Source organism: Benincasa hispida, chromosome 6 (genome assembly GCF_027475165.1).
Source record: "Benincasa hispida cultivar pf3 chromosome 6, pf3_genome.v1.1, whole genome shotgun sequence".
Lineage (NCBI taxonomy): Eukaryota > Viridiplantae > Streptophyta > Magnoliopsida > Cucurbitales > Cucurbitaceae > Benincasa > Benincasa hispida.
In genome coordinates, this window is record NC_143483.1 from 5,725,772 (window position 1) to 5,793,022 (window position 67,251).

The 67,251-nt window shown below is 34.8% G+C and overlaps 3 protein-coding genes and 1 long non-coding RNA gene across 4 annotated transcripts; 2 read left to right on the forward strand and 2 right to left on the reverse strand.

Moving 5' to 3' along the window:
• Positions 1-2,445: 2,445 nt before the first annotated feature.
• Positions 2,446-3,806, reverse strand: LOC150035379 (uncharacterized). Its single transcript, XR_016529944.1, has 2 exons — positions 3,669-3,806; positions 2,446-2,601 (listed from the first exon to the last, which is right to left on the reverse strand). It is a non-coding gene; the product is annotated as an uncharacterized LOC150035379 (long non-coding RNA).
• Positions 3,807-7,251: 3,445 nt separating this feature from the next.
• On the reverse strand, positions 7,252-10,918 carry LOC120079755 (Pentatricopeptide repeat (PPR) superfamily protein). The gene has a single exon (XM_039034121.2). The coding sequence runs from the start codon at positions 10,403-10,405 to the stop codon at positions 7,400-7,402; it is 3,006 nt and encodes a 1,001-aa protein (XP_038890049.2). The 5' UTR covers positions 10,406-10,918; the 3' UTR covers positions 7,252-7,399.
• A 15,643-nt stretch (positions 10,919-26,561) lies between these two features.
• On the forward strand, positions 26,562-30,678 carry LOC120079486 (calcium/calcium/calmodulin-dependent Serine/Threonine-kinase). Its single transcript, XM_039033687.2, has 4 exons — positions 26,562-27,312; positions 28,226-28,857; positions 28,980-29,495; positions 30,242-30,678. Exons 1-4 carry the CDS (start codon positions 26,988-26,990, stop codon positions 30,395-30,397), a joined length of 1,629 nt encoding a protein of 542 aa, XP_038889615.1. The 5' UTR covers positions 26,562-26,987; the 3' UTR covers positions 30,398-30,678.
• Positions 30,679-59,604: 28,926 nt separating this feature from the next.
• LOC120080166 (uncharacterized) lies at positions 59,605-60,911 on the forward strand. The gene is made up of 2 exons (XM_039034738.2): positions 59,605-59,819; positions 60,363-60,911. Exons 1-2 carry the CDS (start codon positions 59,744-59,746, stop codon positions 60,605-60,607), a joined length of 321 nt encoding a protein of 106 aa, XP_038890666.1. The 5' UTR covers positions 59,605-59,743; the 3' UTR covers positions 60,608-60,911.
• Positions 60,912-67,251: the final 6,340 nt, after the last annotated feature.

Consider the following 67,251-nt stretch of genomic DNA (forward strand, 5'->3'; position numbering starts at 1 on the left):
AGTATATTGTCCCGTGAAGTTACTTTACAAGACAAAAGGCAGAAATGAACTCAACTTTACGAGAGACAAAAGTCAGTCTTTTGTCTCGTAAAGTTGAGTTCATCTCTGTCCTGTGTCTTGTGAAGTAACTTCACAAGACAAACTTATAACTTTACGAGACAAACAACAAACTATCTTGTTTGTCTCGTAATTTTGTAAGTTTTTCTCATGAAGTACTTCACAAGACAAAAGACTTACTTACGAACTCAACTTTATGAGACAAACGACTACTTTTTAAAAGAAAAAAATAAAAGACTACTTTTCAACATACTTGCCTCTTTTGGAACTCTTAAGTGAAGGTCAATCAAAGATAGAATTCTATCTTTATCTATCCCTGATAAACAAAGATAGACGTTTATATTTGTATATCATATAGAGTTCTAGATAGACAAAGATGGGCGTCTATATTTATCTATTTGGGATAGACGGAGATAGAGCATTATCTCTGTCTATCTGAGATAGACAAGTAATAATACTATATGTCATCAATCATTTATGCACTTTCAGTTGAATAAGATATTGATCGTGTTTAAAATTTTAAGAATTTGATGTTCCAACCATATAAGTTATTGTAAATCGAGTGAAGATCAATCAAAGATAAAGTTCTATCTTTCTCTATCCTTGATAGACAAAGATAAGCGTCTATCAGATAGACAGAGATAGAGCACTATCTCCATCCATATCAATCCCTTTTGATCTAATCATCCATAAGATGAACAACACGTACTAATTTCGAATTTTTGACTAATTGGCTTCCAAAATAGCTTCGTAGTGTTGTACACAACAACTTGTTGGAATTGTGGAGGCAAAGTTCAATAACTTGATTATGAATTGGGGCATACAAGAACTTTATCAAAAACTTAACATCAATACATCTATTATTGATATATTTGAATTAAGATAAATAGAGATAGAACACTATCTCTGTCTATCTCAGATAGACAATGATAGATAAACACCAATATCTATTTATATATTTCTTATATCGTTTGCACTCTATATTTCTATATTTGTTTAGTTGAGTGGATCTATTATTGATAACTTTGAATTGAAATAGACAGAGATAGATTACTATCTCAGATAGACGGTGATAGAGGACTGAGATAGACAACTCAAGAACAAAATAAATCAGAAAATATCATTCATAAACTCTAATGTCAATCCATATGTTTATACATGTACTACAATAAAAAAAAATGATTGAATCATTTGATTAATTAGTTCAAGTTGCAATTCCTACTACTGTGGCCTTTTCGATTACAACGAGTACATATCGGTGAACTTTTAAACTCACCTACAGATGAAATTCTTTGTTTTTTATGTCTTCTAGCTTGACTTTTAACAATAAGAGGTAATGTTTTCATGGCATCATCTTCAGCTCTCCAATCCAAATGAACTCCAACAAGTCGAACACAATCATTGTATGTTGCTGATAATGTTCTTCGATAATAAAAATCAGCTACATAAAAATAGGTATCTAAATTAAACATTCGGAGAACGGCAAGTGCATGTGCACATGGAATTTCCTTAAAATCCCATACTCGACAACTGCAAGATCCCAAATCTAGCTTCACAATGAACTGTTTATGTCCATCCATTATCTAGTATTCTGTATTGCTAATGGGATCAACTTAATAAATAAATACGAGAAAGTAATCAATATCAACAAATAGAATACTATCTTTGTCTATCTTAGATAGATAGAGATAGATCACTATATGTGTCTATCTTAAATAGATAGTGATAGATAGACAATAAGAAAAAGACAGAATTCTTACCAAGAAATTTCTCAACTTTTCGTGTTCTCGTCGTAAATGTTCTTAGTCCAAGAAGTCAAAAGAGTTTTCATTGAAAAAATAGTTTTACTTCGATCATAAAATCACTTTTGCAATATATCTCTAATTGAACTTAGCATGCTAGCCATGGGAAATTCTCTAGCATTTTTAAAAACTGAGTTTATACTTTCTGTAACATTCAATATCATCATTCCATACCTTCTTCTTTCTAAATATGCCCAAGACTACTTCTCAAACCCAACAACATTACTAAGATAACTTCTAATATTTGGATAGATTGACTCTATGGATCTCATGTTGTACTCAAAGTCAGCAGTAGTGTAGGCATTAGCACAACTAAAGAAATAATTATCAAGCAATTGATCCTTAAAATGAAGTTTCAAGTTTTTTAAGAGATGTAGTATGCACACACAATACTCAACATTGGCAAACACTCTTAAAACTCCTTTAGGAATGCTAAGATGCCTATCAGAAACAATGACTAGATTCTCTTGTTCCCCAAAACTACTTCATAAGTTTTCAAAAAACCATGTCCATGATGCGTCATTTTCAAAATCTACGATACAAAATGCAAGGGGAAAGATTTGATTGTTAACATCTACTGATGAAGTTGTTAATAGCATGCCACCAAACTTACATTTCAAAAATGCATCATTAACAGATATGATAGGTCTACAATACTTCCACCTCTCAACTGATACACCAAAAGCCATGAAGCAAAACTTAAAATGACTATTATCATCTATTTCTCAAGCGGTGTAGGTACCTGTAAAAACACATAAAAACATTTCTATCAGCGTAAAAAGTAACAAAAATGTATAGATAGACAGTGACAGATGTCTAAATAGATAGGGATAATTATCTATCACTGTCTATCTGAGATAGACATTTATCATTGTCTATCTCAGATAGACAGTGATAGATAACTATCACTATCTATCTGAGATAGACAGTGATAGAAATTTGCTAAGCAAAATGGATCATACTTGGATTCATTTCATTCAACTTTTCAAAAAAAATCTTAGAATCAAGGTGTATGATTTAACTGCATCACCTTTTAATATCTTTACTATGTGTTTTTTTGCCCTCCAAGCTTTTTGATAACTGTTATTAACTCCAAGTTTTGTATGAGTCTTATGGATAATATCTCTAGGAATAGATTGATCAGTAGACATGAAACTAAAATCATCAATCAAGCAAATGTCAATTACTGATGAAAAAACTTGCCTATGACAACTCTGAGTTGTGTTCAATGGACATTCATGCTTAGAAATGTACTTCCTAAGCATCCACAATGCACTATTCTCATACTAAGATGTCGTAACATGTCAATTGCAACTTTCTTGTAAACATTTGAACTCAACAGACTTTGAATTTGATCTTGTAGTCTTAAATTGAAAATTATTCTTCACTGCATTTATGTAAAAACACTTTGAAAGTACTTCTTTACTTTCAAAACACTTTTTACCTTCAAATCACCATAAAAAAAATCTCTTATAATTTCATCATTTGAAGAAGAAGAACCTAAATATAATATTCTATCACCATCATCACGTATACTACTAATAGCACCCACACTACTAATAGTAGTAGAATACCTTCTAAAGAACAAACACTTACATGAGCCATTAATGGATGTCTATTGATTACATCTTTAGCCAAAGTCAAATACCAAAAAACATCATTGTCCTTTTCTATTAGAACCACAATTTGAATACTATTTTTACCAAAATCCAATAAAACTGACATCAACCCGTTCCATTGAATCTCTTCATATATTAAACCAACTAAACCATTAAAGTATATAAAGTTATCTACCAAAATTACACCAACCTCATAATTCTCATAGTAGTGAAGATCATTCCACTATCCTCCATAAAAAAAACAACTATAGGAATAGTCATGGTATTCTACAAAATGAAAAAAAGATTATATGAGAAACTCATAATGAAACTCTATCACTAAGATTTTGTAAGAAACTCATAATTAAAATATCCAATAGTGACAGATAGAAATAGAGTTATATCTTTGTCTATAAGCGATAGACGGAGATAGAACTCTATCAGTGTCTATCAGATAGACACTGATAAAGTTCTATCTTCACCTATCACTATAGATATGCATAGTGATAGACACTATCTATGTCTATCTCTGTCTGTCCTATGTTCCAACCATATAAGATGGAGTGAAGATCAATCAAAGATAGAGTTCTATCTTTGTCTATCCTTAATAGACAAAGATAGAAAAAGATAAGAGTTCTATCTTTGTCTATCATAGATAGACAAAGATAGACATCCATATCTGTCTATCTGAGATAGACAAGTAATAATATAGTACATCATCAAGCATTTATACACTTTCAGTTGAATAAGATGTTGATCGTGTTCAAAATTTTAAGAATCTGATGATCCAACCATATAAGCTATTATAAATCGAGTGAAGATCAATCAAAGATTGAGTTCTATCTTTGTCTATCCCTAGACAAAGATAGGCGTCTATCTCTGTCTATTTGAGATAGATAGAGATAGAGCACTATCTCTGCCTATATCGACTCCTTTCAATCTGATCCTGTACTAATTTGGAATTTTCGACTAACGGACTTCCAAAATAGCTTCGCATTATTGTATGCAACAACTTGTTGGAATTGTGGAGCAAGAGTTCAATAGCTATGTTTATGAATTGGTTCAAGAACAGTTGTTGTCCTCTAAGTTTTTTTTTTTTAGTATTTTTTCTTTCATTTTTTTTTTCCAAAATAAAGCATTAGAGTGAAGAGGATACTATGAAATTCGAAGAACTGTTCTTCACTCGGCAACACTATGTGAGACATTACAAGGCAATGGAAGAAGGAGAAGAAGAGGTACCTGTATGATCAATTAAAATGACAAAGAAGAATAAAACCTCTGTGTTGTGTGTTGACAATAAAAGGATCAATTGAATTGGAATCAGAGAAGAAAAATGAGTTGTGTGGTGACAATGAAATGATCAATTGAAGTGAAATCGAAGAAGAAAATGAATTAAAATTGGCGATGAATGGAATTGAACAAAATTGTTTTGGAATTAAATGGAAGAAGGAGAAGGAGAAGCAGAAGGAGAAAAATGGGGAGCAAATGAAGGAGCAAAAGAAGAAGGAGGAGGAGCAGAAGGAGCAACAGAAGATGCAGCAGAAGAAGCAGAAGAAGAAATTGAGGGTAGTTTTGGAATATTTTAAAAAATATTCGTTAATATGATTTTTTGCCATAGTATATAAATATTTTGCATTTTTTCTATTTTTAACAATTTCCCTTGTTTATATAATCAACAACCCTACAATATACTTTAACATTTGTGGAATGTATGAGTTAAACATGCACTGCCATCAGATTCTCAAAAGCATATATCATAAAACAAAGGTAATTCTATCTTTTTATTAATACCAAAGCATCAAAATTCTATCATAAATAGGGGTGAATCTCATCCTGAAAGACCACTAATAACTCTTTTTTGGAGAGTTTGTACGTACAAACAGGAAATTCTAAAGGTAAAGACTAAATTATCTAAATAATTTGATATGGAAGGTTTGAGAGTTGTCATGTGGGTCTTAGAAATGAGGATCAAGAGGAAAGATGGTCCACTGACACTATTGCAAGAAGATTATGTGTAAAAAGTGTATGTTAAATCTATTTTACATGGAAAATCTAATGGTACTCCTTTGGCTTGTCCTTTTAAATGATCTTATCAACATTCACCTACTATTGGGTAGGAAAAGAGATCATATGGTTGGAGTGTCACATGTCTGAGGCAGCCTAATTTTTGCACATGTAGTAGGGAGTTGATAACAAGTTGAGTTATCCAGGGAATGGATTTTTAGATATTTGATAGCACCAATATTGAGTTAGCTAGCAGAAAATGGAAGAAAATTACATGAATGACAAAAGTGGAGGGCTGAATATTTCATATTAGCCTCTTGGGCGCTTACTTCCTCTTGAAACAAAGACCCAAAGCAATAATTTTGAGGGAGAGTAGAGGATGATAGAATAATTGGAGTTATAACAAAAACCCAAAAGCAACCATATTGAGAGAGGGAGGGTATAAATGTTTCACATTAACCAACATAGTAAAAAATGCTTGAGCATTGGCCTCCTATGCAACTTTCTCAGAACAAACAAACAAAAAGCCGAAAAGCACATGACAAAGTGAGAGTTACAGTCTTCAGCAGCAATCTCACCATGCTGAGTTTTTCAGTTATTGCTGGATGTTTCCTTACAATTATTAAACTTAACTTTCTCCTTCCACAAGATTGGTGTATTGCAAGATAACTCATTTTATTCTGAATTTTCCGATAATAGTGACTTGTTGAAGAATAAAAGCAGCAGCAAATATCCACAATAAATAGTTAAGAACCCGTACCTGAGAGGGTCCACATCTGGATTAATACGAAGTAATACATTAACTTACGCTTCAGCTATTCATGTGGCAGCCACAATATTTTCAAGTCAAACTCAATATCCACGTTGACGAAAACACCTTGTTCTGCAGCCAGAACGAAATCTTCCAAAAGCTTACCATTTCCATAAAAAATACATCTGTTAATCAATCAGCAAAGTGAAGTCAGTCCAATAAAATGGAAACCATAGACCGCAGCTCATCTTTTAAATAATTGAATGAACAATAACAAAAACAACTCCAGCATATAAATTCATTGTGAGAAACCTACATCCAGTTAACTTCGTTCTAACAAATAGCTCTTATAATCACAAATTCTATGATGAGGGACTAGGGAACTTTCACCTGGAGGGTCAAAACCGGCATCAAGAGCCAACCAGAACGCATTTTCACAGTGATCAAGACTCCCTAAACTGGATTCAAAGACATGTATTCCTGGCAAGACCAAACGGCGAGCAGCACACTGATTTCAGTTTCATTGGGATCTTTCGATTGCATTGAAAATGGGCGGTAAGCAGTGTTTTAGAAAATGGTGTGCAATCCTGCTTAGTGGAACGGAAATGGATGGCAGCAGACAGCAATTGATGCAATCATGACGGGGTGGAGGTAGTTCAAATGAGAAAAACCTGAGAGAAAGATTGAAAGAGACGGAAATAGGGGGAAAAGATTCGAGAGGAAAGGGAAAGAGACCTACGAAGGGTTGCTGGAAATTGTAAGTCTTGTATATATATTTGAAACAATGATGGTCAATGAACATCCAAAAAATGGGTAACACAATGACAGTTTTTGTCTTTCATTATCAGTAAATGGTCAAATTTTAAAAAATGTAGTATCATTTGCCCATTTTTCTACCGTCTGTCGTTATTTCTACACATGAAATTTAGAGACTGTCACTAAAGAATTAATTTTTTGTAGTGCACACAAAACCAGGCAGATGAATGGTTTCGTAGCCTTACAAGGCGAAAACATTCAAAATTAAAGACAAAACTGCATGTCGGTATGAGGGAGAATTTTTAACATTGATATATCAATTGTGTGTCTACATTGATACACAACATACATACCTGCTTAATGCTGCTCATATACAATATACAATACACCAAAAACGAACGGCTATTCAAAGATTACACTGTTTTGGGATTTCAAAGACCTAGGGAATCTTCATCAGACAGATTATCAAGCTCAGATTCAGAATACACTTCTGAGTCCAAAGAAAATTTCATTTCTTGGGTGACCATTTGGACGAGGTCATATCTATCGGCACTTCTAAATGCATTTATGATTGCATAGAACAATGATTTGTTGGACTCTATCTCTCCATATTTTAGCTGGTTGTATATTTGCTTCACACCTTCAATCATACCAGCTTTCCCATAACAACCTACCAGATTTATGTAAGTTACCAGGTCTGGCTTGAGATTTTGATCCTGCATTTTCATAAATATGTTTAGGGCTTTTTCGATTTTTCCACCCGCCCCATAAGCATTTATGGCAACATTGTACACAAACGAGTCAAGTTGCACTTCGGCCTTAAAGAATGTTTCACATGATTCCAGTGCAGAAGCATGCAATCCAACAACAGAGAATACCGCAGCCATGATAGCTTGACATGCATAAGTCTTCCCTTCATGATATGCTGATTCTAGCTGTGATACGGCTTCTACTGGAATACGCCCTTTCTTTAAAACGATAAATAATACGTTGAAGGTTCTATTATCTGGCAAAAGCTTCTTCTTTACCATCTCAAGGAGCAATTCACCACATTCTCTTAGTTGTCCGTTAATTGCATAGCATTGCATTACCTTGTGAAATGATGTAGCGTCCCTCAACAAACCTGATTCTTTCATTTCCTCTGCTACCTCTATGGCTTCATCAAGCATGCCCATGTTCTTATAAAGATAAATCATAGTTGCAAATGATACCCCATCTGCACAACCTCGTTCTCGTAGATCTTCGAAAACATTTTTAGCCTCAGATACTATTCCCAAATCAGCATATAGATTGATCATACTATTTGATGCAATGGTATCTACATCGTCCTCCATGTTTTTCATCCTACTGTACATTCTTTTTGCATCCTCCAAGCTGCCCACCTTACTAAACGCCTTTATGAGGGATGTCAACACAATCTGGTTTTCTGCAATTCCAGATTCCTCCATCAGGCGAAAGTATTTAAGCGCCTCTTCAGCTTGACCAATTTCAGCAAACCCATTAACTAAAACGCCATACAAGATTTCATTTGGTTCAACTCCTGCATGTACCATTATATCATATACTTCAACTGCATCAGACATTAGTCCTAGGTGAGCATAGCTTGCAATAACAGCAGAGAATGTCTGACATGTCGGTTTAAACCCCATTCCCTGCATTTCAGTCAAAAGACACCTTGCTTCGTCCACTAAATCACCTCCTGCGAACATCTGAATCAGAGAATTGTAAGTGCACTCATCAGGCCATGTGCCACGGTTTTTCATGCTCTTGAAGAGAAGAAATGCTTTTTCATAGAGTTCACCCTTTCCATAAGCTTTTATCATGACATTATATTCCATAACATCCATTTTTTCCCCTACTAAATCCCTTTTCCATAAAAAAACAGACTCAGCTTCAAACCACAATCCTTTTTCAGCATAAGCATCTATAATGGCAGCTGATATCCTTGGTGACAATCCAGTATCCAATCTATACTTCTCAAGAAATATCCTGGCTCGATCAAGCAGGCCTTTATTAATATACATCTTAATGACACGAGGGAGTGAATGTTCATCAAGAAGAATATGAGATTTCTCCATTTCTGCTATCACATTCTCCACATCTTCCACCATATTCCTCTCAGATAATATATGCAGAAGAGCTCTATGAGTTACCACATCAGGAAAGAGACCTACCTCTCGGATTCTTCTATAACACTTGAGGGCCCCATCAATATTCCCCTCATTTGCATATAGAGAAATAAATATATTGTAGGTTTTGGTATCTGGAGATAATCCACGTTCTTCCATCTTAATGAGCAAAGTTTCGGCCTCTGCAAGATGCCCATGACTCCCACAGGTGAAGATCATAGTATTAAAAGTAATGGTATCCATTGAGATACCTGTTGTTAGCATTTCCGCAAACACATTAGCCGCATCCTTGAGACGTCCCGCCTTTCCATACAAATCTATCAACGTATTGTATGTAGATGTTAGTCTTGGCTTTCGTACACAACTATCCACCTCTGGCAACACATTTTGGTTGGGAATCCTCATGCCTGTCCTGAAAAGCTCAGTCAACAAGAAATGCTTAAGAGTAATTGGTTCGATTGCAGAATTTACACCAAAATCATCAACCCCTGAATTCAAATCAAAATCATTAATCTCAACCAGCCCCCTACACCAATCCTTGTAGAATTTATCAGCAGCATCAAATTCTCCAGCATCTTTTAAGACCCGAACTACAGTGTTCATGGTTACCTCATCTGGAAAAATGCCCCTTACTCTCATATGCTTAATCCAGAGAAGTGCCTCTTTTACTAGACCCACCTTGCCATAGACATCAATGAGCATTCCATAAGTATTATTAGTCGGGACAACACCATTTTCAGCCATTTCATTCCAACAAAGCCTCAACTCATCCCATTTTTGAGCTCGCCCCAGAGCGCGAAGTACGATGTTATAGTGTATTACATTGGGAACGTAATCTTTCCGAGACTTGAACCACTGAAATACCTGAATTACTCTTTCCCATTGACTCTGTTCCTTGAGTATAATGGTTTGTTCTTTCGGACTCAGATTTTGGCACAAGGAACTTAGGATACTCCCAATATCACTAGAAGATTTCAAAGACTGTAAGACTGAGGGCAATAAGCCGCCGTAGTTCCTCTTCTTCCCATTAGTCGATAATCTTTGGGAGGGCATGCTTGAATGACACTGAAGCTTAAACCCTAACGAAAGCTTCAAGTCTCTACTAACATGCATTTGAGAATTCAAATTTGCAAAACTGAGCTCTCGACTAGTTAATGAAGGGTATAGGAAAAGACAGTGTTGTCCTTTGGCATTGCCACAGAAATGGAGATTGAACTCCATAACTGAAGGAGAGAAGTTGCTTTGAATTAAGCGAGTAGTAAAACTATCTTGCCCTAATTCTCTACAGCTGCCAACGTGAAGCATCATTTGGCCTCTTCCTAAAACTTTGAGGAATGTGGCAAGGCTTTTCTAGGGGGTTTTGTGTTTTATGAAATGTAAATATGGGAGTGTGAATGCTAAATCCAGTACCTTCGAAATTTTTGTAAGAACTGAACTCTAAAACCCACCGAACACAGAACGCAACTCACAGCAATACAATCGAGACAAAAGAACAAGATATATAGTGGTTCAACCTTTGTGTCTACACCCACTTTGAGAACAAGCTTATGACACCAGAGTATGAAATACACATGAGAAATTTCAATGGAGTTTCACCTTCTGAGCTATTCAAACAAACCTCAAGAAGAAATCATCCTCCAAATTAAACAGAAGAAATCCATTCACACCTTATAATCGTGGGCTCTACCGCCACCGGATGTAATTGCGGAAAAACCACTCACCATTCCCGGCGAAACAAGACGCACCATCCGTTCCTCCTCGCTTCACCCAGAGACTCATGACACTGTTCGCCTATGAAACCGGAATATTTATATTGATGTCTCAAAAATTGGGTCCAAAATAGTAAATCACCCAAAATTTTAAAAAATGTGAGAATGTCCTTACGTAAATTTGTCCAATAGATTTATTTCGCTCGGGCTCTTTTCTTCTTTTCTGACGTGACCTTCGGTCTTTTTTTTTTTTTTCTTTTCCTTTTTACTTCCTCTTTTTCTTCTCTGATGGACAAACTCAACGAAAATGTTTTATTCTTTATTCTTGTTCTGCCCATGATGCTCGCGACTTTTCTCTGACCAATTTCAGCAAAACCAAAGTTGATAAAACTAAAGAAAGTGAGAGAGAGAGATCAAGACTGAGAGAGGGTGAGACCAAGACCGAGAGCAAGAGAAAGAGAAAAGGGAGATAGAGTGAGAAAGAGAAAGGGAGTGCGGGAAAGAGAGAGAGCGAGAAAGAAAGAGACAGAGAGCGAGAACGAGAGAAAGAAAGAGAGAGGGAACGAGAGAGGGAAAGAGAGAAAGAAAGAGAGAGCAAGAAAGAGATCAAGAGAGGGAAAGAGAGAGAAAGAGAGAGCGAGAAAGAGATCGAGAGAGGGAAAGAGAGAAAGAAAGAGCGAGCGAGAAAGAGAGAAAGAAAGAGAGAGGAGAGCAAGAAAGAGAGAATTGGACCGAGAGAGAGCGAGAAAGAGAGAATTGGCCCGAGAGAGAGTGAAAAAGAGAAAAAGAGCGAGAAAAAGAGAGAGTGAGAGAGAGCAAGAAAGAGAGAGAGAAAGAAAGAGCGAGACCAAGCGAGAGCGAGATACTTTTCCATGCGCGTGTGAGTATATTTTGGTAATTTCACCTGAATTTAACGTCAGCAAAAGGGTCATTCGACATTTTTTTTTTCAAAAATTTGATTATTTGACATTTTTTACCCAATTTTTGGGTCATCCATACAAATTTCCTAAAACCGGGACCCACCACCGACGATTGCGGGAAATGGTATAAAATGACCCAAAAAAAAATCATGACTGACCTCATTCTACGAACTTATTTGTTATTGATTTTTTTGATGTGTGAAATACCACATTTACTTTTGATATTAAATGCTTGCTTTGACATTTTACTTACTTTATAAGCATGGTTGGAAAAAACGTGAAAGATCATATGAAAACGAGTGGTCATTTAGTTAAAACGAAGTTGTATTGACAAAGATATAACAAAAATAAAACTATCTTGCGTAGAAAAAGTGTGAGGTTGTTTACATCGGCATATGCGATACTCAGTCTTTTTTTGCAATTCTGTTTTGGTCATATCTTCGTCAATACCACTCTGTTTTTGCTAAATTACCACTCATTTTCATATGTTTTTCATGTTTTTTGCAATCATGCATGTAAACTTAATAAAAACTTAATTAATCTTAGACATTATTAGTCCAAAAGTAAATTTTATCTAAATTTAAATGTTATAATATCGTTTATATTAATTATTTTTTTTAGCATTTTTCTCAATTTTGAAGCATGATCGAAAAGAATACCAAAAAACCTATAAAAATGAGTGGTCATTTAGTTAAAACAGAGTTGCATTGACGAAGATATAATAAAAACAAAATTGCAAAGCAATTGCACTACATAATTTCAACGATCGCCCACTATGACTACCTTTTCTACACACAATAATTTTGTTTTTGTCATATCTTCGTCGATATAACTATGATGACCACTCGTTTTCATATGATTTTTCGTGTTCTTTCTGATTATCCTTATATATTGAGCAATATGCTAAAAAAGATAATGAATATAAATAGCATTATAATATTTAAATACATTAGTTAAACATAATTATATTGACAAAGATACGAAGAAAACAAAACTAACATTTGCATAGAAAAAATGTGTGATCGTTTGCATAGAAAAATGACCACTCATTTTCAAAACGTCTACACATAATATTTGGAGGCTCTTGTCAAATGAAAAGGCACGCACATACGAAGTTTGAGGATTTTTGTCCATAGTGTCGAGACATTAACCCTGGCATCCCGACACTACGATAAGGTTTCATACATATACATCTTTTTCACCCAAATTTTGAGAACCCTTTAGGAAGAAAAAACATATTTTTTTTCTACGTAATTTTTAGGAGTTAGAGGTGAAGGAAATCGGAAACAAGATTTTCATGAGCAGCGAAAAAAGACTATTCCAAATTACAATCATGAATGAACATATATTTACAGTCGACTTCAAAACAAACGGTTATACAAATAATATAGAAATTACAGCATGAGGATCTCAAATGTACAGAGGGAAAAACTGTACGAACAAATGCAGCAGTGTCTCCACGCTCCGATGCGTACGGACGCTTGAACAACAGCAACCTCGAACGCCCGATCTACACAACCGCAACACCGTACGAACACTTCGCGCTCGTTCTCAACGATCTCCTCGGTCACGAATTCCTCTGCAACATGAACGGCCTCCACAGCACCATGAATGACCTTTAGAAAACCTCGATGGTGTCGAGTTGAGTCTAACACCACCAACAAAGCGACCTTGGTATTCTCGATGTGAGAATCCAGAGAATGGGCTCTGTTCGGACATGGTATAAGGCAAACGAAGGAGGAAACAATGATCATGTACACGATTGGGCAAGTGGGAGAAGGCGGAGACCTATCGTATAGGTCGATGCCCAATCGTTTAGATAAAGCTATGTGATCGTCTAGCAAAACCTATGCGATTGTTTAGCTCTATCGTTTAGCTCGGTCTATCGCGTATAGACTCTACACGATCATTTACCTTGGACCAGCGATCGTCTACCAAAGTTATGCGATCGTTTAATAAATACTGCACAATCGTTTAGCTCACACCTGCACGATCATTTAGCTCGCCCAGCCGTCATTTGGTAAATCCGAAATTACTTGACAACTTCGTGAGTTTCTTTTTCGCGAGAGAAAACTCAAAAACCTTTTTAAATGTTTGTAAAAAACTTATTTTCAAAATAGGAAAACTATTTTTCCATTTAAACTCACGGTTATCATGATCCAATAACCACCCACTACTTTGGTTATTTAAAAGAAAAAAAATTAATTATCCAATAATTAATATTATTATAAACATAAATGATAACCAACTTATCATACTATATTTATAACCTGTAGTTTTAATATTTCATCTCATGAAACATATAAACCATAGTTCTTTTTCTATTCCATGTTAATTAATGTAAATCTCATTTACATCAATCCTCCACTAGATATATTTCATACATCAAACCGATTATATTATATATAATCAAAATACCTCTTGTCAATTTGAACATTTCAAATCAACACCAAGAACTGATCTTCAACTGAATCCAAGCTACCAAGGGACCTCATGAACCTGTAGCTCCGAAGCTCCAACGGTACGTGAATAACTGACTAAACTCTCCAGTCACGAGATCCACCATCCGTTAACTATCAAGTACTCCACTAAAGTTCGACAGCTGAACTCTTCTTACTACAGATATATTATGTGTCCATCTTAACCAATCAACAGTACGACAACCCTTCACAGATCGTTCGTAAGTATAGTTGGGCCAATAACCGTTATGCCCTTGTAGTTACATCTGTCTCCTTAAGTACCATTGATCCCTCTAATGAACATAAGTCATAGTCCTACTATGACTGAGTCTTCTCTTCCAAAAAGAAGCTGTGGCCACTATGTTCAAGCCCCGGAATCAGCCTTTAAGGGAGCAATCTCTCTATTTATCCCTACTTCGAGAAAGGAGTGAACTCCATCTTGTGGATTGAGTTTCCAGCTCCCAAATCAAACAAATCCCCAAAAAGGTAGGCATGTTGAGTTGGCAATCTGGCCACTCTCACCCATACTAATCAAATGACCGCCCTCAAAGGTAAAAGTTCCCAAAACACTCAAGATTGAGATCATGTCACCTATGGTCGTTTAGGTGAGATGCAAGTCTTTAGTATCAACGGCGTTATATACAAAGTCTAATCATCTTGTGGTCCAAGTCTTATACAAACTCTTTGTATAGGACACCCTGCTCCACCTCTTCATATGAATGGTTAGTATCTACCATCTGTAGTAGTTTACAACACTTGCAAACCTCTACAAAGCGGGCCGTATCTGTAGTGTCACCAGGATCAGGTATCCCACCTTAATCCTTATACTACAGACCAATTTAGGTTATCACTTAAGGCATGATCCACTTGTATATCACATATACATGCTTAAGTTTATATAAGATAACCAAGGAGCTTTGTTTATTGGATATGAGTAAATGCAGAATTAAATAACAATTATCTTATTCATTGAACAATGTGTATCTTTACAAAACAACGAGACTCTGGGAGAATTAGGACACCAATCCCAACAATCTCTCACTTGTCCTAATGACTCGGAAGATTAATGTACAATGTACAATAAATTAGGGCATACCCAGTATCATCTCCCACTGGCCCTAGACAAGATGCTGCATGTCCTACAGACCCAGACTCTCTAGATGACCCTCGAACACTTTAGTCGTGAAGGCCTTTGTAAAGGGAACAGCAATGTTGTGCTCCGATGCGTTCTGCTTGACTACCACATCACCGCGATGCACATTTTTCCTGATCAGGTGATATTTCCGTTCTATGTGCTTACCCCGATGATGACTCCGAGGCTCCTTCAAATTTGCGACAGCCACACTTTTATCACAATACAGTGTGATCGGCAAATCTATATTTAGAACAATTTTCAAATTTGTAAGGAACTTCCTCAGCCAAACAACCTCTTTAGCTGCTTCACAAGCCGCTACGTATTTGGCTTTCATAGTGGAATCCATGATGCATCCTTGCTTGATGCTTCGCCAAACTACAGCCCCTCCATTCAGAGTAAACACTGACCCCGATGTCAATTTGCAAGAATCTCGATTGGTCCAAAATTCAGAGTCCGTGTATCCTGTAAGGATCAGATCCTTATCTCCATACACAATCATGTAGTCCCTCATTTTTCGAAGATACTTGAGGATCGTCTTGACCGCTATCTAGTGATCAAATCCTAGATTGGACTAATATCGACTGACAATCCCTACTGCATAGCAAATGTCAGGTCTAGTACACAACATTGCATACATCAAGCTTCCTATAGGAGAAGCATAGGGAATCCGTCTCATCTTTTCAACCTCTTGAGGTGTCTTAGGACATTGATCCTTAGACAGAACAATTCCATGCCTGAAAGTTAACAACCCCTCTTGGAATCCTACATTCTGTACCTGATCAACATTTAATCAATGTACGATGCCTGAGATACGGCTAACCATTTGTTCTTGTGATCTCGAATAATCTGGATCCCGAGAACATACTATGCCTTACCCAAATCTTTCATTTGGAACTGGGCAGCTAGCCAACCCTTAATGTCAGTCAAATATCATACATCATTCCCAATGAGTAGGATATCATCCAGATACCAGGAAAGCTATTGAGTTGTTGATGATCTTCTTGTAAACACAAGGCTCGTCAACGTTCTGGTCAAAGCCAAACGACTTGACAGCAGTGTCAAATCTGATGTTCCAAGATCTAGATGCTTGTTTCAGCCCATAAATGGACCTATTAAGCTTGCAAACTCTTTGCTCTTGATTTGGAACTACGAACCATTCTGGTTGAGCCATATAGATGGTCTCCTCAAGATTACCATTAAGAAAGGCAGTCTTGACATCCATTTTCCATATTTCATAATCATAAAATGTGGCTATGGACAGGAGAATCCTGATAGATTTTAGCATGACAACAGGTGAGAAAGTTTCCTCATAGTCAACTCCCTCAACCTGAGTATATTCCTTTGCCACGAGTCTAGCCTTAAAGGTCTGCATCTTTTCATCTACACCTCTCTTTTGCTTATAGATCCACTTACACCCAATAGGTCTCACCTCATCAGGTGGATCAACAAGCTCTCAGATGTTATTGAAGTACATAGACTCCATTTATTGGTTCATGACCTTAACCCATTCATCTTTGTCAACATCTTCTATTGTTTTCTTAAAAGACAACAGATCCTCAACCCCATCATTTGTAATGACGTTTTGGGCTTCAGTCAAACCCATGTAATGATCCGATGGATTCATAACCCTCCCACTACATCGAGGCAATCTCAACTCTTGAGCTGGTTGACTAGACGTTCTAACCTCAACTCTTGTTGAACCTTCAGCAGTTTTAGTCTCACTTGAGATCTCACGTAAAACGAGCTTACTTCGTGGCTTATGATCCCTCATGTGATCTTCTTCCAAGAAGATAACATTATTGGAAACAAACACTTTGTTGTCACTTAGATCATAGAAGTATCATCCTCTAGTTTCATTGGAGTAGCCCACAAAGAGGTAAACCTTCGAACGTGGTTCCAACTTCTTTGGATTAGTCGCTAACACATGTGCCGGACAGTCCCAAATCTTGAAGTGGCATAAACTACCTTTACGGCCTCTCCATAACTTAAAAGGTGTTTCAGAAACACTTTTCGAGGGAACGTTGTTTAGGATATAATATGTAGTCTATACTGCATAACCCCAAAACGAGTCTGGAAGATGAGCATAACTCATCATAGATCGAACCATGTCCAACAAGGTCCTGTTTCTCATTTCTGATACACCATTCTGCTGAGGTATACCCAGGGGCGAGAGTTGGGACGCAATCCCATGTTCTATCATATAGTTCTAGAATTGGAGGTCCATATACTCTCCACCATGATCAGATCGTAGTGGATTTTATCTTCTTGCCTAACAAGTTTTCAACTTCAGCCTTATACTCCTGAGCTTGTCAAGGGCTTCAGACTTACGTTGCATTAGGAAAAAATACCCAAACCTTGAATAATCATCTATAAAAGAGATGAAATATTCATACCCACCTCAAACTCTAACATTCATCGAACCACAAAGGTCTGAATGTACAAGCTCCAAGGCTTCCTTGGCTCTGTAACCTTTTCTAGTAAAAGATCGTTTGGTCATCTTGCCTTCGAGGCATGATTCACATACCGACAAGGAGTTTTCTTCTAAACTTTTTAGAAGTCCACTTTTCATCAATTTCTCAATCCTATTGAGGTTGATGTGACCTAACCTAAGATGCCAAAGATGGGTGTTTTCCTTTGGAGAAACCTTTGGTCTTTTAGCTGTTGTTGCCGTACTGAACATTTCAATGTTAAACAAGGCTTTTATGACTAACGGCCTTAGTATATATAAGTTATTTTCCATTGAACCATAACCAATCTCCATTCCATTCTTGAAAATAAACATTGTATTCTCAGAAAAGGTGACGGTATAGCCTTGTTCAATGAGACAAGAAACCGAGATTAAGTTCCTCTTAATATGAGGAACGACAAAAATATTATCCAGTAACAGATAACATTTCTTGTCAACAAATAACTTCAGCCTGCCTACAGCAACATCTGAAACAACCTCACCAGTATCGACTCGAAGAGTCATCTCTCCCTGTGGCAACGTTTACCAGGAACTGAATCCTTGTTAAGAGGAACTGACATGATTGGTAGCACCTGAATCAAGAATCCAAACAGAATCATCATTCTCTACAGACATGTCTCCAAGACCAACAAATCATATTTACTGTCTTGTCTACTTTTGGAGAGTAGTGGGATGGAGGTCGTTTGCCACGAAATTCATTTCACACGATTCTTTCCAATGTAAATAATTGGTCATTTTTAAAAGAAACGGAAATACTAACGAGTTGCTGAAAATAAAAACACATTGACCTACATTAGGTTTTAAGAAAATACCCGTTGTAAAAAAAACCAACATCCAATAAGGTTTTAGCAAAACTAACATGAACCTTGTGTGACATCAAGTTTTGCAATGACGCTTCAAAGGTTTAGGACAAAAGCCGTCGAAGGGAGGTCAGTTATCCCTCCTTTGAATTGAGAAGTTCTCAACCAGTCATTAATACCAGAACAACTCTTGTTCCTATAACGACAAGCCATCATTGTTTTGGCCAAGAGATCATTAACTTACTTAACAATCTCCCGTAAGTGTGACCAGCCATTTTAAGCCCTAGAGGTTCATCCCAAAAGGCCAATCTGAAGGAAAAAAATCTGATTGGGGCAAAACCTAAAGCGACCTATCCATTTCTAGAGTTCACCTTGATATTGACCAACTACACAAAACCCATCCGAAGGAGGCCGCTCCGAAGGCGACACGAGGGCGTACAGAATGATCTCATGGTGTGAATTAATGACAAAGACCATAGGACCTGTTGACACACACCCTTCACCTACTTACTATAAATACTCTCTCTGTCCACCTTGATATTGACTCATGCAAACACCATCTAAAAGGGGATGCATCTTGGGCATCTCGAGGCCAAGAATGAATCTCACAATGTGAACATACAGGGAGAAACGTGAGTGGAATCATAGACATATCTAATACGCCTCCTCCTCCCACTGAGTATTTTATAACCTAAGGTTTAGCTTACTTAGAAAAAACACGGCTAAGGATTTTAAATAAGTGACTTTTAGGTTTTCCCAAGAGTAACATTTACTTTGGATAGTTGAACAACTTTTGATCATTATCCATTAAACTCTTTAACGGAGTCTTTGACCAAAACGTCGCATGCTTGTTGAAAATCTATCTAATTCACCTTTCCAGGTAGGTTCCCAGGTAGGGGTGTTATGTTTCCGTCAATTTAAGAACCCCAGCCTAGCCAGAACCCGCTTTAGACAAAAGGTCCCTTATAGATAGGTTTACAACAAATTTAATCTTTTATTCCAACCAATTTAATCCTATTAAACCAATTTTAAAAGATTAATCTAGGTTACTAAAATCTTTAGAACCACTTGAACTTAGGTCTTTCTCAATCCAATTTTAAAACCCTTTTAAAAACTTGAGTTCACTCTAAGTCCGCATGCAACTCTGAATTATTGATTTTAGGTCTAATTTCCTTTATAACACTTATAAACGGAAACAACCACCACAATGCTAAGCTAACACATGCAAGGCATTCATAATGCTTATAAATAGCCTAAGTGTCATGCTCAATGCATTATCCATTCATTGCTACTTCTTTTATATAACACTTATACAAAACTGCAATGAAATAAGCAAAACATGCTTCCAATCACCCTTAGACTATAACGTTTATAAGAAAAGGATGATGCATGATATTGCTCACTGCATTCAAAATATAACTCTTATATTTCATGATGCATGTGCATGCTTTCAAGTAATTTCTTCATGCTTGATTATAACATTTATAATACATGATGCATGAATAATTGCATAACCTAAGGTGGGTTTTTAACTATATGACAAACACTTTGGCATATAAGCACCATACATCACATGTATAAGCAATAAGAGTTGATGAACCGAGTAAAATTTCATTAAAACACAAAAAGAAAAGCTAACTATTACAAAGACAAGGAGTCTCTGGTTCAAACAGGTGAACCAGGTCTTGAATCGCTCGACAAAGCATCGCTTCTCCAACTATCCATCTTGTACTTAGCACCCAGCGATCGTCTACACGATAAAATAAACACTTCGTTCTATCGCTTACCAGCGCTCCAGAGTTAGACATTCGTTTAACATTTACTATATAATCGTCTAGAAAAATCCAAACAATCATTTAGTTATTACTCCACGATCGTGTACCTTTACTAAGCGATAAAGCCTGAAGTACACGATCTCTTAGCGTGCTCTACATAATGCTCGCCTTCCATGATCGTCGAAGCGACTACAATGCCACGAAGCACCATCGCCTAAGCAATCGCTTAGCTAGCGTCTCCATATCGCATATGCACGATCGCATAGGTAGTAACTAAGTGATGAAGCTTGCTAACTACACGATCGTCTAGCGCGCGCCTTCTACTAAATGACGAGCATCACATGCTCCCACTACAATCGTCTACCTCCAGCGCCTACGCGATCGTGCAACCAACGCTACACGATATGATAAAAGATTTACCCCATTGCTTAGCATTAGCAAAACGATCGTTTAGAAAATACTATACGATCGTCTAGAAAAAAAATCTAAACGATCGCTTAGTTAAATCCCAACGATCGTTTACCTGAGGCTACACGATCTGACCAATGCTTGGTCTTTTTCTTCGTTGAGAACTGCATCGCCAGTGCCGAAGCTTCATCACGAACGACTCGACGAACTCGAACTTTTCGAATTACAGACTCAATTGAAAAGTTAATTTTGCCCAAAAACACAGGGGCCCTTACAATTAACACTTTGTAATATTGAAAGCTTTAACAAAAAAGACAATTTAAACCCGAAACGTTCATCATGTTTTATCCACAAATATAGAAAATGGTTAACTACAAATGCAGAAACCCACCGTGACTGAAAATAGCGTTCAATTCATATCTGTAATTTAGAATATCAGGGAACCTGGCTCTGATACCAATTGAAGGAAATCGGAAATGAGATTTCCATGAGCAGCGGAACAAGACAATTCCAAATTACAATCATGAATGAACTTATATTTACAGTCGACTTCAAAACCAACAGTTATGCAAATAATACAGAAATTACAACATGAAAATCTCAAATGTATAGAGGGAAAAACTGTATGAATAAATGCAGCAACGTCTCCATGCTTCGATGCGCACAAACGCTCGAACAACAGCAACCTCGAACGCCCGATCTACACGACCGTAACACCGCGCAATCACAGCACGAACACTTCGCGCTCGTCCTCAACGATCCTCTCGGTCACGAACTCCTCCACAACACGAACGACCTCCACAGCACCATGAATGGCTTTTAGAAAACCTCGACGGTGTCGAAGGCGACCTTGGTATTCTCAGTGTGAGAATCTAGAGGGTGGGCTCTATTCGGACTTGGTGTGAGGCAGACGAAGGAGGAAACAACGATCGCGTACACGACTGGGCAAGTGGGAAAAGGCGGAGACCTATCGTATAGGTCGATGCCCAATCGTTTAGATAAAGCTATGCAATCATTTAGCTCGGTCTGTCGCATACAGACTCTACACAATCATTTACCTTAGGTCAACAATCGTTTACCAAAGTTATGCGATCGTTTAGTAAATATTGCATGATCGTTTAGCTCGCACCTGCACGATCGTTTAGTTCGCCCAACCATCGTTTAGTAAATCCGAATTTACTTGACGACTTCGTGAGTTTCTTTTTCACGAGAGAAAACTCAAAAACCTTTTCAAATGTTTGTAAAAAAACTTCTTTTCAAAATAGGAAAACTATTTTCCTTTTAAACTCACAGGTTACCATGATCCAATAACCACTGACTACTTTGGTTATTTAAAAGAAAAAGAATTAATTATCCAATAATTAATATTATTATAAAATGATAACCAACTTATCATACTATATTTATAACCTATAGTTTTAATATTTTATCTCATGAAACATATAAACCATAATTCTTTTTCTATTCTATGGTACTTAAAGTAAATCTCATTTACGTCAATCCTCCACTAGATGTATATCATACATCAAACCGATTATATCATATATAACCAAAATACCTCTTGTCAATTTGAACATTTCAAATCAACACCAAGAACTGATCCTCAACTGAATCCAAGCTACCAAGGGGACCTCATGGACCTGTAGCTCCGAAGCTCCAACGGTACGTGAATAACTGACTAAACTCTTTAGTCACGGGATCCACCATCCGTTAACTGCCAGACACTCCACTAAAGAACGAAAGTTGAACTCTCCTTACTACAGATATATTATGTGTCCATCTTAACCAATCAGTAGTACGACAAATCTTCACAGATTGCTCGTAAGTACAGCTGGACCAATAACTATTATGCCCTTGTATTACATCTGTCTCCTTAAGTACCATTGATCCCTCTAATGAACATAATTCATAGCCCTACTATGACTGAGTCTTCTCTTCTAAAGAGAAGCTGTGGCCACTATGTTCAAGCCCCGGAATCAGCCCTTAAGGGAACAATCTCTCTACTTATCCCTACTTCGGATTGATCCTAGTGACTTAAGGCATGATCCACTTGTATATCACATATACATGCTTAAGTTTACATAAGATAACAAAGGAGCTTTGTTTATTGGATATGAGTAAATGCCAGAATTAAATAACAATTATTTTATTCATTGAACAATGTGTATCTTTACAAAACAACGAGACTCCGTGAGAATTAGGACACCAATCCTAACAAGAGGACACTCGCGAAGACCAAGAAAAATATCCAGGGATGTTTGGTTTACCAACATGAATTTAGTTGAGTTGAGTCGAGTCGGTAAAATATTTCAACTCAATGTTTAGTCCACCAACTTTAAATATTGGTAGAGTTGAGTTGATATATTTTACCAACTTACCCCCAAATTTCCCTTCTTCCAATGCTTTCAATGGCTCTAACCACCAGTCACAACGCGCGACTACCACTACCATGCTCTGGGAACCATCTCCGATGATAACTCTGACAACCACTTTGCACAACCAACTCCAACGACCAACTCTAGGCTCCGATAACTACCTTCGATAACATACTCTAACAACCACCTTCATGTAACCAACTCTAGGCTCCGACTACAAACACTCGCGAAAGTCACCTTCGATGATCAATTTCAACAACCATCTTCATGCGAACACCTCAGGGCTCCGACGGCCACCTTCGATGGCAAACTCCAATGACCAACTCCAATACCACGTTCGATGGCAAACTCCAATACCACCTTCATGTGGCCAACTTCGAGTTCTGACAACCACCTTCGACTACAAACTCTGGCAAATATCATCTTCGATAGTCAACTTCGACGATCACCATCGCGACTAACTCCAAGCTTCGACAACTACCTCCGACGACAAAATTCCAGCGAAAATCATCTTAAATAATTAATTTCAACAGGCACCTTCAACTATTATAAGACTCATAACTGTTAAAGTATGTCGTAGGGTTGTTGATTATATAAATAATAATACTTTGTCCGCATTAAGTGCAATATTTATATGTAGAAAATTGTAAAATATATTTTTCTTTAATTGAATTCATATATCAAATGAATGTTGAGAATACTTGAAAAAAATATGTACATAGTTGAAAAATATGTAACAAATAACAAAAAAAAAAAAAAAAAATCATAAAATAGAGATTTTTTTTTTCAAAACATTTTTTTGGCAAGAATTATTGAAAAATGAAGATTTTTTTTCTATGATCCTCCAAATTTGGAGGAATTGAAAGTGGAACTGTTAAAAAAATGTGATAGCATTCCATTGGCTGCTAAGATGATAGAGAAGATTCAATTAAAAAAATGATGACAGAGGAAAAATATAGAACGACAACAAGAAGATAAGAAAAAAAGGATAATGAGAAATTCATGGAGAAAAAATTAAGAATAAAAAATTTTGATTTTTCTTTGGTTTTCCATTTTATTTAACCATATTACTACAAGAGTGGATTAGTTGTTGTTTATTAAATAAAAGAAAGAAAGAAAAAAAGAAGAAAAGAAGAAAAATTGTCGTTCATATTTTATACAATGAAAGACGGGTAGGATTGTTGAATAATATTTTTTAAAAAAATAGTAATGATAAAAATAGATTATTTAGACTTAAAAAACTACACTAGATACTCCCAACATATGGTCTCAACTCTGCATACCAAACACAGATATATGAATTCATACAAAATAAATTTGTACCCCAAATATAGATATATAAACTCTACATACGTATGAACTCTAGATATCATATCTTAACTTAGCGTCCCAAACAACCCCTCAAGATTTATGTTGATAGGATATCACATAAAAACGAGGATTGACATGTGTCGGAGAGTTTATTATTTTGCCTTAGCTTTTCATTATTATAGACTTTTATTATAGGATTTAAAGTTTTTATTGGAGATTGTGAATGATTGAACACCTTCTTGGGGATTGATATAATCTTAGTTTTTATGTTTAATTAATTGAAAAATCTTTTATATTACAACAATCATTCACATGTTCTTATGTTTAATATTCTTTAGTCCTATAGCCAAAGATTAATTGATGGATTGATTTAAGTTTTAGTTTGAAAGAGTAAAATTTAGATTAAAACATGAATGCTTAACTATTTTATAAAGTCTTGTCATACAAATAAAGTTATCTTAATCATGTCACAAGGATTTCAAGGTAGATGACACAATTGCACTCTTATGATAAAAAAAAAAGGAGTAACATTTAATAAAATCAATTGCAACTAATGCTTCTTTCAAGACAAGTAAAGGCTTCATTTATGGGACTAGTATTTCAAACTACTTCAAACTACTAAGTGGAGCTTCAATTACTATTAGAGATATTACAAACCTTAATCAATTTTAACCACAAACTATTAGATAACAGGAATTCTATCTCACAATCGATTGATAATGAGAGGAGTAGTTTATCTAACTTGTAAGGAGCGTGATGTCTCTAATTTTTCAAATGTAGGATTCTCAATATGCCTCCTCAAAAGATAGTACCTCTTTTAGATTCATAATTTTTTATCAAATCACAATTTTTTTTTTTTTTTTTTATTGAACATAAAGGTTTTATGGGCTCTGATATCATATTAGATAAAAGTTTTATCTCAAAATCAATTGACAATAAGAGAAATATCTATTTTTTCCTTTTTTTTTTCCTACTACTAGAGTATATGGTCTAGCCTATTTTTAGTTTTGAAGGTTTAGAACTAGATTATTTGATTTGATAGTTGTGATTTCAAAAGTAGTTTGATAGTTGACTATTCAAAGAGGCAAGACTAGTGACAAACACGTATAAGGGATACTTGAACTAATTTGAAATCTTGTTCTCGATGAGATGTGGACAATTTAGCTTATTTTATGTGAATAATCTTATTTAGAGTCGTTGAAGCTTGATTTATTGATTCCTTCCTGACTAAGTCAAATTAAAATTTGTATCGTTTTATTGTGCAATAGAGAGATAAAGTGAGCCAAGTACAAATATATATTGTTTAACGAGTAATATTTGTTTAACAAATACTTGGACCTATTCTTGGAACTTAGATTTGTTGAGCAAAATTTGGACTTTGGCTCGATCCCCATCTTTGACCAACTTTTCAATAATGGCCTTGAGATAATTTATGTCTTCGGTATAATTGCCTTAATGTGTCTAGCCAGATTTATCTTTATGGAATTAGACTAATTTTCACTTGGTGAGCTTAATCACTAAGTTTGATAATCTTATTGATATAATCAAATTTCTATAAAGAAGACATGTTGCATTATTAGATTCGCGATAAATTAATTTAGAGATAATGTAAATTTGTAATTGGTTCTAAAATGCAAATAAATTTATTATTAATTTAAAATAATGGCATGATAATTTTTTATCGTCATTGTTTAGTTTAAAATTGTGTTTCTTATTCATTTTAAGATTAAAACTAATTGCTATAATTGTCCAACTGTAGAATTATTTATTTATTAGAATAAGATTCAAACCTTTAACATTTTGATGGAATACATACACTTTAATCAATCTAATTACCGCGAAATTGACATTCTAATTGTGGAATTTAGGACCATTAAAAATTGATATTTTTTTATACGAAATGACCCAAATTTTGGGCTTTGTGTTTTTACTCTCGCATCCGTTCAAACTTTTTCTCTTCACCGCTCTCTCCTCTCACTCTACAACATACTCCACTTTTATATTCAAAAGTACCTTAGTACACCTTCAACCTCTCAAAATCCATAATCTCTAAACAACCCACAATCTACCTCGAAAACAAAACCCCCTAACTTACTTGTGATGTTAGCAAAAGGTTATCCAACCTTTTTTTTTTAACATGTGGAGTGGAGGAGAGGTTATCTAATCTTAAATGGAATCGTTTCTATAATTTTGAATCATCGCATAAAAATCTCTTCAAATTTTAAGATAAAAATGAGTACTCTTTTTCAAATGCACTTGTTTTTTTCCCTTAAAACTTGAAAGAAACTAGTTTTGAAAGGAAAAACACATAAACCGAAGCGAAAGGTAAAGCAAACCCATTCTAGAATAGATTAAAAAAAGTGTCGAGCGTCACCACCTGAACAGAATTCCTAAGTGCTTAGTGGAAATCAGTCAGCTCCGGTATGATCATCAATGGCAGTACAAGATATGTTCTTCTATCTTTGCTTCAAAGCAATCCCCCATTTTCACTTCTCTATTCTCCTTCTTCCCTTTCTTAATCCCGCAATGAAATGAAATTCCAGAGCTCCACGTTCTCGATTCACATTTTCCCATCATTTTGCGAAATGGGTTCTCTGTTTTCATCCTCATTCTTCTTCTTCTTCTTCTTCCTCCTCCTTCTTCTATCACAACCATTTTTTCTAAATTTGACCCAATGTTCGCCTCATGAATCGTTGGAGTATATATCCGCCATTGGAGACCCTGGAATGAAGAACCCAAACGTTAGAGTTGCATTTGAGGCATGGAATTTTTGTAATGAAGTTGGAGCTGAAGCTCCTCACATGGGCAGCCCCAGATTGGCTGATTGTGCTGATTTGCGAACCCCATTTGCTTCTGGTATGCAATGCTTCTGAGTAACGGTTCCCCTGTTTCGATTATGGTTTCTAATTTTCATTTACTGAGTATTTGTTTGGGTTTGTTTTTCGAAATATGAATTTCCTTTGCTTGAATTTTCTTAATGTTTTGATGTTTCTTCAGACTATTTTTGAACATCGGTGAATTATTGGCTATTATTATGCATTTATTCATTGTGAATTTCTTTATCACTGGTTAGAAATATACTTATTTAGTTCTCTTATGAATTCTAGCGTGCTGACTGTTCTTTGAGTTTATTTGGTTAAATATACAACTCTCTTGTTCCGTTTCCACATTGTAGAGAAAATTATTACGAATTTTTGGCAATACAAGTCTTGGGCATATTTATTAAAAGTGGCAAAGATCTTGAGTGTATAAGTAAGGACATAATCTCTGTTTATACAACGCCTTTTGTGTGGAATTTGTAAGTTTCAAAAGTAATATTTTGGTGTAAAATCACTCCATACTTTTGTGATTACAGTCTTACATCTCTTATTGCACATTGGAATAGTTTCTTGTAATACACATGGCTTCCACAACCCTTTTGTAATTTCATCTCATCAATGAAATTTTGTCCAATGTTTCTCATCAAAAAGAAAAGAAAAAGGAAAAAATGGTGACCTTGGCTAAGGTTCGAATTGGACAATGTTATATATGTAATGATGGAGAGACTCGTTGTCTTTAACACCAATAAATGGATTGATGCCAGGGTGAGGCGGATACAACTTGAAGCTATCTAATTTTAATTTTAAATTTAACAAAGGTTATGATTATCTAGCTGTTATGAATTTCTCTGAGATCTGTTGCTTTCTAAGAACTAGCAAAACTAGAGTCATTGTTCTTGGTGTTTAAATGAATAAGCCAATCAAATTTTCAATTTTTTTTTTCCTTTCAGATCAACAAGATTGTTCTGGTCTTGAAGGAGATAACAACTGTTTGGTACTCCAGAAAGTAAGTGAAGCAGATAATAAACTTGGGGCTGGCGAAAAATTCCCATCAGAGCGTTTTAAGTCATACCAAGATCCAGATTTGTATGTCGTGGAGAAGGAGCGCTATCTTGGTTCACTATGTGAGGTTCATGATTCTTCGAATCCATGGAGTTTCTGGATGATTATGCTAAAGAATGGGAATTTTGACAAGAACTCTACTCTCTGCCCTGAAAATGGAAAGAATATTACTAAACTTATTACTGACAGAAAGTTCCCGTGTTTTGGCAAAGGTTGTATGAACCAGCCTATTATCTACCATAACTATTCGAGATTGGTGTCTTTCGGCAAACGAATGGTGTCTTTAACTGGTGGTTTCTATGGAACCTATGAACTAGATGCTGATCTGAGTGATGGTATAGGGAAGAACTCTTACTTTTCAGTCTCCTGGCACAAGAATGTTAGCACAGGGAGTTGGATATTTTCAAATCGATTGATGACATCTTCTAAGTATCCCTGGCTTATGCTGTACCTCCGATCTGATGCAACAACGGGGTTCAATGGTGGATATCACTATGATGGTCGTGGCATTATGAGAAAGGTTCATGATCCATCCTCTTTTGATTTATTTTTGTTTTCAAACTATAGAAATTTGATAAGAGGAACTCATCCAGTTGTTGTCCACTGTCTGTTTTATAATTTCGAATTTTGTTTTTTTTTCAGTTGCCCGAGTCCCCAAATTTCAAAGTGAGATTAACACTTGACATTAAAAATGGAGGTGGAAAAAACAGCCAATTTTATCTCATTGACATAGGAAGCTGTTGGAAGAACAATGGAGATGCTTGCAACGGCGACACTACGACTGATGTAACTCGATACAGTGAAATGATCATCAACCCCGAAACTAGTAGCTGGTGTAGGCCGAACAATCTTGTGTCGTGTCCACCTTATCATGTTAGTGCTTCAGGTGAGAAGATATACAGGAATGAGACATCAAGATTTCCATATTCAGCTTATCACCTGTACTGCAGTCCTGGAAATGCTATGCATTTGGAGAAACCATATGACATTTGTGATCCATATAGCAATCCACAGGCTCAAGAGTTGCTACAAATTCTTCCACATCCTGAATGGGCTGTACATGGTTATCCAAAGAAGCAAGGAGATGGATGGGTTGGAGATCCTAGAACTTGGGAGCTCGATGTAGGAGCTTTGTCGAACCGCTTGTACTTCTACCAGGTAGATCTTCTTTTCCTCCACGATATCACTGATTCACTCAACATTTTTCCTCATTATGATGAACTGAAAATTACCGATGATTCTAAAATCCTTGGTGATCAAATTAAAAATTGAGCATTCTAAACTGTCTAATGAATATCACGGCAAGGTTAAATTACAAATTTAGTGAACTTCTTGGTTATTTAATTAGTCCCTAAACTAGAAAATATTTCAACTACATTCATGAACTATGAATGATGATTCTATGTGGTTCTTGGGTTTACGACATTAACTAATTAATGATGAGACATGCCTATCAGACTATGATGCCTGATGTAGTATTGATGTGGTAGACAAATTGTGAAAGGCAAAGTGTAAAACTATCAAAACAAAGTGGCCCGATCTATAAAAGAGATTTGATAAGTTGTTTAAAAGAGAGGGCATATCATATGTGTGACTTTCTTTTGTTCAATTATCTACTTTATTGAACCATCTGTCTTTCATGTCATGCCAAATCAACTAACAAAATGTTTGTTCAATAGGTCTGACATTTCATTATTTAGAAAAACCATATGAATAATAGAGACTACATAGGATCACAATTCAAAGGCCATGGTTGTCTAAATAATATGTCATAAAGTTCATAGTTTATAACAAATCTCAATGTTATTCTCTACAAGTAGATATGAACTTTGCTGCTTACCTGAATTCAAGTTTAAAGATGATATGAATTTTGTTTAGAAACTGAGTTTTTCTTGTCAATGTAGGATCCGGGAACGAAGCCAGCAAGGCGGGTATGGACTTCGATCAATGTTGGTGTAGAAATATATATTAGTGAAGGGGCAACAGCAGAGTGGAGTGTAAGTGATTTTGATGTCATTGTTCCACCAGATGCTAGGGATGCCAATTGCTGCTCTTATTGACTCACTGCTCTTAACTTATCATGTAATATATCAATTAGTATCATCATGTCAATTTTCCTCTTCATCTTCCCCCTTTGGCATCCTTCAAAAATACTTGCCACTTTATTGTTTCAATAACTAGAGGCTCCTTAGGAAGTTCTTCCTTCCTCTCACACAAGCCATTCTACTATATAATTATGTGTTGTTGATTGAAGGAACTCAATCTAGTTAAGTGTTTATGGCAACAAATATTAAATAAAGTAATAAAGTTTCTATACTCTGAAAAAATGTTTACTTCTTAATAGTTGTGTGAAGATCTTTATTTGTAGACCAAATATTTTGATTGCCATTATTTTTTTCTTGAAAGTTGAACTTGCTGTCATATAACTGAGGTTTTCAATTAGAAGAATTGTGGTTCAAGATGATGGGCTTTTTAGGCGGAAATTCACTCAAACAACCAACTTCCAAAAACTTTCCATAACCTAGAAGACCTCGAAGATGTCAAAGCAGCTAATTTATGAGGAGATGGTGGACATTATTAAACCTTGTGAATCTTAACTTGGAAAATGTGTGCAGAGGAATTTAAAGCCTGAAGTCAACCCAAAAAAGAAGTATTTAGGATATAGATTTTTCTTTTGATGCATGTCAATTATCTCTCAGTTATACTATCTTTTTTTATAATGAAAAATCTATATTTAGGAGGTAGAATATAAGCTTGGATTCAAATTTGAAGTATGCTTTATTATTAGGGTTTTGTGATGTAAGTTTACAATGTAACTCATAATGGAGAGAGATATATGGATGTTCTCGCGAGGATGGGATGAAATCGTTGTATTAATACTTACCTTTTTAATTTTTTTTTTAAAAACTATTTATTTCATTAATTTCACGTGAATAATTATCATCTAAAGATTTAAGGTTGATTCTACAAATAACAATCAGGCCCAAAGTAATGAAACATGTAGTATAAGGATAAACATATTAGGGATATGAAAAAATTACCACCAGATATTATTAATAGTAGCTATCCGTGATAGCCATATTGGTAAATGACTGATAGCCCATGTATAGCTCACCATTTCGCGCATTTTCTTCCGGTTTTCTCAAATTGAAAGCTATCATTGATAGTTGCTATTAATAATAGTTTTCAATTTGAGAAATATTAATACAACATTGAAATAGTAACACTTTAAATATTAACTTTTCAATTTGCTATTAGTTATCAGTGGTCATCATTTATACACTTTCATCAATTAGAGTAAAACTTGAAATATTAACACTCAAGGCTATCAGTGGCTATGAATAATAGACTTTTGTAAGTAGTTATCAACTTTGAAAGGAAACTATCAACTTTCAAAGGTTAATATTTAAAGCTATAAGTGATAGGAGTCTATCAATGAGAGGTCTATTAAGTGACTATCACTAATATCTACCTAAGTTATCTCACCAATATCATTCATTTAATTGATATATACATAAGTCATATCACTGATAGCTTCTATCAACAATAGCTTATATCAGTGGATCACTAATAGCTTCTATCACTTCCTATCACCGATAACTTTTAGTAGTGACTATTAATGATAAACTTTCATAAAATAGAATAGGCTTTTATATCATTGATATTATCGATATATGGATATCACCTAAGTTCTTCACTGATATCATTGATATCACTTATATCGTGGTTACTCGTGATAGCTTCCATCACTGATAACATGATATCGAAAATAACTTCTGTCAAGATCAAATGACATGCTATCGTTGATAACTTCTATCACTAATAACATACTATTAGTGATAACTTCTAGATATCTACTATTTGTGATAACTTCTAGACATCTCACTTACACTTTAGTTCGAGATTCAACTTTATTAGTTAAATTCATTAAGTTAACTATCAATGATAGACTTTTATAAATAACTATTAACTGTGAAATAAAATCATCAAAGATTAAGCTATCAATGATAGAAAATATTAATAGTTATCAATGATAGACTTTCATTAATGACTATCAATTTTGAAAATTAATACTCAAAGCTATTAGTAGCTATTACTAAGAAACTTTTTTCATGATTATCAATAATAAACTTTTATCATTAATAGAAGTCTATCATTGATCTCTACCTAAGTTTGATATCACTAATACATAAATATGACTGATATCTATCTAAGTTCTATCGCTAATATCACTGATAATTGATATACCAATACACAAATATTACGATATCTACCTAAGTTATATCACTGATTCACGTAGTTCGTCAGTGATAACCACATATTATCTAGACATAGTTATATATATATATATATATATAAATAAAGAGCATAGATATTTTTAATATACTTGTAATAGTAGTAAGACAAAAACAACCTCGTTCGTTAAGTTAAAACAATATAGACAATTACTAGGTGGGGCTACCTAATCTTTAGTTCATTTAGATTTATATTCCAAAACTGTATATCTAATTAAATAAATATAAAAAGAAATTAGATATATTTTTTTAGAGTAAAAAAATAGATATTTAATTATATTAGTTTAGTTTCTAGTTAGTTATCACTCTAATCATAGCTCAACTGGTTTAGATATTTATTCTCGATTAAAAGGTCAAAATTCCAAATCTACCACTTCTACTTGTTTAACTCAAATAAAAATAAAAATTCTTGTTAGCTTGTATTAAATAATAAAATTTTAAAACAGAAATCAAGCATAAAATGCTAATCATAAGCAAGGGCCTCAATGGAAAAAATCATAAAAATTAATGTTTAAATTAAGAAATAAGCATCTTATCCTTTTCTTTAAATAAGTATAAATTATTATATTTTAGTTATATTTTATTGATTTTTCTACCCTACGAAATAAATGCTAATTCACTGCTCTTGTGGATGACAAACTCATAGGCATATGAAAAATCTCAGCCAGTTTGACAAACTAACCAAAAGAATGATGTTTATTATTATTGAGTTTCTTGCATTAGACGCAAAAAAAATTGGGTAGATTTAGTGGGTGGTCAATTCAAATTAAGCGCTTTAGTTGGTAGTGGAATTGTCAAATATTTGTAACTTTTGTCAAATTTTGCATCTATTACTTCTTTTTTGCAACATTTTGAATCTATTGCTTTTATAACAAATATGACCAAGAAAAAGAAAAAATCTTTAAGGGCGTAGTCGGTAGTGTATATATATATATGTTTTAACATTTACTTAATTTTTACGCATGATTTTTTCTTAATTTTTACGTGATTGGAGAATCGAACTTCAAACTTCAAAATTAATAGTACAAATTTTATGACAATAACTATATTTATTTTTATTCTAAGCATGACTTTTTTCAGATTAGTAAAATTCACTTAACATGTTGGAAAGTCTTAGGGAAAAAATAAATGTGTACCACTTGATTTGAACATAACAAATTCGATTAAAATAAAGTTGTTAATATATTTGTTTGATATTAGATTTAGAAATTGAATCCTAATTTGAATAATATTTTCGAATCTATTTGATGTAATATAAATTATTATTAATTTATTTAATAAATATGTTTTATGTTAAAAAAACTGTATCATTATTATTTTACAGTATCACATAATTTATAATATATTATATGTTATGATTCGACTTTCTAAAACCTCTGATGTCTTTAATATATGTATGCGATTTTAAAACCAAAACCCATGACCATTTAGGGGGGTTTTATGCATGAAAATTATAAAATGACTGTTTTGGGTGTCGAGTTTAGAAGTCTAAGTTTTTAAGCTTGTGTTTAGGATGCATGTTTTGGGAGTTTAAGTTTAGATGTTTTTATTTATTTTTTATTTATTATTATTTTTTTCTATTGACTAATTTGAGAGGTTGTTTTATGAGTTGTTTAATCTCTAATGTACTAAATTTTAAAGATATTTTGAATTAAATATTTAACCAATTCTTTTTAAAACTAGGGTTATACTAGTTACTCTACATATTTTATAGAGAGCTTTCAAAAACAAAAAAATATGAGAAACTATTTATACAAAATAACAAAATTTAATTTTTTTTATAGAGATTGATAGAAGTCTATCAGTGTCTATCAGTGATAGAAAATGATAGAAGTCTATCAATGATACTATGTGATAAATGCAGATAAAAGTTTATCAGCGTCTATCAATGTTTCTTTTTTGCTATTTTTGTAAATAATTTGATATTTTTTCTATCTGTAAAAATTTTCCTATTTTGTATCTCTAATTCAATCCCTTCACTCTATTGATTTCTAAGACAATAATGTATGAATGAAAATATTTAACATTCAATAGTGTATGATTTACAATGTCTATTTTGAGGCCATTGCTGAAAGGGAAAAGTCACCTTCCTTCTTCATGAGGCCATGGACGATCTATGCATAAACGTTATCAAATTTCTTCTTAGAAGTCTTCGGTTTCCAATTCTTGTTTGCGATGGTGAGAACTATATAAGAGAAAGATGATGATTCAAAGAGAAAATTATGTAAGGAGAGGAAGAGATTAGAGTTACAATGAGGAAGGAGACGAAGAGATGAAGAAGATGTGAAAGAATTGATAAGGAAGTCAAATGCAGCAAATCAAGGAAGAGAGAAAGGCATCTGAATGGATCAGATGTAAAGAAAGAGATGGACAATTGAAAAAACGTGAGAGGTGTTTGAAAATACTGTTAACATAAATACTTTAAATCTAGATTTAATCCTAGGATCATTCATGCCAAATTGTCAAGAATAAATAACATATCGAATTCCATTGTGATTGATGATAGCTTCAAGATGACGACGACTTTAAGATGACTATAGTATTCCTCAACCAAGACTCTGAATGCCCTTAGTTGAATCTCTCTCTAGATGGGATTCAAGAAAGACTGTGCTTATTGTTTTGGTATATCGGGGACCATAGCCTAAGATTTCTTTATATACTAGTTCAATTAGGGTTCCCATTAAACCCTAATTAACTAGGAATGAGCTTCTACCCATTAAGTCTATACTCAATTAGGAATCTAGGGCCTTAATTAATTAGATCACATAATAGAGTCCAATCTAATAAAGTAACCCAATATGATAAATTATTAATCCACATACATAGCCCATACTTTAATTAAACATATTATTATTTAAATATGTATAACAATCTCCCACTTGGGCTATGTCTGTATGTACCTGGTATAATTAAATCACATAAACCTTAAGCGCGCATAAACAGGTTATTTCAATAATAGAATTCCCCTTTAGTTCAATCTGGTCCATCTCCTATATTAGTACAGAATCAAGGCGGCTTTCTTCACTACCCTTGTAACTAAACCTTCCTTGATCACCAATTCCAATACATTTAATGACATAGATCAAGTATGGATGGATAGAATGGAAACTACATGCAAAGTGATCTAAATCATGTCTGTCTTCAACCGGTCCAAATTCCTTAATGAGATCAATCTTAAAAACTTTATGCTAAACTGCATGCATGATAAACAAGTTCAGCTAATAAAACATAAACCATCAACTTTATTCTATATAGAAAATAAACAAAATAAGATCAAAGAACATCCTCAATAACAAAATCCCACTAAACCATGGAGTTAAAACCAAATTAATTTTCAATTTTTTAGAATTCAATTTGAAGAATTGAATTTAATAATGAATTAATTCAATGAAATTGAGAATTAATAACTCAATAGTGGAAAAATCCACATTTTGAGTTTCTTAGTAGATTATTCCACATTTGGATACCTATCCCACTTAGTTAGTGGACTTTGATGTGTCAATCAGCATAATACTTAGTGCTTGCATGTATTAGATATATAAAAGCTTCAATTTTGAATTGAAGTAGGTAGATGCATGCTGAACATCAAAGAGATTTTGCTGAAAAATTATTTTCTGTTTTTCCCTCTCTTCAAACCCTTTTCTCCCTCTCCTAATTAAGCTCAAACTAAAGTTCCACCACTCAAATCCAAGTTGGAGAATAATAGAGAAGACACTCTTGGTCGTCTGCTATTGATTTGAGGCTCAAATTCGTGGAGAGCAGATTGGATAGGAGAGGCTCATCAAAGGTATAAGTTCTTGAAACCATTCTCTTTGAATTTCTTTTCATGCATGCTTTCAGAACTCAAATTAAATATAATTAGAGTGCTTATTGATTCTGATTGCTTCTATTGTATGCTTGTACATTCCACTACAAGTTATCTAGGTCATCGCTTTGAAATAATCAGTCTTAAAAGTAAACAACGTTATAAAGTAAGAGTGACTTATTTCTTGGTTCAGACTTATACAAACTCTTTGTACAGGATGCTTCCACTCGTATGTCTCCACATGAACGATTCAAGATCACATCGTTTATATTAGATACAAAGTAGGCCACATCCAATAGTGTCTCCAGAAGAAAGTACCCTATCTTATCCGTATACTATAGACCGTTTAAACTATTTACTCGAACTTAATCCACTATTATGTTGCTACATAAAGTCAAGTATTCATGCAATAGTCATGGATCTTCTTTATTAGATTTAGGTTTTTTCTAAAGTGAAATGAGCAATTCATACATTCAATAACAACTTTATTGAATAAACCTCAATAACATCTTTATTGATAACATAATAGGTTTTTTGTTTACAAACCACGAGTATTATGACATAAAATCCAACAAGATCAAGCCAACAGAACACCGAGATCAAAGTTCATAGATGATAATGGGCAGAAATGCACGTTACTACAACGCAAAGATATAAAACAATGTAGGATTGCGACAATAAAAATATATAAAATCGTTTCCAAAAGCAATAAGTTGAGAACATTGCAATCGCATGCGTCCATCACATTAAAGCAGCTAATTTACAGATTTTGTGCAGGAAAATGCGCTGGCGCAAGGTAGAATTGCGATCCAAGGGATTCAACATCTGAGCGTATTAAGAGATTGTGACCGCAAGGCTATGCGATCGTTTGCATTCATGAAAATCTACTCAAGAAGGTGGCCGCATAGAGACGGTGCATCAAGGTGAAAGTTTATTAAATCACGATGGGATAGAAAGCTGATGACGGTCGAATCCAAATTTAGTTGACAAGCCGTTAATGACACACTGTAGCAAGTACATTCAACTTTTCGGTGACAATTAATCGGCGCATCAGACAGAGAATTATGACATCAAATCAGTGCAATCAGTTGAGAGAAAATCTCTTCACCCTGAAGCTCTATAAATACCAAAGGCCACCTTCCTTAAAGGGGTTCCACGATTCAGAATTCAGAGTTCTTCTTCGCCATATACATAGATAGTCGTAGTCTGTAATTTTACATAGTTAGAAGGCAGTGGCAAGTGAAGAGAGAAGACGTCGAAAGATCGTCCTGGTTAGCTCGAAAGAGTGCTAGGAAGCATTGAGAACAGAGAGAGGGTCGACTCTTACGGAAGCAAGAACATTCTTTTGGGCAGAGTAGAGAAAAACTCAGTGTAATAGCCTTGGAAAGCAAGACATTTCTACCACACTCTCTATTCCTATTTTCCATTTTCATTTTGTATTCTGAGCTTATTTATAAAATGGAATTTGCATCTCTACATTTGTTCACTCTCTTTACATTACGCATGAGTAACTAAACTGTCGAATGGGTTGAGCAACACTTAGCTAGCATAACTTAAGACCTTCATTTTATGTAATCATTTTGTATTATGTATGCATCATTTGTCCTTTAGAGAAGCTCGGGAGGGTGGTCTAAGGATAGAATCTAGGCTTGGAAAAGTCAGATTAGAATCTAAGCTCGGGAGAGTCAGATTAGAATCCCACAATCAAGAGATAGAAACATAGGAATAAGTTCTGTTTACTATTAACGCATCGGATGCTCCCTAGAAATAGGATATGATGGTATGCGGTCACTTTGTACCTGTGTGCATCATTCATCATCGCATACGTAAGAAATAGAGACTTAGGAATAAGTCCTATAGACATCATCGCATACATTGCATGCGTCCTAAAACTAGGAGCTATAGCATTTGCATTGGAAGATGAATTGTTGTTGTATGTGTGTAGCATGATCGCATAGCTTGAATGCAATCTCAGGAAGTGCTAGCTAAATACCTTCCCAACCCATTCCCCCGCATACTCATTGTAACTTTCGTTGTTATTAACTCTTTTCTCAAGTCCGCCGCATAGAATATATACCTTAAACAAACATACCAACCAACTCACCATTGCATACTGTCTCCATAGTCCCTGTGTTCGACCCTGGGCTTACCAGGCAACCTAGTAGAATTTATACTTGGATTTTGCTAGGAAAACTTGCATGCACAATGCACACACTACCATCGCAATATACACCATTATTTCATCATATCCACAACACATCAATAGAACACTAGGATCAAAGCCGATAGAACACTAAGCTTGAAGCCGATAGAACATTGAGCTTGAAGCTGATGAAACGCTCAATTCAAAGACTTAGGCCTAAACCATCCTCAGGTCATGGACTGAGATCATGCTAGCTGAACTCTAAGGATGGAGTTGAAGGGACACTAAAGTTGAAACCCTGAACTACCTCCTGTTTCATTTATAGTTAAAAAAAATAAAAAAAAAACAAGAAAAAAGCTCAGTTTTTGCAAAGATATGTAGAAGTTGATAAGGTAAAAAAAAACTATTCCCTCAGACGCAAGTTATCAACATCTTTATTTCCTGAATAAAAAAGTAATGGAGACTAGTTAGTAAAACAACATGAAAAATAAAAAGAAGGAAAAAAGAAGGAAAAAACGTGAAAGAAAGAAAAAAAGAATAAAAAAAAGAATAAAGAAAAAAAGAAAGAAAAGAGAAATAAAAGGAAAGAAGAAAAAAAAAACTAGAGAAGAGGAAAGGAGAGAAAAGTAAAAATAAAAAAAGAAAAAGAAAAAGAAAAAGAAAAGAAGAAAAAAAATAATGAAAAAGAAAAGAAGTAAAAACATGCAAATTTTTTTTTTTAAAAAAAACCTAGTTCTCCTTTTTCTTTCTCAAGTTGCCACCCCACCCTTAATCTCTCTCTCTCCATCTCTCACTCTCTTTCACGGTTCGCCTTACTCTCTTTTTTCTCCATCTCTTAAATTCTCTCTCCCATCTCCCTTCCTCTCAATCTCACATCGGCAAAACCTCGTTCTTTTCTCAAGCAAACCCACACCATTACCATTCGCAACGTGTAGACATGACACCCACCAGTGGTTGGACAGATGGACCACCTGTGCAGACAACGGTTGGAGATGAGTGGCGGTGACTGGACGAGACAACGACAACTAGAATGTAGATCGAAACGAAACAAGTGGTGGGCTTCACGAGTGATCTATACATGCACAAATAGAGATCTTACCTAGGGGTGATTTTTCCGATAACCTAACCAACTCGGAATAACGGGTTGGGTTGGGTTAAAGAATTGAATTTCGGGTCAGATCTCGGGTTACCCTCGTTTAAGGTTGATTGACCAGACTCAACCCGACTATATATATATATATGTAAAAAAGAAGAATATGACAATCAAAATTCAAAATTAAAAAAAAAAAAAAAAACCCGATGACCCAACCCGACCCAACCTAGAAAATTTGGATTGGGATGGGTTGGGTTAACCCTTCAAAAATGAACCGATAGGATTCATTTAAAGCATCCTGAATTTTTGGTTAGTCTACAAAATGCCTCCAACACGGCCCAAACCAGCCCATGTACATCCCTAATCTTACCTTCACTCCCGATGGTAGTGTGCGAATGTGATAGCTACGACAGCTGGGTCAACGTGAGGCGAAGGAACAATGGACGACGTGCTTGGCATGATTAAAGTTCGGGCAAGATCAGAAAATAAAAGAAGAAGAAGAGGGAAAGATTAAAAAAAAAAAAAAAAAAAAAAAAAAAGAAAAAAGGAAGAAGAAGAAGTTGCAAGATATTGGATTATATTGTCTTGTGTAGGCCCAATTAATCAAGATCAATCCTGAGTTGGTGAAGAAATGGCTGAGGAAAGCTCTATTTCTTTGGGTAAAGCTCTCTATGTTTTTTTCTCTTATTCGATAAACACTGTTAAATCCACGATGTGTATATACTCGTTACTCGATGAGTTTCTGCTCGTTACTCGATGGATTTTTTCTTCTTTCCTCGATGAGTTTTTGTTCTTTCCTCAATGGAACTCAATAAGTATTAATCTTTACTCGATCCTACTCGATGAGTATTAATCTTTACTTGATGCAACTCGATGAGAAAAATTCTTGACTCGATGCTACTCGATGAGAGAAATTTTTTACTCGTTGCAACTCGATACTCTGAAAACATTGTGATTTGATTATAAGATTGTGTTTTCATTGATTTGCAGAGAAACAGATGAAGATTGGTGAAGAAGAAAAGAGAAGAAGAAGGAACACACAGAGTTACGTGGTTCGGCTAATAAGCCTACGTCCACGAGAAGATTCTATTTCTTTCTCACTTGAAGATTGCTTATAGCAGTTGTTGTTTATAGAAAAATAGAAAGTACGATGATTCGTTTTTTTTTTTTTTTTGTTCTGAACAATGGTATTTATAACACATACCATCTGACCGTTACAAGATAAAGTTTGTTATGTAAACTAAACTAGCTGGAATGGTATTTGAGTCACTGTTTTTACAAATTCTCTACCTTGACTCTAACGCCTGCAATCTTCTGATCTTCTTGATTCTGACCATTCTATTTACCCTATGTCTGGAAGTTCGAAACCAACTTGTTCTAGACATTTGATCATTTTAAGTTTTGATACTAGTTTTGTTAACATGTCTATTGTGTTCTCAGATGTGTGAACTTTTAAGATTTATATTTCCCCTATCTCAACTTTGTTTCTGATGAAATTATACTTTATATCAATATGTTTTGTTCTAGTGTGGTATTGAGGATTTCAGGATAAATGTATAGCACTTTGGTTGTCACAGTAGAGTCTTACTACTGTTTGACTTAATCCAAAGTCTTTCAACAATACCTTTAGCCACAATGCCTCTTTAATTGCTTCAGTTAATGCCATATACTTAGCTTCTTTTGTAGATAAAGCCACTATAAGTTGTAATGTGGCTTTCCAGTTGATTAGATTAGAACCGTAAAGGAATAGATAACCTGTTACAGACTTTTTTTTTTTGTCTAAATCATCAACATAGTCAATATCCACATATCCATATAGCTCTAAATTTGGTCTAGCAGATTTTTGGTAGACTAATCTTGAGTTTTTAGACCAAACTAAGTATCTTAGGATCCATTTAGTAGCCTCCCAGTGTCTTTTACCTTGGTTATGTTGGGGTTTGTGACCTAAATTCTCGTGTCCTGTAGTTTGTAAACAATTTTGTATGAACGCTTGTGGTGTATAATATTTACTTCACTTCTTGACTTTTCACAATTGGATATTTTTATTTTACCACAAACTAATAAACTTAATATCTCTGGTTGTCTTTATGTAACTTAAGCATGTATGTAGGGACATACAAGTGGATCATGTCTTAAATGACAACCAAAATTGTCTGTAGTATATAGATATAGGAGGGAAATCTTATCGTAGTAACACTACGGATGCGACCCGCTTTGTGGAATAGTTACAAATGTTGTGACTTGTCACAGATGGTTTGGTCCTGATCATTCGTGTAGGGGACATGCGAGCGAGGGCGTCCTATACAAAGAGTTTGTATAAGACCTGACCTCGAAGTGTTAACGTCTCGTCATATAACTTCGTTCATGACAGAGACTTCACTTCACGAGGATGACCATAGGTAACATGACCTCAATCCTGAGTGAGTTGGGAACTCCTACCATTGAGGGCGGTTCTTTGATTTTCATGGGTGCGAGTGGCCAAAGCGTCGACTCAAACCTACCACTTTGGGGATTCGTCTAATTTGGGAGCTGGGAACTCAACTTCACAAGATGGAGTTTACTTCTTCCCTGAAGCAGGGGTAAGTAGATAGATTGCTCTCTTAATTGCTGATCCCGGGGTTTAAACTATGTGGCGCCACACACCTTCTCATGGCCCGAAAGGTGTTCACACATGGTATAACTATGTTATATTGTTCATTAGGGGGATCAGTGGTACTTAAGGAGTAAGATGTAACTATAGGGGCAAAACGGTAAATTGGCCAGCTGTCTTATGAATCTATGAAGGGTCATTGTACTGATGATTGGTTATATCTAATGGACATAGAAATATAGCTATGGTAAGAAGGGTTCAACTGTTAGTCTTTAGTGGAATGTCTGACAGTTAACGGATGGTGGGTATCGTAGCTAAAAAGTTTAGTCAATTATTCACGTATCGTTGGAGCTTCAAGCCATAGGTCCATAAGGTCCCCTTGGTAGCTTGGATACAAGTTGAGAATCAGTTTTTGAGTCAGTTTGAAATGTTCAAATTGACAAGAGGGAGTTCGATTATATATGATATAATTGAACTACATATATAATTAATGTATGAGATACATTAATTTGGAGGAAATTGGATATAAATATGATTTATATCTAGTGGAGGAAAAATACTATGATTAATATATGATATTAATCCATAGATTATGAATATGATGTGATTATATTCATTGTCTATTAATTGGACGGTTAAAGGGGTAATAGGACGGTGTCTCTTCTGTTTTCATAATAGATGGGTAAGTTGAAAGATCACTTTGAGACGCTTAAATAGCTCACGGTGTGTTAAGCATTGGATGTGCGGACATTATGTTGAAGAGTGTCATCGCTTAGCAAAACCTGTGCCTATACGATAGTGCTTGAATGATCACTTACCTATACAATAGTGCTAAGTGATTGCTTAACGTTTACACCCGCGCGCGCTATTTATTAAACGATGGTTTACCTTTTCCTAAACGATCGTTTAGCGCCCGATATTTACTAACGATCGTATAGACGATCACTTAGCTTTTCCTACACGATCATTTAGATGATCGCTTACCTTTTCCTACATGATCTTATACTTCACCTAAACGATCAAGCATTTTGTCTATACGATAGACGAGTCTATCTCCCACTTGCTTGATCGTTGTGTATGATCTCCCTTCCTCCTTCCCTATACCAAATTCGAACAAAGCCCACCCTTTGGATTCTCACTCCAAGAATACTGAGGGCTCTGAGTGGTGGTGTTGTCCCCGTTTTCTTCTGTTCGTGTGGAGACTGTTTGAGGTAGACGATTGGGTTTTGCTGAACGATAGCTTACAATCTCAGTGAAAGCGAGATTTGCTGGGAAGAATAAGTCTTCAACTTGTATGATCTCTCGATCTTTTATTTATTATTCCTTTGAGCATCTCAATAATTTAGCATTATGAATGCATATTAGTATGTTTGAATGTATATGTGGAAATTTTGTCACAATGGATTGGAAAGATCTGCTTTCGCTCGTAGGTACTCTTGAATAAGAGTTCCTTCAGGTTAGACATATACTTGCTAACAAGACTGGCCGAGTATGAGAGATCATGTCTGGTAGAAATCATTAAATACATTAGACTGCCTGACTGCCTGACTATAGAGTATAATAGACATCTGTTTTTTATGTTCTAGCTCAGAATCTTTAAGAGAGTTGGCTGAGGATAACTTGAAGTGTTGAGCAATAGGCAAGCTTACAGGTTTAGCATCACTTAGGTTGAACCTTTTTAGGATCTTTTCACAATAGTTAAAATGGTTGATGCTTAAGATAAACTCCTCCCTGTTCCTTAGGATCTCAATCTCTAGAACTTTGCTTGCTTCTCCCAAGTTCTTCATGTCAAACTATCTTTTTAGGAGGTTTTTAACATGAGTTAAATCTTCCTTGGACCTACCTGCCAGTAACATGTCATCCACACATATGAGTAAGTAAACCTTGTCCTTGTAGGAATTTGTATTTACATAGACATATATGTCATAAATGAAGGAAATTGAACTTGAGATTTCCATTAACAACGAGATTAATAACATTCCAAATTACAATAATGAATGAACAACACAAATTACAATCATACAGAAACATACGGTTATACAATTAATACAGAAATTGCAGCATGAAAACTCAAATTAATAAAGAAAAAACTCTACAAACATTTGAAGATATGTTTCCATGCTCATTTTCGCACGACCGCTCGAACAATAGCAACCTCAAACGCTCGATCTACACGACCGCAACACAGCATGAACACTTCGTGCTCATCCTCAATAATCGCTTCGGTCACGAACTCCACAGCAACACGAACGACCTCCAAAGAACCTCGACGGTGTCGAGTTGAGTTTGACCCCACCAAGAAGGCTACCTTGGTATTCTCGGTGTGAGAATCCAAAGGGTGGGCTCTGTTCGGACTTGTGAGAATCCAAAGATGGACACATAATATATCTGTGGTAAGAAGAGTACAACTGTCGGTCTTTAGTGGAGTGCCTGACAGTTAACGGATGGTGGATCCCATGACTAAAGAGTTTAGTCAGTTATTCACGTACTGTTGGAGCTTCGAGCTACAGGTCCATAAGGTCCCCTTGGTAGTTCAATGGATTCAGTTGAGGATCAGTTCTTGGTGTTTATTTAAAATGTTCAAATTGACAAGAGATATTTTGATTATATATGATATAATCAGTATGATGTATGAGATACATCTAGTGGAGGATTGATGTAAATGAGATTTACATTAAGTACCATGGAATAAAAAAAAACTATGGTTTGTATGTTTCCTGAGATGAAATATTAAAACTATATGTTATAAATATAGTAAGATAAGTTGGTTATCATTTATATTTATAATGATATGAATTATTGGATAATTAATTTTTTTTTCTTTAATAACCAATTGCGTGGGTGGTTATTGGATTTTCATGGTAACCGTGAGATAAAAAGAAAATGGTTTTCCTATTTTTAATAACTGTTGAAAAGTTTTTCATAAAAGTTTTTTTGAGATTTCTCTCTCGACAAAAAAAGATCTCACGGAGTTGTCAAGTAAATATAGATTTACTAAACGACAGCTTGGGCGAGCTACACGATGAGCTAAACGATCGTTCAATTTTTGCTAAACGATCGTATAGCTTTAGCTAAACGATTGGGCATCGACCTATACAATAGGTCTCCGCCATCTCTCACTTGCTCAGTCATGTACACGATCATTGTTTCCTCCTTCGTTATCCTCATACCAAGTCCGAACAGAGCCCACCCTTTGGATTCTCACACGGAATACCAAGGTAGCCTTCTTGGTTGTATCAAACTCAACTTGACACCGTCGAGGTTCTATGGAGGCCGTTCGTGTTGCTGCGGAGTTCGTGACCGAAGCGATTGTTGAGGATGAGCGTGAAGTGTTAGTGCTGTGTTGCGGTCGTGTAGATCGAGCGTTCGAGGTTGCTGTTGTTCGAATGGTCGTGAACAAAGGAGTGTGGAGACGCATCTTCAAATGTTCGTAGAGTTTTCTCTTTGTTCATTTGAGTTTTCATGCTGTAATTTTTGTATTAATTGTATAACCACATGTTTCTGTATGACTATAATTTGTGTTGTTCATTCATGATTGTAATTTGGAATGTTATTAATTTCGCTGCTCATGAAAATCTCGAGTTCGATTTCCTTTAATTGGTATCAGAGCCAGGTTCTCTGATATTCCAAATTACAACTCTGAATTAAACTCATTTTACAGTCAAGGTGGGTTTCTGCATTTGTGGTTAATCGTTTTCTACATTTGTGGTTGCGTTGATGAATGTTTCAGATTTAAATTGCCTTTTGTTAAAGTTTTCGGTATTACAAAGTGTTAATTTGTAAAGGTCCGTATGTTTTTGGTCGTAATTACATCGCCATCGAGTCTATAATTCAAATAGTTTGAGTTCGTCGAGTCGTTCGTGATGAAGCTTCGACGCATGAAGATACGGTTCTCAACGAAGAAGAAGATCAAGCGTTGGTCGTATCGTGTAGCCTCAGGTAAACGATCATTAGGATTTCACTAAACGATCGTTTAGTATGTTCTAAACCATCGTTTAGCATGATAAACGATGAGGTAAATCGTTTACTTTATCGTGTAGCATTGGTTGCCTGATCGCGTAGGCGCTGAAGGTAGACGATCGTAGTGGGAGCATGCAATGCTCGTCGTTTAATAAAAGGCGCGTGCTAGACGATCATGTAATTAGTAAGCTTCATCGCTTCGTTACTACCTATGCGATCGCGCGTATGCGATATGGAGACGCTAGCTAAGTGATCGTCTAGACAATAGTGCTTTGTGTCATCGTAATCGTTTAGACAATTGCGAGAGGCGGGCGTTGTACAGAACGCTAAGCGATCGTGTACTTCAGGCTTCATCACTTAGTAAAGGTACACGATCGTATAGTAATAGTTAGACGATCGTTTAGATTTTTTTATACGATCGTGCAATAATTGTTAAACGATCGTTTAGCTCTTGAAGCGCTGGTATACGATAGAATACGTGTTTATTTTATCACGTAGACGATCGCGGGGTACTTAATACACGATGGTTGGAGAAGCGGTGCTTTACCCGAGTGGTTCAAGACCCGGTTCACTTGTTTAAACCGGAGACTCCTTGTCTTTGTATTAGTTAGCTTTCCTTTAGTGTTTTTAAGGCAATTTTCACCCGGTTCATCAACTTTGATTGCTTATACATGTGATGTACGGTACTTATATGTCAAAGTGTTTGTCATATAGTTAAAATCCACCTTAGGTTGTGCAATTATTCATGCATCATGTATTATAATTGTTATAATCGAGCATGAAGAAATTACTTGAAAGCATGTGCATGCATCATGAAATATAAGCGTTATATTTTGCATGCAGTGAGCATTATCATACATCATCCTTTTATTATAAGTGTTATAGTCTAAGGGTGAATGGAAGCATGTTTTGCTTGTTACATTACTATTTTGTATAAGTGTTATATAAAAGAAGTAGCAATGAATGGACAATGTACTATGCATGACACTTAAGCTGTTTATAATCGTTATGAATGCTTGCATGTGTTAGCTTAGCATTGTGGTTGTTTCCGTTTATAAGTGTTATAAAGGAAATTAGACCTAAAATAAATAAATGTGTTGCATGCAGACTTAGGGTGAACTCAAGTTTTTAAAAGGGTTTTAAAATTGCATTGAGATGCACTTAAGTTCACATGGTTCTAAAGAGTTTAGTAACCTAGATTAATCTTTTAAAATCGGTTTAATAGGATTAAATTGGTTGAAATAAAAGATTAAATTTGTTGTAAACCTATCTATAAGGGACTTTTTGTCTAAGGCGGGTTCTGGCTAGGCTGGGGTTTTTAAGTTGACGGAAACGTAACACCCCTACCTGGGAACCTACCTGGAAAGGTGAAATAGAGAGATTTTTAACAAACATGCGACGTTTTGGTCAAAGACTCCGTTAAAGAGTTTAATGGATGATGATCAAAAGTTATTCAACTATCTAAGGTAAATGTTACTCTTGCGAAAATCTAAAAGTCACTTAGTTAAAATCCTTAGCCGTGTTTTTTTCTAAGTAAGCTAGATCTTAGGTTATAAAATACTCAGTGGGAAAAGGAGGAGGCGTATCAGATATGTCTATGATTCCACTCACATTTCTCTCTGTATGTTCACACCGTGAGATTCATGCTTAGCCTCGTGGTGCCCTGGGAGCATCTCCTTCGGATGGTGTTTGCATGAGTCAAAATCAAGGTGGACGGAGAGAGTGTTTATAGTAAGTGGGTGAAGGGTGTGTGTCAACGCGTCCTATAGTCTCTGTCATTGGTTCACACCGTGAGATCATTCTGTATGCCCTCGTGTCGCCTTTTGTGCATTCCCCATTGGATGGGTTTTGTGCAATTGGTCAATATCAAGGTGAACTCCAAAAATGATAGGGTCGCTTTAGGTTTTGCCCCAATCGGATTTTTTTCCCTTAGGATTGGCCTTTTGGGATGGACCTTTGTAACGTAGGTTTTGATAGGTAAGATTGATGAGGTTCTATGCTCGAAATGATGCGATACTACTTCTAAATATGCGTTAATTATGGATGTTCACGTAGCATGGCATGCGTTGTCACAAGTTTCCTTACGATAGAACCAAGTGTAATTCCACCACAAGTTTCTCGATGTGATCCGAGGTCGAACACGGGGACTGATTTAGGTTATTGTGGTATGTTCATGATATATCCGACCAGGTTTTCAATCTTTAAAAATGTGTTTGTACAGGTATATAAATTGGGATAAAATAAAGTAAAGCAGTAAAGATGCGATAATAAAATGAAATACAATAAACCTAAGCTAGATGATACAATATACAGGCTTCATGTACAAGATGCTGGGGTCAAGGTTGGCTGTGAAAGTTGTGCAAAGACATAGAATACGGTAGCAAGTCTTATGAACAGAATAGAAAAAGAAAGACAAATAATATAAACAACGCAAGTTCTCAATTGCATTGAAGCTATAAATGTTATTCCGCTCTTTTCTTGGCGTACACCTTTCAGTGATTGGCCGTGCTCCCACATGTCTGTGGTGAAACAGAGACTAACGTAATGAATGCAAGGTTGCTTCAATGTCTGGAAGTACTACTCGCTTTAGTTAACGCATTCCTATTACCTTCTCTCGATAGATCAAAATGGCATCTTCACTTTTGCTCTCACAGGTGAAGATGCCGTCTAGCATGCCTTAGCTAAAAAATTTTTATATCTTTAACACAGATTAAGTACTTGGTTACTTCATATTGCTTATCAGGGAATTAAGAAGACATCATGAAGAAAATGATTGACGGGTGAACGAAAATAGACAGAAAATGGTAAATGAAAGCTATTGAAACATTTAATATCTCTATTAAGCGTTTGATACATGGTGTGTGAATGAAGAGATAAAGGAAACATGAAATACAACGATGAAAGAGATAGAACAGATACAAACAAGTGCCAATGTCTTGGCACTGATTCGATGGAGATCTGCTTGCCGGATAGGATGGATTTGATGGTAGGTAGAGCTTCCCTCTGAGGCTTGCTCCACTGGTAGTAGGGATCTTTGCACAGAGCTTTCAATCGGGTGTTTGGCAGGTTAGATCTGAGATTCACCTCTCGGCCTTATCTCATCTTCTTCCCGGATTTCTTCCCTTAAGCACTCAGCTTAGCCTTTTCTCTCAATGGTTTTGCAGCATTTACCCCATATCCTGTAGCATAAATTTTCTCTGAAATCTATGGGGTATTTATAGGTGCAGGTCTTTGACTCCGACCTTGTGGTCCCCACTGATGGTTATGGTAATTCCGAAGATGGAGGGATATTATTCCTTCTGTTATGCAATCAGACTGTCAATTCTGCACAACCGTTAGTTATACACGTGTCTCAATCCTCCGCTTTTGTGTTGCTCAACTGCATCTTTTGATCATGGATTCGCATGCAGTGTTGTTTTTATTACCGCATGCAGTTGCATACAGCTCTGGATCGTCTGTCGCATTATGCCGTCATTGCGGTAATCGTCTCTTCATTGTTGACTGACGTGCGCAATATGACAGAGATGCGTTAATCAATTTCTCGTGAGCCTTGAGCGTAAGCGGTGACTTGGTCTCCTACAAAACAGAGTAAAATTCAGCTTGTCTTCCATCTTTATGATGTTAGTGGGTGTAATTGCAAACATTTATAATTATTGTAATACTAAGCTAATTTTCATATAATCGGCGCATATTTACTAAATTTTGGCCGCAATATCTAGATAAGGTGGCCTAAATAACTTGTATTTCTACATGTTATCAACCTCTAGGGCTTAAAATAGTGGGTCACACTTACGGGAGATTGTTAAGTAAGTTATTGATCTCTTGGCCAAATCAATGATGGCTAGTCGTTATAGAAGCAAGAGTTGTTCTGGTATTGATGACTGATTGAGATCTTCTCAATTCAGAGGAGGGATAACTAACCTCCCTTTGGCGGCTTATATCCTAAACCTTTGAAGTGTCATTGCGAAACTTCTTTTGAATCCAATGCTAGATATATAGTCATTGAAACTTCTAATACCAACACCTAGGTGATTGTTTTAGCCCATAAATTGATTTTTTAAGTAAGCAATAGAGATTATCTTTCCCTTTAACTTCAAATCCCTTAGGTTACATTATGTAGATTGTCTTTTCTAGATGTCCATGAAGGAAGGCAGTTTTCACATTTAATTGATACAATTCTAAGTTATTTTGAGCAACGAGGGATAAGAGAAGCCTTATAGAAGTTTGTTTGACAACTGGAGAAAAAATCTCTGAGTAGTTGCTGTGATAGGAAAATGTAGTCTTTTTTTATATGCGTTGATGGTCATGTGTTAAACCTAAGAATATGCAATATGTGTTAATCATGTATGCGATGACCATGCATCCTGTCACAAGTTTTCTTGCTCTCTCACCAAGTATAACGAGAACGCAAGTTTCTCGGGATGATCCGAGGTCGAACATAGAGACTTGTAACTAAAGGATGCTTGTAAAGTGATGTGTTTGAGGTGGTGAATAAAAGTAAAAAGAAAGAAGTTAATTAGCTATGCGCTACTTCTACTCCTAACTAAATAGACTGAGCAATGGAAGTTTGACTATGAGAATTGGTAGAGATGCGACAATTGTTAACGTGTAATAAGATGCATGGAGTGTTGGGATTGGTGTCCTAATTCTCTCGGAGTCTCGTTGTTTTTTAAAGATGCACATTGTTCAATGAATAAAATAAGTGTTATTTAATTCTGGCATTTACTCATATCCAATAAACAAAGCTCCTTAGTTATCTTATGTGAACTTAAGCATGTGTATGTGATATACAAATGGATCATGCCTTAAGTGATAACCTAAATCGGTCTGTAGTATAAGGATTAAGGTGGGATACCTGATCTTGGTGACACTACGGATACGACTCGCTTTGTAGAGGTTTGCAAGTGTTGTAAACTACTACAAATGGTAGATCCTAACCATTCGTGTGGAAACGTGGAGCGGGGTTGTCCTATACAAAGAGTTTGTATAAGACTTAGACCACGAGATGACTAGACTCTGTATATAACGCCATTGATACTAGAGACTTACATCTCACGTAAACGACCACAGGTGACATGACCTCAATCCTGAGTGTCTTGGGAACTCCTGCCTTTGAGGGAAGCCCTTTGATTAGTATGGGTGAGAGTGGCCAGATTGCCAACTCAACATGCCTACCTTTTTGGAGACTTGTCTGATTTGGGAGCTGGGAACTCAATCCACAATATGAAATTCACTCATTTCTCGAAGCAGGAATAAGTAGAGAGATTGCTCCCTTAAGAGCTGATTCCGGGGCTTGACATAGTGGCCACAGCTTCTCTTTGGAAGAGAAGACTCGGTCATAGTAGGATTATGACTTATGTCCATTAGAGGGATTAGTGGTACTTAAGGAGACAGATGTAACTGCAGGGGCATAACGGTTATTGGCCCAGTTGTACTTACGAGCGATCTGTGAAGGGTTGTCACACTGCTTATTGGTTAAGATGGACACATAATATATCTGTAGTGAAAAGAGTTCAGCTATCGTTCTTTAGTGGAGTACCTGGCAGTTAACGGATGGTGGATCCCGTGACTAAAGAGTTTAGTTAGTTATTCACGTACCGTTGGAGCTTCGGATCTACAGGTCCATGAGGTTCCCTTGGTAGCTTGGATTCTGTTGAAGGATCAGTTCTTGGTGTTGAATTGAAATGTTCAAATTGACAAGAGGTATTTTGATTTAGTATGATGTATAAGATATATCTAGTGGAGGGTTGATGTAAATGAGATTTACATTAAGTACCATGGAATAGAAAAAGAACTATGGTTTATATGTTTCATGAGATGAAATATTAAAACTATAGGTTATAAATATAGTATGATAAGTTAGTTATCATTTATATTTATAATAAAATTAATTATTGGATAATTAATTCTTTTTCTTTTAAATAACTAAAGTAGTGGGTGGTTATTGGATCATGGTAACCGTGAGTTTAAAAGGAAAATTGTTTTCCTATTTTGAAAATGAGGTTTTACAAAAGATTGAAAAGGTTTTTGAGTTTTCTCTCGTGAAAAAGAAACTCACGGTGGTCGTCAAGAAAATACAGATTTACTAAACGACGGCTGGACAAGCTAAACGATCGTGAAAGTGCGAGCTAAACGATCATGCAGTATTTACTAAACGATCGCTGGCCCAAGGTAAACGATCGTGTAGTATCTGTAGGCTACAGACCAAGCTAAACGATAGACTAAACGATCGCATAGCTTTTGTTAGACGATCGCATAAATTTATCTAAACAATTGAGCATCGACCTATACGATAGGTCTTAGCCATCTCCCACTTGCCCAATCGTGTACGCGATCGTTGTTTCCTCCTTCGTCTGCCTCATATCAAGTCTGAACAGAGCCCACCCTCTGGATTCTCACACTGAGAATACCAAGGTCGGCCATCGAGGTTTTTTGGAGGCCGTTCGTGGTGATGTGGAGGCCGTTTGCTGTTGCGGAGGAGTTCATGACCGAGGAGATTATTGAGGACGAGCGCGAAGTGTTCGTGTTGTGTTCGTGCGGTGTTGTGGTTGTGTAGATCGGGCATTCGTGGTTGTTGTTGTTCGAGCGATCAGAGTACACAACGGAGCAAGACGTTTCTCCCTATGTGCGTAGAGTTTTCTTTCTATGCATTTGTATTGTTCATGTTGTAATTTCTTTATGAATTGTATAACCGTTTATATTAAAGTCGACTGTAAATATATGTTCATTCATGATTGTAATTTGGAATAGTCTTGTTCTGCTGCTCATGGAAATCTGAGTTCCAATTTCCTTCATGGAGAAGTAGAATTGTGGAGGGGATAAAGTCACCACGTCATTAAGCTTGGTCGCAAGGGTAATCCTAGCTTGTCATACTAACGCATTGCACACCTTTCTGTGGTCAGCCAAATGGTTATATCTCTATAACGCATGGATGTGTTGAGCATAAGATTATTCCTATCTCTAGGAGCACTGCTTACTTTGCTTAGTGAGCTCCACTACTTACCCTCTCGGGTAGTTAGTTATAGCTACTCAGCTCATAGACAAGCGCTGCGATAGCCTCACACTAAGCAAAGAGGATTAGTTCACTACATTCGCACAACGCACACCTCTCGATGGGTTACTACATGCATCATCTCTATACCGCATGATTGAGTACGCGATAACTCTTACAATCAACACTTAACTAATTGCGATGAAAGTAAAAGATTATACAGTAGAAGAAGATGATGAAGATGGTGTTGAAGGAACTAAAGAGATGCATTGATTACAAAATGTATTAATGTCTTAAATTTGGACTCCAAGGCTCTATTTATAGAGTTCAAACGCCGACAACATTGGTAATCCCGCTCTGCTACTTATGATGTGGTAGGTGAAATGTCATCATAATCTTATCTCTTTGATACTCTCGAGGTATGAGTTCATGATCGTTTCTTCTGAAGTATCAATGTATTCCACCTACTTTGCGACGACCTTCTATTAGGTTATCACTCTGTAGTTATAGCATTCCATGTGACGAACTGTTCTTCATGAAGATCAACATATGTGATGAACTTTGCGATGGTCTGGGATCAACGCTTGTAATCGATTCCTGGGATAGTTACAAAATAGACATTTTGATGCAAAATAATGCATGATAGAGGGTTAGCGGGGATTTTCAGTGTTGATCGACGCAAGCTCACTTTTCCACATGAATTCTTATCAATATCAATGCATATTTTGCTCATCAACTCTCATAATTCTAAGTAAAAGGCTACAATAGCTTGTGTTTCTACAAGCTATCAATAGTCTATTCTTTCCCTTTGTGTAAACCCCTTTGCAACCAACCTTGCCTTATACCTAGGTTTCTGATCACAGGATGCACCTTCTTTGAGTTTAAAAACCCATTTGGAAGCTACTGGTTTATAACTCTTAGGCAGAGGAGCTAAAGACCAACTATCATCCACATTTAGTGAATTCATTTCTTCATCCATGTCTTCTATCCAATTCCTTGCATTAGAACAACTTGTTGCTTCTTCAAAAGTTGTTGGTTCTTGGTCAGTAGAAGCCACAACAATATTTAGAACTAAATTCATAAAGTTCATTTCAGTATATCTTGCTGGAGGGGTAATGGTTCTATTTTGTCTATCCCTGGCTAAGGCATACTGACTCAAGTCTGGATGCTGATTAACAGTCTCTTCTTGTTCCCCTACTTCTTCTTCAACTTATCCTGTGTCACTAGGTAATTTAGGTTCTGTTGGTTGCTCAGTAGTTAACTCCACCTCAATTCTTGTGGTAGATGTCTTAGCTTCATCCTCAAGCCTCTTCTCCTTTTGCATAAATATCTCCTCTTTTCTAAAGGTGATGTCTCTACTAATTATGAACTTCCTCTCTACTGGATGCCACATTTTAAATCCTTTGACTCTCTCTGTAAAGCCTACAAACATGCACTTAGCAGCTCTGACCTTCAACTTTCCCTTATTTTTGTAAACAAACCCTACACAACCAAAAAACTTAAGGTTATCTAGATTAGGAGGATGATTAGTCCACTTCTCTTCAGGAGTAAACAACTCTAGAGATGTGTGAGGGCACCTATTCGAGGTGTAAATAGTGTAGGCTACAGCTTCTGCCCAAAAGTTTTCACTTAGGATAGCATCAGAAAGCAAACATCTTACCCTTTCCATTATAGTTCTGTTTAACCTCTCAGCAACCCCATTCTGTTGAGGTGTGTACTTCACAATCCTATGCCTAGTTATACCATTCTCACTACAGTATTTGTCAAAGTCCTCTTTACAAAATCCAAGCCCATTGTCAGTTCTAAAGTATTTTAACCTTTTAGATGTTTGTGTTTCTATCATAGCTTTCCATTCTTTAAACTTCCCAAAGACTTGGTCCTTAGTTTTAAGGAAGTATATCCAACTCTTCCTAGAAAAAATCATCCATTAAGGTTAGAAAATACCTTAAGCCACTAAAGCTTGGTGTAGAAGATGGTCTCCATAGGTCAGAATGAACATAGTCCATTATTTCTTTAGTGGTATGTTGAGATTTTGTGAAGCTCTGTCTGGTAGCTTTCCGGAAAATACAGTGTTCACAGAAGGAAAGATGCTCATTGATCCCTTTGGGCAGTATACCCTGTTTAGATAGTGATTGCATCCTTTTTGCACTGATATGGGACAATTTTTTGTGCCACAAGTCTGCCTCTGTCAAGTTTGTTGTTGAAATAGTGTAGGCACTAGTCATCATCTCTACTCCTCTTACTATATCGAGATCATTAACTTTTTCACCAACAAAAACTACCTTAAAATCCTTAAGCACTTCTAGGATTCCATCCTTTCCTGTGCACTCACACCCAATGAAGTCAAGCATACTTAGAGATATCAAATTTCTCTTAAGTAAAGGTACATGTCTCACATTTCTAAGAAACTTGATTGATTCATCCTTTAGCTTTAAGGATACTGAACCAACCTCTTTGATTTTGTAGGCTTCATTGTTCCCTATGTACACAGATTCTCTATCCACATCCTTATAGGTATTAAACCAAGGTCTAAAGGGTGTCATATGATAGGTACAGCCAGAGTCTAGTACCCAGACATGCTTCCCAAGAAGACTTATTTGGTTAGTTTTGTTTCTAGTAGAGGCTAAAGCATCAGAATAGAAATAGGACCCTTCAACCATTAAGGCTTCTGGCTATTTCCTTTCTGATCCTTCTCTTTTTTCCTAATTTTTCCGTTTTAAACTGTAGCAATCCCTCATTAAGTGTCCTTTCTTCTTACAATAATACATCTCAATTTGGTTTTTGGTTTATGCTCTTCATCAGACTGATTCTTAGTCCCTTTAGAATGATTTTACTTGTTTTTGCCCTTGACGAATAGCCCTTCTGCACTAGGCTGTTCTTTTCTTTTACTATATGAAGCTCCAACTCCCTAGTTTTCAATTTTGAAATAATGGTATCGGTGGTGATTGACTTTCTGCCAAGGCTCTTGAACTCAAAAACTATCTTTTTAAACTCATCTAGATTGTCTGATAGTATTTTAGCAGAACTCATCTTAAATATGAAGAACTTTTCCCTTAAAAACATCTTGTTAGGCAGATCCTTAGTTGCATAGAAACTTTCCAGCTTGACCCACATTTTGTAAGTCGTGTCTTGATCGATCACCTGTCTCAAAATGCTATCACTGAGATTAGAACTAATGTTTCATAGGCAGTAAGTTTCACTTCTTCCCTTTCTTGAGCAGTTAACGTAGGTGGCAAAGTCAATGGGTCTAAAAGGGCTCTATGAGCTTTCTGCTATCCAAGAATAGCCTTGATTTTGGTCTTCCATAGACCAAAATCACCCTTTCTATCAAACTTTTCTATCTCAAATCTAGCAACAACCATCACTGACCTGGAAAGAATGCTGAGAATGATTTTCTTGAGTATCTTGAAGCTTCAAGAATGCTGATCTTGATGAACTTCAAATGCTCTGATATCAATTTTGTTGGGTTATACTTTCTTGTGTAGGCCCAATTACTCAAGATCAATCCTGAGTTAGTGAAGAAATGGCTAAGGAAAGCTCTATTTCTTCGGGTAAAGCTCTCTTTGTTTTTCTCTCTTATTCGATAAGCACTGCTAAATCCTCGATGTGTGTATACTAGTTACTCAATGAGTTTATGCTCGTTACTCGATGGTTTTTTTCTTCTTTCCTCGATGAGTTTCTGTTCTTTCCTCGATGGAACTCGACGAGTATTAATCTTTACTCGACCCTACTCAATGAGTATTAATCTTTACTCGATGCAACTCGATGAGAGAATTCTTGACTCGTTGCTACTCGATGAGAGAAATTCTTTACTCGTTGCAACTCGATACTCTGAAAACATTGTGATTTGATTATAAGATCGTGTTTTCGTTGATTTACAGATGAAGATTGAAGAAGAAGATAAAGAGAAGAAGAAGGAACGCGCAGAGTTACATGGTTCGGCTAATAAGCCTATGTCCTCGAGAAGATTCTCTTTTTTTCTCACTTGAAGATTGCTTACAGTAGTTGTTGTTTATAGAAAAATAGAAAGTATGATGATTCACTTTTTTTTTTTATTCTGAACAGTGGAATTTATAACACATACCTTCTGACCGTTACAAGATAAATTTTGTTATGTAAACTAAACTAGCTGAAATGGTATTTGAGTCATTGTTTTTACAGAAGAGTAGAGTAAAAAAAAAGAAGAAGAAGAAGAAGAAAACAAAAGAGAGATAGAGAAACATCGGAAAAAACATGGAAGGAATCTATTACCTTTGCCTCTGAAGGATTGTGAAAAAATTTAAGTCTAAATTAGGCAGTATATAGAGCATGGTCGATTCAAGTCCTACTTGAATTTCATCTTTCAAAATCTTCTTAGGATTCTGATTTTGAATTCAAATTGGAAGAGATTTCTTAATTAGATTTAGATTTAAATTAAATTACCAATAAATCAGATTTAAATCTAAATTAGGATTAAATATTTTGAATCAAATTAACTTTTTTATTTTTAGGCTATTATCTCAAATTAAAATTAGGACACATTTTAAATTTTATCTTCGATTCAAATTATCAAGTTCGACTTTTATCCTCAATCTAAGTTTTAAAAAAATTGAGAGTAAAACACACTTATCTCGAATTAAAAATTTGGTCATATTCCAAATTTTATAATCTAAACTTTTATCCCCAAACCAAATTAAATTATGAATAATATCTCAAGTTTATCTCAAATTAAAACTTGGACATAATTCAAATTTTATTCCAAAAGCAAAAAACGAAAGAAATTGAAATTTCATCTCTAAATTCTATTCCAAATTCAAGCCGAGCTTCTTGGATAGAAGTTCAGTCTTGCACTAAAATTCAATTTGAATTGTGTAGAGCCTACATTCGACTTAAATTCAAATCAAAATTTATGTTAAGAAAGGAAAATCAAAACTTGATCTTAAGTTCATGTTTTGATAAGTTGACATAAAAATGTGTGTCAATTACAAAAAAATTCAAATCAAACTTATGTACCAAATCCATAGTTTGATTAAATTGACACATCAAATAGAGTCAAACTCAAAAGAACATATAACTTGTATTTTGACTCAAATTTTATCTTTTTGTTTTTCGGTACTCATCTACCCATACATGTGCATAAATCTCGAAAAAATGGTATTTGTTAAAGGAGAAATTTTTGGACCAATCACAAATTGACACGTCATTTCCTAAATTAATAAGGAAATTACAAATCATCAAATTTGGGATGAATTAAAAGTTGACATGGGTCCCAAATTGAAATTGAAGACATAAATTGGTAGATTCCGATGATGTCACTTATTTTCATCATGATCATTCGATTGAATAAAATGGTTTGGTTCAATATGTTATTTATTTGGGTTAAAGTTCAATTGAACCCAAACATAGATTTAATTTGACCCAAATGTTAAATAGGGCCCAAGTCTAATTAGTTGGGCTCAATGGCCAGGTCCATGGATCAACCATGTCCAAGCTCACAAAGCTCACGAATTTGTGACAGAAAATTCTGCACTCTAGAGAGACCATAGAGAATTCTCCCAACAATCAGAATACTTTTGAAGCTACACACTCCTTGAAGCTCAGAACATAATAAGCATTCAATTTAGAGAGAATAAGAGAATCAAGTACTAGAGATCGAACCACATTTACATCAAATCTATTGAAATGAATTTGTCTGAAAACTTCGTGCGAACAATAAGAAAATAGAATAAAAATATATAAATTTACAAATTTATAAGCAAAACTAATATTGTCAAAGAGTTTATAAAATTTATAAGCAAAATTAATATTGTGAAAAAGTTTATAAAAATAAGAAAAAATGTTTTATGAAAAAATGAGAACGAGAAAAGGAGAAAAGTAGCATTGCCATGTGGCACCATAAAAATGAGCCACATGGTAGTCTGCAGGATCTAGGTATTGCTGACAATGGAGCAGGTTAAGTTTTTCTCTTTTCAAATAACTCACCAAAAAAAAAAAAAAAAAAAAAAATCTTAAACCCCAAAGAAATAAGAAGAGTGAGAATAGCTAGAGCGAGATCCCATCCTATATCAAAATGGTCTATGTCGATAATTTTATGGTGAGCTATGTGATATTTTATTTGAGCCATTTAAAATGGGGCGCAAAAAACTCACAAATTTACCCATAAAATCTTTTAACATTTAACATTGTTGAAACTGAAAAAAATGATCTAACACTTGAGAATTAAATTGTCAACCTAGATACATTCAATTGGTTACTAAAAAGTCAATCTCCTCGTGTGTTCAACTAAAAATAATAAATAAATCAGATTTATTTTTGTTATATCAACATTTATTTATCCTTATTATTATTATAAAGTATTCAACAACGTTATATATAGTTTTGGGTATTTGATTTATTTTAGCTGCCCCTTACCGGTACACCAACTCCCTGAAATCCCCATATAGAAAAGATTTAACGAAAAATCCGCCATTTTCAACCTTCCCCGATTTCCCCCTCAAGAAATTCCGACCAATTCATCCTCCTCGAAGAAGTTGCAGAGATCGGGGAAGAGATGTCCGGATCTCAAAGCTCCAGATCTCTGCAATTCCTCTTCTTCGTTTTTCTTCTCTTTCTCCATTCACTTTCCGGTACAAATCCCACTTTTTCCTTTTTAAATTCTCTGAATTCGATTTCTATTTTCTCTTTTAAACTATTTAGCTAAACCCAGCTGAATTGTTTAAACAGTTGTAGCTATTATGATTGTTCTTTGCTTTTTCTGCTGAAATTTGTCTCAATACTTTATCATTATTGCTTTTGGGGTAACATTATTCTGTTTCGTAATGATTTGGGGAATTGTCTTTTTTAAGATATATGGAAATTTGTACAGAAATGAGCCAAAAGAATGGTGGGTAGAGATGATTCAAGGATTTCATTGTAATTGCTTTGAACATTAATTACTTCAATATCTCAAATACCCCTTTTTGTCTCTTTTTTGTGTATTTGTGTTTCTTGAGGAAGCATTGAGATGTTGATGATTTTATTTCTATATGTTTTTAACTTGTGTGAAAAGGAAAAAGAAACAAAAGAGAAGAAAGACAATGATTTCCAATTTGAATGTGTTTTGTAGACCTGGAGTTTTAGTTGAATGAACAAATGAGGTTTTTTTTGTTTGGTTTTACTTGTCTTTCTAGTGTTGGCAAATGACCATTCAAGTGCTAAAGATGGTGGTAAATCTAAAAAGGACGATGCTCGGAGGAGCCCCTCGATGGTGATCAAGATAATAATCATATGTTTAGGAGTGGTGACTGTCATTGCCTTTTCTGTGATTCTATTCAAGATATGGCAAAAGAAGAAGAGAGAAGAACAACATGCCCGTCTTCTCAAGCTGTTTGAAGATGATGATGAACTCGAAGTCGAACTTGGCCTTCGGGATTGAGCTCTGTGATACTCGTCCTCTATATCCACCTAATTAAGAGGAGGTGCATATTGTGGATTCCATTGCCTTTTGTTTAATGATGTATACAAGCTTTTAGATCTTATCCCAATTTTGTTTTTGGATAAGCTGAGCTGGTTAAATCATAGCAAATTCTTTCTTGTCAATTAGATATGAATAATGTTGTTGCTCCTTCAATCATTCATCTTAGACATGTAACATGTCTATGATCTCTGAGGCATGTCTCAAATCTAAATCATTGTTTAGTGAATTGGTCACATTGGTAAATACATGTTCAATTTTTCTAGGGGGTGGAAAATGGTGGTTGATAATATATGCTGTTGAACTAGCCATGTTCTGAAGAATGAGAAGATTTTCATTTTCAAAATGAAACACCTTGTTCTTCCAATTTATATAAAGTAGTTTAAATCCCTTTCTTAACCGTTTTTGCTGCAAACTTATTCTACACGACCGTATAACCATAGATCGTAAGTCCTGATATTTGTTACTATACATTTCCACCTTTTAAGAACTTTGATTCTGATGCATATGCTTCTTGAAAAGATGAAAACTGAGCAAGACATTTGATTTTGAAGAAAAGTTTTAATTTCACCATTTCAGAATCATTGGTAGTATACAATAGTTATGTAAAATTGTTAGATGACCTTAGTTACCTTTTGATGCAGAGCTAAGAAAGTGTAAAACTATTATATAGATAAGCTAATCTCATCAAGTTGAGGGGGCTGCCAAGTTAGACTTGATGATACTATGTCAAACTTGTACTAACTATTAACTTATGAAAATAAATATATATATTTTTATGTGTTGAACAGGGCTGCTCCACTGATGAGAAACTGTCGAAGCCATGTGTGTTTCTTTTTCAAGTTGAATAGAAGAAAGTCATATTGTTTTTTTTTCATTGGAACTAATTTTTTAGCCTGCAGATTTCAAATTTGTATAAGAAATGTTTCAGTGGTTGGTTGGAAAGTTGGAAAGTTGAGAAGCTCTATGGTAAATGGTTTTCCTTTGAAGTAATATATTTTATCTTCTGATTTTTCTGAGGATGTAAAGCATTTTTGCAGAGGCAGTTTTCAGCTAAGAAGTTTGGTCCTTTGTGAAGGAGGTACTGATGGCTTTAAAGCTACTTTCAATAGTTTTGGGCCAAACAAACATCTCTGATTTGTTCTAATAGTTATTGGGACAAGAGAAAGTCATTGGGAAGATGGGTTTAAATCCTATATTGTTGTTCCCACCTATTCAGAATATTAAAATCTCATGATGTTTTTTTCAGGTCAATTTGTTTTCTTTCCATTTGAGCATAGAGAACATACAACTAAAAATCACACCAAACTCCTAAACAAGGAGGGGAATAACGCAATATAAAAATATATATATATCTTTCTAAATCAAAGGGCAACCATGAGAGATAGCCGAAGTTGCAATGACGTGAGTAGTTTTGTTCTCCTCTCGAGAGATATGACAAATATGAGTAATATTAACAACGTTCCCAACAAAAATAATGTCTTCAAGGAGGACCTCAATCTCTGCTAATGACGTGTTCTCTCTATTCAGGAATTAATGACCTCCGACGCATTAGATTCTATTTCATAAGAGAGTTATTATCATATCACTCATGCTCAATCACACATAAGCCCTCCAATAGCGATTTTGCTTCCAAAAAACTGACACTACTACACATCTGAGAGAACTTGCAATCGCCCAGAATCGTTTGACACTACCACACAATCACAAATATTTTTCATCTTTTGAACTTCCATAAAAAACAAAGAATTAATCTATAAAATTCTGTTTGTAATCATTTAAAAACACAAGAATCAAAATGGTCAATTTTTTAAAATATAGGAATTAAAATAAATGTTTTAAAAATAGAGATACTAAATTAATATAAAATTGAAAGTATGTGAATAAAATTAAGTATTATAAAAATACAAGAACTAAATTAAACCAAAGTCGAAAGTATATAAACTAAAGTAGTATTTAAACTTAAAAAGTAAATCAAGTGGTGATGCGATTGAATATGAATGGTATTACACTCTCATTTTAAATTGGAACTATATTATATAGCTATTAACTATAGCATCAGAAGGGCTTTTTCACAATTATTTTGACTTAATCAATTTTGATGGCCACCCTCACCCTAATGTCACGTAAATTAATTTATAATTCATAGATAAAAAGAGTTGACAAAAAGTTTAGATGATTTGATTAGATTGTCCAAATCAGTTTGAATGAGTATACATAATTCAAATTAATAAAACTAGTTAACAATATGATAGAAATGATAGCTCAAAAAGTAGTATGGACATCAAATGAGTAATTACTTTAGTTTAATTACATACTTCATCACATTTCCATTGGTGATTATTATGATTTTTCCCTTAATCAGCATGTAGGTAAATAATTTCTTTATATTAATCAAACATATTTTCCAAAAAGATAAACATCAAATTAGTTATAGATTAATAAGTTTTAAATGCCCAAAGCAAACAAAGATCAATTTTTGAATTGATAGGATTAAGTCATATATGAACTAAGGTGTTCATGTATAATTTTTATTTGGGTAGTAAAGATGAAATTTAAACAATGTTAATTACGAGTTATACCATAAAAAAAACAATAATAATAATAAGTGTTGAAATATAAAAAGGGCTTCATAACAATTTTCTATTTTTTAGAATTATTCTTAAAAAATAATCTTTTCTTGACTTCTTTTGAGCTTATCCCCAATAACAGACTTATTCGTTTGTGTTTATTTCTTCTATTATTTTTTTTAAAAAAAAAATTATTATGAAAAATAAATGAAAGAGGCTTTAAAATTGTAATTCCGATGTATATATGATTAAACATTGTTAACTTGAAAAAAAAACCTTTACTAGTCATCTAAGCACCATACCATAGTTCTTTAAAAGAATTTTAAAAAGAAAAGGCCAAGTTGCAAAACAAATACATAGATATTTTTTATATTAAATAATAGACCAAGGAAAAATAAGAATATTAATTAAAAAAATCACAATTTGGCAGGTGATTGGGGAAGTTTTGTTAACTTTGCTTAGGGTTATGCTCTGAAAAGAAAAAAAGAAGTTTGTTTAGGGTCATAGTTGACCTTTGAGAAGGGCAATAGTGTCCAAATTGATTGGTTGTTGTGTAATTATGACTACCCAAAATAACCCAAACAAATATCGTAAAATGGGGTTTCTATTTAAGGATGAAGAAAGTGAGATTTCTAGATAAAATCATACCACTAGATTCTAATTTTAAATGGTCTCACTTCTTATTTAGCTAAGTGAGAAGTCCCATTTTCAATCAATAACAAACCCCTCTTTTGTTTATCATCATGACAACATTTCTAAAACCAAAGTAACAATTAATCTTTGTTTCACAATCATTTTTGTTTTATTTCTAAAATGTAATTTAATAACAATTATCTTTCCATACATATCACTCATATAAGTTATTTAACTAGTTTTTTTTTACTATTTGATTTATAAACTTTCAAAATATCATTTTTTTTAACAAATTACTAGAATCAGGTGATGCACCGAGATATCTCAACTAATTAATACATTTATAGTACTCCCATCATACCTCGGATCCAATAAACGATGCATTCAAGCTCCATGACAAAAGAGAAAAGCCAAAGCCAAAGGAAAACTTTCCAGTTTAAGGCTATGGAAGAAGTATCAAAATTGTTCAAAGTGACTACTTTTAATCTATGTCCATAATTTCTTGAGTTTATTTAATTCCTATTCATCATCATTCAAATGTCTATTTTGATTCATAAACTCTTAGTTTTATTTCATTTTCGCTTCCTGTACATTCAAAATATCTATAATATAAGTTTACGAGTGTTAAAAAAAATCATTTTGATTCTTCTTGTTATATTTTTTTCATTAATTGCAATGTGCTTTTTTAATACAATATAGGGTAGGAGAATTTCAACCATGGATCTCTTAGTTACCAACACACTTGCATATCAATTGAGTTATGCTATCTTTTGCATTTATAATGTGTCAAGATTATATGTATAGATCAATTGAGAGAAGACTTGGGTGAATGATTACTGAATATTAGAGATATAATAATAGCTACAACCAAAATGACTGGTTTTTTAAAACGGTTATTTTCAAAATTGTTGGGTAAAGTTTAGTCCGTTTTTCTTTTCTATATTTTTATGATAAACAAGCATTTCTATGGTTGGTTTTCTTTTCTACATTTTGTCATATATATATATAATATTTTAAAGTAAAAAACGTACGTGTTTCTATAAACATGTTGTATTTAATTTTGAAATTTTTTTTTAAAAAAACTATGTTTTGATGATTACTCAGAAATAATTTTTTAAAAAATGAATCAGATAAATAAGCTATATTTTTTTAGTGAAACATTTGAATCTTAAAAAAAGGTTGTTCAGGGTTAGGGTTTAGTTATTTTTTTTTTTTTTTCCCAAATTTTGATAATATATGAAAATCATCAAAATATCTTAAAAAGAGAAACCACGAATTGTTCCTTATGCTCTTTTTGTTTGATGGTTATTATTCGTTTCCCATTTTTAAATTTGCAATTTATTATTGAATACGCTTGGTAGTGGTGATGTAAGCGAGCCGTAAGAAGTTTTTAGGGTTTTGTGGCTTTATTTTCATCTTATTTTTTATTTGTTTCTGTTTCCTTTCCCCTTCTTTGGGATTAATTGCTGGGATTTAAAACTGTATTTGATTGGTTTAATTTTAAAAATAAATCATTTAAAAAAATTGAAATATCTAGCCGTATCTTGCTGGGTGGGACCAAGAAAAAGCAACCACTCAAAATAGCTTTTAAAACATTTTTTTAAACATTTTTTCTTTTATCAAAAGAGTTCAAATAAAAATATTTTTTTTAAAATCATTTTTTTCTCAAATCAATCAAAACAAACTCTAAGAATATCATATCACCACTACTACAAAATTGGGCTTTAATGTCAATTTAAAACTGACATTATAGGGGGTACAATGTCGATAGAAAATTGACATTGAAGATCATGCTATAAAAGGTCTTCAATTTAATGTCAATTTTAAACTGACATTATAGATCACCAAGATTTCAATGGCAGTTTTCAACCGATATTGAATACTATCTTCAATGTCAGTTTTTCACCTACTTCTTGTCAGTAATTGTCAAATATTAAATATTTGTCATCGTTTTTGTTATTGAAATAATAAATGTATATAATTTTTGTTTGCTTACTCACATGCAAATCAATAATCTCTCTCTTTTTTTTTTTATCTATACATATACAAAATAAAATCTTAATTATTTTTATAAATTAAAATCTCAACAAACACACAATTTTAAATCTCAATCTTCCTTGCAAGGTACAAATAATAGTTAGCGCTCAAAGAGAATAACAAAATTTATATTTGCACAGCAGTAATTCTAACAAACTTGAATTTATAATATTCCCAATAAGCTAAAAAAAAGGGAGAAAAAGGCTAACAATCTCCAAAATTGAACATTCCCAAGGTACGAAAAAAAGTCATCAAGTTTTCTTTCTTCAAACTTGGTAGTGAATCCTCCTTTGGAGAATGGAACGACTTCTTCTACTAGCTTTTACAGATGTATGAACTTGTGATCATTTTTCGACAATTTCTTGTTTCCAGAAAAATACATCAACTTAACAAGAGCGCCTATAAGAAATGCAGAGATTAATCCATAAACTAAATTTCAAGTATAAGAACAAAGCAAACTCAAAAAAAAGGAAAGAAAGGGAGAATGCAAGAGGATGATTCAATGTAGAATCACCAAAAGGGAGGATAAACTGAAAAGGAATTTACCCCGAATATCTATACCAAATGAGATATTTGGCTGTCAGTTATATGCTTGTCTGCTTCAAGAGCCATAAGACATCATCGTTGAGCAAGATGTCGAGTGTCCTCCAAAGGAGCACCCATAACCATTGCTCTCAATGACTCTGCTACCTGTTAATTGTAATATGCAAGAACACTTGAAGCATTATCCTTCTTAGTATGTTAATGTGAATTATATATCATTTAAAGAAGAGTTATAACTCAGGATGGGTGGATTGCCCATCATTTCAACTCAAAAATGGCATAATCCTTAACTGCCTAAATTACCCACAGAGTTCAAACCATGAATATGATATACAAATTCTTAACCTGAATGAATTATGTATAAGTTCAGGACCCTTGCACTTATTCTAAAAAGACTAAATTATGCATCTTTAAAAATGAATCAATAATAATTTGGCTAGCTATAACTCAAACGATACAATAGATCTTAAAGCAAAAACCATTTGAGCTTTCTTTTTTTTAGTAAAAACCATTTAAGCTTTCATCCTTCCGTAATTGGTTTTGTATATAGGAAGTCATGATATCTAATTTTGGACAAAATCCATAATCTGACTTGAGTGCCAAGTGACTTCAACATGTTTACACGCTTTATTATTGATATTGTTAGAGAGTATGGGGTTCTATCTCAAAATCAATTGGCAATGAGAGGAGTAACTCATCTATCCTATAAAGAGTGTGAGTCCCCTTGGTTTTTCCAATGTGGGATTCACAACATGCTCCCTCAAGATGGTGCCTCTTTTGGGTTCACCAATCTTGATCGGATCACAATTTCTTCTTATTGGA

Bases quoted from the DNA above. Each gene is read 5' to 3' on its own strand.
- LOC120080166 (XM_039034738.2), top strand. From the start codon at position 59,744: ATGTCCGGATCTCAAAGCTCCAGATCTCTGCAATTCCTCTTCTTCGTT. The intron at 59,820-60,362 runs GTACAAATCCCA...TTGTCTTTCTAG, and splicing joins CTTTCTCCATTCACTTTCCG to TGTTGGCAAATGACCATTCA.
- LOC120079486 (XM_039033687.2), top strand. From the start codon at position 26,988: ATGAAATTCCAGAGCTCCACGTTCTCGATTCACATTTTCCCATCATTT. The intron at 27,313-28,225 runs GTATGCAATGCT...TTTTCCTTTCAG, and splicing joins GCGAACCCCATTTGCTTCTG to ATCAACAAGATTGTTCTGGT. The intron at 29,496-30,241 runs GTAGATCTTCTT...TTGTCAATGTAG, and splicing joins ACCGCTTGTACTTCTACCAG to GATCCGGGAACGAAGCCAGC.
- LOC120079755 (XM_039034121.2), bottom strand. From the start codon at position 10,405: ATGATGCTTCACGTTGGCAGCTGTAGAGAATTAGGGCAAGATAGTTTT.